General features: G+C 41.8%; 2 protein-coding genes and 4 non-coding genes across 6 annotated transcripts; 4 read left to right on the top strand and 2 right to left on the bottom strand.

Annotated features, from left to right (window-relative positions):
• Positions 1–20,973: 20,973 nt before the first annotated feature.
• On the top strand, positions 20,974–21,080 carry LOC112085571. The gene has a single exon (XR_002898874.1). It is a non-coding gene; the product is annotated as a small nucleolar RNA R71 (small nucleolar RNA).
• Positions 21,081–33,576: 12,496 nt separating this feature from the next.
• LOC112085758 lies at positions 33,577–33,683 on the top strand. The gene has a single exon (XR_002899057.1). It is a non-coding gene; the product is annotated as a small nucleolar RNA R71 (small nucleolar RNA).
• Positions 33,684–36,847: 3,164 nt separating this feature from the next.
• LOC112085904 lies at positions 36,848–36,954 on the bottom strand. Its single transcript, XR_002899183.1, has one exon. It is a non-coding gene; the product is annotated as a small nucleolar RNA R71 (small nucleolar RNA).
• Positions 36,955–38,294: 1,340 nt separating this feature from the next.
• Positions 38,295–38,709, top strand: LOC112085428. The gene is made up of 2 exons (XM_024154641.1): positions 38,295–38,570; positions 38,650–38,709. The coding sequence occupies exons 1-2, from the start codon at positions 38,295–38,297 to the stop codon at positions 38,707–38,709; spliced, it is 336 nt and encodes a 111-aa protein (XP_024010409.1).
• A 3,822-nt stretch (positions 38,710–42,531) lies between these two features.
• On the bottom strand, positions 42,532–42,638 carry LOC112085572. The gene has a single exon (XR_002898875.1). It is a non-coding gene; the product is annotated as a small nucleolar RNA R71 (small nucleolar RNA).
• A 5,315-nt stretch (positions 42,639–47,953) lies between these two features.
• Positions 47,954–57,554, top strand: LOC112085429. Its single transcript, XM_024154642.1, has 5 exons — positions 47,954–48,201; positions 54,942–55,221; positions 55,264–55,799; positions 56,217–56,792; positions 56,891–57,554. Exons 1-5 carry the CDS (start codon positions 47,954–47,956, stop codon positions 57,552–57,554), a joined length of 2,304 nt encoding a protein of 767 aa, XP_024010410.1.
• The last annotated feature ends 14,535 nt before the right edge of the window (positions 57,555–72,089 follow it).

Raw genomic sequence — 72,089 nt, forward strand, 5'->3', positions numbered from 1 at the left:
AATTATTTGGAGCCAAGGCAACAGTTATTCATGGGAGATGTAATAACCTAGACATAATCTAAGTCTGGGGGAATTATAAGAAGAATCTGAAGAAGAAAATCAGAGATTTTATGGCAAGAAGAACATGACTGAAAACTGTGGATATCAACTGCTCCATCCTCTCTTGCTGTTTTGCATAATATCCTACTTCTTCAGAAATTAAGGTAATCCTAAACACTTTAAACCTCACCCTCAAAAAGCCCTTCAAATACCTAGCCTTGATTGCCTTGTTTTTTTTTATTTTGATGAGAACCACTGAAACTTTTAATGAATGTTAAGAGCTAGTTGACTAGAAGTTAGGTCTAAATATGTAGATTTTCGAATGACGGATCAAAGGATTAGTTATGCTTGTATTTTTGGTGAGAATTTTCTAGGCTACACCCAATAGATGCATTATGATTGATTATGGTCTATGAGTATGGTTCCTGAGAATTTTTTGAGTTCCCTATGATTTCTGTTAAAGGCTTTTTCTAAGCTTAGATCTTGCTTTGTTTGAGGACCAAAAAAAGGTTTAAGTCTGGGGGAGTTGATAACACCGTATTTTGACCACTTTTATGAAATGCTTTTCAAATTCTTTTTATCTCTTTTAAGTGTTTTTACTATTATTTTCTAGTACTTGTAGTTCCAAGACTCTTTTCAGGTAATTAAGGCAAAAGGTGTGCATTTTGGAGCAAAATATCGTTTTGGATAAATTCAGGCCATCAGAAGTTTTACATTTGATGGAGACCCTCTCACTGTCTGATCATCCCCAAAATTGTACCTAATATAAAGAAGACAACTAGATTTCAAATGCAATTGGTTTGGAGGCAATCTAATGGTTAGATCTCCGGTTATCTTGAATGCACTGAAGACATGTTCTGGAGTCTCGCAAAGGAAGCAAGCGCAGTGAAGAGTCCACCTCACAGACCAATCTCCGCGGGTCCAGGAGCCACGACTGCGGGGAACACACTCTAGACCGCGGTTATGAGTCTCTGGCCGTGGCCAAACCCCAATTCACCGCGGTCAGAAGCCTCGCGACCAGGACCGACTAAAAGGCTGGCACATGACCCCGTTTCAAGCCTAATTCATCTTCTCTTTATATAAAACCCTAAGGACGACTCGAGAGAGTTGCAGCCCTATTTTCGTGTGCCTCCTAAGAATCCCTTTTGGGAGCCACCAAATTTAGTTTTCTAGGATTTTAATGCTTTTTATGTTCTTAGTTCTTAGTTTAGGGAGATAGAGATTTCTCTTGAACCCTCTTTATGTTCTACCTTTATTTTAATTCGGTTTTTACACTTATGCATCTTTCAATTTTGTTTTTATCTTCTTCATATTAGATTATTTGTTTAAAGGATTTGAAGAGAAGTTCTTCTCCGAGCTTAGATCTCGAAATCGAGATGCTTCTTCTTCATCTCCTTGTCTCTTTTTCTCTACTCCTTTCTTCTTATTAATCTATGCACGTCTTTAATATTTACTTTATGCATGTTTTGGAATGATGAGGTATGAGTTTAAAGGATCGATCGAAGGATATCGACTATGATCGATAGGGATCTTTACGAGATAAACCAAAGCCGAATTCTAGAAATATTTCTTCCGAATTTATACTTAAAGCATGGATCTAGCGTCGCGAACTAGAGACTGATCCAGGTCCTTGGTGATGCGAAAGTATTCATCCGGAGGCAGATCTAATTTGGAAGAGCAAAACAAACATAGGAGTGGAAACCTACCTATGGGCGATCTGTGAATGCTGACGAGGCTTAAACATAATGCATCTTTTCTCTTCCAGGGCCAGAGTGAAAGCCTACTGGTCAGGGTTAAGAGAGATAGTTGTCTATGATCACGATAGTGGTGTATTCATACATCTGTGACTCGAGTTCTAAGAATTTACTAGGATCAATATTAAGAGCTTTGTTCATCCTTTAGATTTATTATCGATTTATTCAACTTCTAGTTTTCAAAACCCTTTTTAAAACCCTTTTTAAAACTCTTTTTAAAACTCTTATCAAAACCTTTTCAAATCCCTTTTAAAATACATATATAGAAATCGCACAACCTATCCAAAACCCGTTTTTCGTCTTAGGCTTCGTTTACTAATTCTGGTTCTAAGGTTTTGCCGGTAAAGCGTGGATTCTCTGTCGATCGACACCCTAAGTACTACAACACACTGCTGTTCACTTGCAGATATCTAGGGTTATAAATTTAAAATATGAAGCCGCGAAGTCAACCCTAGCAGCATCAAGTTTTTGGCGCTGTTGCCAGGGAATCCAATCGTCTTCACCAGTACAATCTCAGAGGTTAGTAAATTGACTCTAAGACATCTTTTTCTTACTAATTTTTGTTTTTGTTTTTCTTAGTTTCAAGTCTTTGAAAAAAAAAAAAAATCGTGTACCGACCCGCGGTAATGTCTGGTCGACCCGCGGTTGTGCCTGGTCGACCCGCGATCGTGTATGATCGACCAGCGGTCATACCAGCTCGACCCGCGGTCATGTATGATCGACCCGCGGCCGTACCAGCTCGACCCGCGGCCGTACCTGCGCGACCCACGGTCGTTCCTGCGAGACCCAAAACGAAATTTCTTGTCCCGGATCGATGGTATGACGACTTCAATCCATTCTCATTCACACTTTCAACCATCTACCACCCTTTACCATCACCACCCCACCATCCATGATCCCGAGACATCCAGGTAAGTTTTCTCTTTCTTTATCTTTTCAATTCATTACATACTCTATTTCTCATCCTTACTATGATTTAGTTCACATCCTAAAGTGTGATTTAAGTCTGGGGGAGGATTTCATCTTTTTCTGTCCACCTTTCGTTCATGAGTCTTTGCATTCTGTATTTTTATTTTAAAATAACTAAAAAAAACCGATTTTTCAAGGTGTTTTCGTCCTAGCAGCATCACCGCGTCGTCACCTTCCTACAGGAGCAGCACCAATTCAAAGCAGACACATCAGAGGAAGAGTGACTCATCAGCACTTATCTATATATCACCACCATCACGGTTCTATCATCATTTTCTTTTCTTTTCTTTTATCATTTTAGACTATCTTGCTTTTATTCACTATCTTCTCACCAATTTTTTCACACTTGGGACAGTGTGATTTATGTCAGGGAAGGATGTCTATCCGTACTAATCATTTGCTTGCTTTGTTTTTTAAATTTCAAGTAGTTTTTAAATTTTAATATGTAATCTATGTGACCTGTAGTATTTTTCAGGAATGTTTGACACAAAACTATGATGATTTAAACCTGTACGCTTCTACACTACGCATGATAGGCATGTTCGACCTAAAAAGCCCATTTCTGAAGCCCAATTCATTTCTCAGCCTCAATTCCGGAACCCTAGAGACCCTGGAGTATTGAAGACTATAAATACTTGTCATTTAGGTCGTTTTTAGACATCACCTTTCATACTTTTACAAAAACCCTTTTTCCCTAGTTGTTTTATGCGATTTTTAGAGAAGACTGTTCAACTCTGAGTTCATCAATAGAGATGCTCTATTTCATCTCTTTTCTTTACTGTTTTTGATTGCTTTCATTAAAACCAATGATGATGTCGACCTCAGCCATGTTTGAGTAGATCCCGAGTTGGGCATAGGGTTCTCGGAATGGGCTCTCATAATCGATTAAGACATCTAGGTTTTTAGATCTGGGATTTTAACTATGTTCTCTGTTTATTCTCATTTTTAATGCATGTATGCTTGATTGATCACCTCGTATCTGATCTAGATAGTTAGTGTTGCGAAAGTTTTCATTACGTATCCGAACTATAATAAAACAGTCGATTTTTCCGTAGGAGTGGAAACCTACCTGCGGTGAAATCATGAGTACTGACGAGTTCTGTTCCGCTCTTGTGTTTTCTCACCTCCAGGGCCAGAGTGGAAACCTACTGGTCAGGGTTGCAAGAAACAGTTGGTTATGATCACGACGGTGACGTAGTCATACCGCCGAACTCTAGCTCTAGACACTAATATATCGATATCCGTCAATCCCAATCTAAAATCCCAAGTGTTGAAACCAATTATGATCCCTGTAGAGTTTCCAAAAGCTCAGCGTTTTTAGTCATAGTTTACAAACCAATCGATATTTACTTGCTCTTTTAGATCTGCATTTTATTTGCCTTAGTTCGATTTCCTGCTTGTTTCATTTGCTACTATTCGATTTTCTACTTGCTTTGTATGATAGATTCATTTGCTCTCTTTAGTTTTAGTTTAATCCGTGACAAACAAGCAACCCCTCAAACCGATTTAGTCTAGACATAAACTTAGAAACTGTAGAAAAATACTAGGCACACAAATCCCTGTGGATTTGATCCCTAAGCACTACAACTGATTAGATGTGCACTTGCGGCTTTCATTTAATTTTATTAAGGGTAAAACTTGTTCCCTCACCTCGCAGCACATCATTAATTAGATTAAATGGTTGTCGGAACTTGTTTTTAACGCTTTCTAGATTCATTTCCAAAAATGAGAATTTTATATTGTTAATGATTATTAGCAAAGTAGTAAGTATCATGAAAGTGGGTTAATTATTATTAGTGTTCTAGACCTAAGGAAAAAGCATTGTTCTATGTGTTAAGTATCTTAGAATTTTAAAAGCACTCAAAGTCAATAACAATACCCAAGGGCTTGCCTTGTAGCACTATAAGAAAACAGCGGTTTAACGTCGGCAGAAGTCGATGTAAAATTGTCGCAATGGAGGTTTTGCATCGAACTAGCGACGAATTTTATTTCGTCGTAAAACGGGCATCGTGATAACTAACAATTTTTTAGGTCCTTAAAAGGTTATCAATCCCTTTGCTGTTGCAGCATAAAGGGTATCAATCCAAATGTGTGGTAGTTGGCACTAATTTATGTGACAATTTCTCAAGTCAAGTGAGACGAGAAAGATTTTTGGTGACAAGAAACAAGAAAGCATAAAACAAGAAACAAGCAAAGCAAGATGATTAACTACTAAACAAGCAAGCAAACAAACAAGATGATAATAAATCAAATGATGAAAGATAAACCTCTAGATAATAGATTAGGGTGCTTTAGATATTGATTCATGATGCTAAGAACATAATGCAACACTTGCTACTCTTTAGTCTAGGCTTCTTAATCAGATTAATCCACTCTCATGACAGAAATCCCTTTGCAATCACTTAATCAAGTCTAACAACCATTAGATATAACCAAACAATCAACAAGCATAATGTACCAAGCCCAATAAGTGACCAAAAAATCTCTACAAAGAAAGACTGAATCTTATACAGAAAGACATAGCAAGCAATCACATGATCTCAAAACATTTCAACTTAGAACTCTAATCTAGACTAATCCTCTCATGAAGGCATTAACCTCTACACTAATCCATTTTCAAACCACATCATCATTTGTGAAATATGAATCAATGAGCATTAAGAAACAGTTCTAATATGTCATTCATGCATTTAACTATCACTCTCATGATGAAAAAGACATAAACCCTTAAATTAGCTATTTCAGGCATTTCATCAAACACTTTTGGTGCATGAAATGTCTATGATCTAGACCCAAGTGATTCTCAAGGATCTCTCTTTAAGAGCAGCTAACTAAGGAAAGGAAATGAGAATCTAGAACCTAAACATCATAAATCAAGCATCAAAGCACCCTAATCTACACACCTAGAAGCTTAAAAGATGACTACTCACTAATCATGAAGAACACACTGTTTTCTTTGCAAGAGGTGATGTTAATCATGATTAGAAGCAAAGATGAGATGATGCAATGATAAGAAACAGCCTTAAGATGATTAACTCAGCAATATATCTCTTAATAAAAAGCGTTTTTACACTAAAGGAAAGAAAATTAGAGAGAAAGTAAGATAAAAGATCAAGTTCTTTAAGGTTTTCGCCCAAAAAGGCATTTATACTTAGTTCTAATGGACCGGGTCAGCCCAGGACAAACTGGGTCCTGACCCGGCCTTGATGGATAGTGGTGTGGTTTGACACGGTCAGATGGTCATTGTCCAGACCAAGGCATTCTAACCGTGTCAAAGATCAAGAGCAGATTCTTCAAGAACAAGGTTGCCATGGCTTGATTTGGACCGTAATGCATGGCCGTGGCTCTTCCTTTCTGGGTTTGGATCATGAGCTGCTTGGTTTGCCACGGCCTTTTCTGGACCGTGTCATGTTGAGTGTGGCAAAGTGTTAAGCATTTGGTGATTGCCACGGCCTGATGATTGGCCATGCCTGATTGACATGTCTTCTTCCGCCTTCCGAAACTCACAGCTCACAACTCCGAATGACACCAAACCAAGTCCACGAGAAAGATGACTCATCAAGCTCGAACATTCCTGAAGAAACCTTTGGTGCTCGGGGAGTGGAAGGTTCCCCGGACAGCTCATCTCTGCAGTGCATTGAAACGATCAAAAAGAAGCTCTTGGACAATTGTTCACTCCGGATTCTGTATCTTTCTGAACATATCTCCAAACTGGACGATCTCAGTTGTTCTAGGAAGAGCACTCAAAAACCTTGAATCGTAATGAAGGGACCGGCAACTAAATCATACTGGAAAGGCATATTCTTACGCAATCTTTGTAACTCGTCGGATCGGTCTTGAAACTGTAGCGAGACAGGTGTGCCCTCCGGTGAGCTTAACTCTCTGCTCACGACCCTAAATCCAATGATTCCACCTGTTATGGATCCGTGACCTGATGATCTCTAACTTTGTTAAGTCCCTGTAAGCTGAATCGGACGTTGAAACTCCCCGGACAGGCGATCTTGTAGACGTATCGGATTGCTCCGGAATGGAAGCGAGGCAGGTCTGTCTTCTGGTGGCCGTATCTTTCAACTCGCTGCTCCAAATTCATCGATTCCAACTGTTCTGAAATCTAGACTCAATTATATTTCCGGAAAGACCTTCCGGTAATGTGATTTTGGAGACGTATCCACACCCGAGATTTTTGGCCGAGAAACTTAACCGCCAGTACATGTTTTTGGCTGAGAGATCTACCCGCAGGATGGATTTTAGCCGAAAATCTTCGACCATCAGTACAGCATTTTGCCAAGAGACTCAAAATTTCTCCTCTACACCATTTTTGATCATTTCAACTCCATTTCTTCATCTGAATCACATTCTCCACTCCAAATAGGCTCCAAAAGCACCTGTTTAACACTCCAAACCATGCAAAACTCTCTTGGACCTAATGCAATCTCCTAAGTCCTAAAAAAATGCCTAAATACCTAAAAATGTATGCAAATGAGATATGATTTGGACTTAAATATGTACACTAAATGATGCAATTTATGAATATATCAACTCCCCCACACTTGTCCTTTGCTTATCCTCAAGAAAAAAGAACAAATGAGAGAAAGAGGTTGAATGCATTGGGTGTTCATATTTCCTTTGAAACAGAGAAGTGACCACTAACAGAATTCAACTTCATGCTCAATATGCAATGCAAGACCATACTCTGATGCATCAACTCAACAGTATCTCCACAAGTTCTCCTAATCCTCAGCTCTTTGACATTCATTAAGCTTTCAGCCAAGTGGATCAAATGATGCAATGTTTAAACAAGCAGGTTTGGCTAGGGAGAGGATATGAGATTAAAATGATCTCATTGATGCCTGACTGGGTTCAATGCAGCAAGGGGATCTCTCTATGAGATGATCAAATTTTGGCAGAATGCTAAAGGTAAAAAGCAACATATGCATACATGGGCTAGGACTCATCTCACCCCACACTCTACTCAAAGCTTTCTCACTTGCTCACTCTCTCAAGAACCTCACTTTTCACACTCATTTTCCTCTCACTAGGAGACTTTACTTTTCATTTTCACACTCAAGTTTTGGAGTTCAAACTTTACACAGATCTTTTTGTTTGGCAACCTCTAGCCTCTTTTTCTTTCTTTTTAAAACATTTGAGCTCACTTTCTTTAACTCAAAACTCCAAGACTGATTTCTTTTCTTTTCTATCCCCTAGTTTTCACATCTCTCATTTTTCCACTCACCAACAAGCACTCCCCCACACTTAGTTCTTGCCAAATCTCTCAGCTCCTTGATGATGGAACTTAACACTCAATGAGACTTGCCCTTGTCGCTCTAAACCTAACACTTTCTGCTAAGTTTGATCCAAGGTGGACTTTCAATCACACACAAACATTTGGTTTGAAGGAAGGATGGGTTCAGGGTAAGGAAAACTGATCCAGATGCGGACTCAGCTATTTGAGCTAAGGAAGAGGGTGGTAAAAACAGGATTCTAGCTCAAATATGTATATTGGTATCCACAAGCTTATTCAAACAATGCATTACAAGATAATAATATGTCAAGTTCAAGGTTTTCACTTATTAGAGTTTAGTTCAATTCAAAATTGCTTCTCAGATTCAAATCATTTCAAGCCTTGCAAGCACAGAAGTCATTTCACAAGCATATTTAATCCAAATTCTCAAAGTGATGTACTCTCAAGGAAAACCTATCATTACTCCCTGCAAGATGCAACCTATATGATGCAACTAGACTCAATCTAAAAATGTGAAATGCAACAAGAATGAACATTTTTTGTGAAAATTTTTCTGATTTTTTTATTTTTATTTTTTTGTTTTCATATGCAGTTAGATGCAGACTCACGATGCATCAAAATAAGAACAAGAAAAAACATGATTAGTAAACACAAAACCCTTCCCCCACACTTAGATAATGATAGACAAGACTTTTTTAGGGTCTCAGGGCTATCAATCCCCTTGTCAATGTAGCACAAAGAGGTTTATCAATCCAGATGTGGTGTTAGACACTAAGCTATATGATCAAGTTCTTAATTCAAGCAAACAAGAGTGGGTTTTGATTAATCTAGAGACAACTATAAACATAAACAGGATTAAAGACTAATGACAATGACAAATGATATGATGTGAATATGATATGATGGAGGCATGAGATTCTAGACATGATAGTTGGTCAGGGTGCTTTGGTGTTAAACTAGAAATGCTAATGACAATGATGAGACATGATTCAAGTGATTAAGAATTCTAATCTAGGTTAATCCTCTCATGAAAGTATTAACCCCTATACTAATCCATTTTCAAACCAAATTTCCATTTGTGAAATATGAATCAATATGCATTAATAAACAGTTCTCAATGATCATTCAAGCATTTAACAAATCATTCCCATGATGAAAAATTACTTAAACCTCTAACACAACTCTTTCAGGAATTTCATCAAACACTTTTGGTGCATGAAATTTCCAGAATCTAGATCTCAAGTGATTATCAAGGATCTAGCATAGAGAACAGTTGTTTAGAGAAATGAACCAATGAATCTAGCCCTAAGCACCCCTAATCTAACACTTTAGCACCCTAACCTACACATCTAGAACCTCATTAAGGTGACTACTCACTAATCATGATCAACACACTAAACCCTTTGCAAGATGTGTTGTTAATCATGATTAGAAGTTGATTCTGATGATAAGAAATGATGAACCAGATGGAAAGAAACTGCAAAATCGATTTAAACTCTCTAAAACAAAGTGTATTCAGTGGTTTTTCACAAAAGGGGGAAAAAGACTAAAAGTAGATTCAGTCCTCCTTTACAAATTAGGTCTAAAAACCTTATAAAGGAGGCTTGGGCGAACCGGGTCAACCCGGAACAAACCGGGTACTGACCCGGCCTTGATGGGCAAAGAAGGGTTTGCCACGGTCTGGTGTGTCCTTGGTGTGACCGTGGCATTCCTGACCGTGTCAAAGACTTCATTGTGTTCTTGGTTCATTTTGATGCCACGATCTGATCAAGCTTCATCTGGGACTCGTGGCAAGTTAACCGTGTCGAACGCCGAAGATGTGTAAAGGTTGCCACGGTCAAGCCCCCAGACCGTGGCATTCAGACAGTGCCAAAACCCGCATGCATGTGAAGACCTTCCCAGCCAAGTATATGCTTGCCACGGCCAAGTCTCAGGCCGTGGCATTGAGATCGTGTCAAAAGCCAAAACTGTGTAGAAGTTATCTCCAGCCACTTGTTCATTTGCCACGGTCAAATCCCAGACCGTGGCATTAAGCTCGTGCCAATCGCCGAAGGTTTCAAGATGTTGCCACGGCCAAGCCTCATACCGTGGCATTTAGGCCGTGTCAATCGCCGAACGGTTGCTAAGTTCCTCTCAGCCAAGTGTGTGTTTGCCACGGTCAAGTGTAGACCGTGGCATGAAGATCGTGTCATTGGCCGAGGGTGCACAAAAGTTGCCACGGCTAAGTGTGGACCGTGGCATTGAAATCGCGGCATGTTTAACTTAGTCATCCGGGGCTGTCTGGACCATCTCGCATTCCGGAGAGTGTAACTTCCTGGAGACTTGTCCGAATTGAGTGATTCCGGTTGCAGAAGACAGAGGACTCATTTATCTCCAACTTTGATGAAGGAAGTTTCAGTGCTTGGGAAGTGTAAGGTTTCCTGGAGGGCATATCTTTGAAGTGCATTTACACAACCAGAGAGAGGCGTCTAAACATGTGTCCATTCCGGAGACCGTATCTTTCTGCTCAAAGCTCCGAATTGACTGATCTCGGATGTTCTAGAAAGAAGACTCAAATGTCTCTGATTCTCATGAAGGCCCCGGAAACTGAATCGGCCTAGAAGTGCACCGTCCTTCGCATCCTTCAAAACTGATCTGCTCGGTCCGGAATACCTGCGAGACAGGGGTTCCTTCCGACTAGCTTATCTCTCTGCTCACGCGTCCGAATTCCACGATTCCACTTGCTATGAGACCGTGCTCCAATGCTCTCCAACTTCTATCAAGGACCCGCCGTCTGAATCGGACCGGAAGGCTCCCCGGACAGGCGATTTCTGAGACTCGTTCACACCCGGAGATTTTGGCCGATACACTTCATTCGCGGTACATGGAAATGGCCGGTAAAGCTTCCCGCGGTACATGAAAATGGCCGGTAAAACCTTCCTGGCCAGCGAGAATGGCCGATAATCTCCCAAGCCCAATTTTTCCACTTTTTCAAGCTTTGCTCACCATTCCACCTCCTGGATTCATCTTTTCAGCTCCACATTCACCTGATAGACACTCAAAACATGCAATAGACTGATTGGGACCTAATGCATCTCCTAAGTTCTAAAACAAACCCTAAGGACCTAAAATGCATGAAATAAAACATGATTTGGAATGATTTATGCAACCTAAATGATGCAAATTATGAACATATCAACTCCCCCACACTTGTCCTTTGCTTGTCCTCAAGCAAAAAGAGCAAATGAGAGAAAGAGGTTGTATGCAACGGGAGTTCACATTTTCATTTTGAGAGAAGTGATCACAATGAGAACTCAAGTTCATGCTCAAGTATGCAATGCAAAGTCATACTCAGATATATATCAACTCAGCAAGAAATCTCCACAAGTTCTTCTCTCTCTCAACTCTTTCACATTCATTAAGCTTTTATCAGGTGGATCTCATGATGCAAGGTTTAAACAAGCTGGCTTGGCTAGGGAGAGGCTATGAGATTAAAATGATCTCATCAGTGTTCAAGTGAGTTAAATGCAGCAAAGGGATATCTCTATGAATGATCAAACTTTGGCAGAATGCTAAAGGTAAAAAGCAACCTATGCATACAAGGGCAAAGACTCATCACACCCCACCCTCTACTCAAAGCTTCCTCACTTGCTCAAAATCCTCACTTTTCACTCTCATTTTCCTCTCACTAGGGGATTTACTTTTCACTTTTCCTCTCAAGTCTTGGAACTCAAACTTTACACAGCTTTTTCTTTTCTTTTACAACTTCTAGCCTCTTCTTTCTTTCTTAACAAAACATTTGAGCCTTTGGCTTCTTTTCTTCCCCTTTTTTTTTGTTTTTTACTTAGAGGCTAGACTCTTTCTTTTTAACAAACCAGAGCTCACTTTCTCAAAACACCAAGACTGATTTCTTTTTCTTTCATTCCCCTAGCTATTTTCACTCTCTCTTTTCCACTCATCTCACCTTTTTCCACTCACCAAAAGGTCTTTTCCCCCACACTTATTCCTCGCCAAAACTCTCAGTTCCTTGATGTTGGAACACAGCACTCAATGAGACATGCCCTTGTCGCTCTAAACCTAACACTTTCTGCTAAGTTTGATCCAAGATGGCCTTTCAATTCACACACAAACATTGGCTTGAAAGAAGGATGGGTTCAAGGTATGGGAACTGATCCATGATGTGGATTCAGCTACTTGAGCTAAGGAAAAGAGTGGTAAAAACAGTGGTTCTAGCTCAAGTATGTATATTGGTATCCACAAGCTTTTTCAAACAATGAATCACAAGATATTTTCAAGTCAAGTTCAAGGTTCCCGTTTAATTAGAGTTGAGTTCAATTCAAACTTGCTTCTCGGATTCAAATCATTTCAGACTTTGCAAGCACAGCAAAAGATTCACAAGCATATTCAATTCAAGTTCTCAAAGTGATATACTCTCTAGAAAACCTATCATTACTCCCTGCAAGATGCAACCTATATGCAAATGTAATCTAGACTCAATTCATAAAAAATGAGAATGCAACTACATGATCATTTTTTTTTGGTTTTTATATGCACTTAGATGAGACTACATGAATATGCAACTAAAATGTGACTCAAGACTCAAAGTGTAAAATAAGAGAAGAGAAAACATGATTAGTAAAGGATGAAACTCCTCCCCCACACTTAAATAACACAGTCCCCTGTGTTATAAAAGCATGAGAAAGGAGTTTAAAAAAAAGTAAACAAGTAGAATGCAAAAGAAAAAGAAAGATCTACATGCTATTTACAAGGTTTTGAGTGTTTACCTCAATCGCTGAGGTCTGATCCCAAGTAATGGGATGGATTGGAGGTTGAACATGATGGGGTGGAATATCTGGGTGGGCTGCTCTCAGGTGAGTCTGGTTGGAACGCTGTGGCCGGATTCACCCAATCTTCTTTTCCTGGTGGTAGCACAAGGTCATTGGCAGCTGAGCTTTCTCCCACCTCTTCTCTTGTATCTCGTTTGGGTGAGGTGGCTGGAGCTGTGAGCTTTTTAACCTTCTTCTTAAGCTGCCTAACACAGTCGACCAGCTTGTGGATCGTTTTGTCTTGCCATTTGCACCATTTCTGAAGGGTGTTAACTCTGGAATACAGCTTCCTTGTGTGATAGTCAGGCTCACCCCAAAAGTAAGGATCAAAGTGATACCTTCCTGCACCCATCCTTCTTTCAAAATCTCTTGGCCCCTCATTCTCACAACCAGCGGTCCTAGTTATGTCCTCCTCTTCAACTGGCTCTTTACCCTTAGAACTGATCGGCTTCTTACATTTGGGGATTGGAGGGTGAATGGCTGAGTTGTAGAGCTGATCTTTTAGGACAATAAAGGAGACATTGTGCCTTTCTGTGAGAGTGGTGATGGCTGGGTTTGGCACAACAGAACATGAACCTTTTCATCTTGCAAGAGCTTGAAAGTGTACAAGAAGTGTACACCATTGCTTTCTTTTAGAAACCCAACCTTGGTGAGGGTAACTTCATCAATCAACCCAGGTCTGACTGCAACATTATCAAAGACAAAACCTCTTGCTTTCAGAATCCTTGTCACTAGCCATCCATTGTGCAACTTAGTGAGCTTCTTTCTTTTACCCTCACTCCAAGCAATGTCCTTGTAAATCAGCATTTGGCGTGCCAAGAATGCACCACTAGAAGGGATGTAATGTGGAAGGTGAAACTCTCTCTTGCTCTTCAAGTGACTGATGAGAGGATGAAGACCCATACCCAATAGCTCCATGTCGGCTAGATGCACCACTCCATCATTGTGCTTGGTAAAGAACATTTGGCAAAGCACCTTGTGAGCATAGCGGATTGCTGGGTTTCTTATCCATGAACTCTTGCATCTTCCTCCTCTGAAGCTCCCAAAAGCAATTGTATCCCACAAGTCAGTGATCATGTGATCAGGGTATGTGAACTTCACTGTCTCTTCTTGTGCAGGTCTTGTAAAAGCAAAGATCTCATCAAGTTCTTTGAAGCTTACATGGTGTTGTGCACCATCTATTGTGAATTCTATGTGCCCAAGACCATTGCCCTCTTTGATTCTTGCATCTCTTGGGCCATATCCACAAACTTGAAGGGATGCAAGAAATTCTTGTGTAACACCATCATGAGCCACATCTCTAATCTCAAAGAATCCACCAAACCCCATGTTGTTGAAAATGAGCTGAACTTCTTCAAGAATACCCATCTTCCCCAGCAGCTCCATATCAGGGAACTTGGTTGGCTGCACTTTTGCATCTCTGAACATGTCAAAGTAGTCATCAAAAGTTGGCTCTCTTTCCTCAGAACCTGGCTTTGCTTTCTTGGCCCGCTTCAATGCTGTTTCAGGGTCACTCTCTGTTCCTTCTTCATCCTCAGCCACAACCACCTCTTTTCCTGCTCTGTGAACGACTTCAACCAATGCCAGCTCTGTACCAGAAGTTTTTGAAGTGGAGGCCTTTGTTTTCTTTGGTGCAGCAATCTTCTTTGTTTTCTTCTCAGCTGAATCCTTTGGCTTTCTCCTCCTTTTCTGTTTCTCGAAAACTTTGTGCCCAAAAGGCAAAATCTGCTCCTCTGATTTCTCTTTTTTAGATTTCTCCATGGCTGCTTGTCTTTTTGTTCCTCCCATCCTGCTTTTCCTCAAACCATTGTAAGCACCAAAGCAAGAGAACAACAAAAGTTTTTCAAAAATTCACCAAGTTCATGAGCAGCATCAATCGATTTTTCTTTAAAAGAAGGTATTGCAATCTGATTAAAAACTCATTAAACTCAAGGCAATGGCAAGAAGCAATGCACACAAATAGTTCAGCTTGAAACACAATTTCTTAAAAAAAATCTATTCACATGGTGATTTTCAAGAAAATTTCTCAAAAATTCCAAGAACAGGTCATTCTCAAGCAAGATTCATGAAATCCCTATCCATTCTACTTGCACAACACTCACAAAATGATTCCAAGGTATCAAGAAACCCATTAAAATCGATTCCATTTGTTTTTCTCTGTTCATGAACAGTACTCTAAAGCATGGAAAAGGTGAGTTTTAACAGATTAAATACCTTGGAATCTTCAAGTTTCGAGTGTAAAACGGATGTGCAACAAGAAACTAGACAGGAATACGAGTTCAATGCAGTTGGAATCACTCAATTTGATGCAGCAACGAGAGAGATATGAAAGTTTAGAGTTCAAGAATGGAGAAGAGAGAGCAAACTCGCGATGAAGAAGAAAGAGTGGTGGGGAACAGCTGGCCTGGCGCGTCTGTTGACCGGTCAACGTCCGTACGGTCAACTGGAATTCAAATTTTGGATTGCGCCTCTTTGACCGTGTCACATGCCCGTGTCTACCACTCGAGGATGCTGCCTCTTTGCCGCGGTCTCGACTTGGTCGTGTCTTCAGGCCGTGGCAAACCCCGAGCATTGTCCTTCTTCTTTCTTCCTGCCACGGTATGATTGTGTCCCCGTGGCAAACCCCTCGTGGCTGTGCTCACTCTTCGGTCAAACCCTCAAAAACTTTGCCACGGTCAGGCTCTTAGCCCGTGTCTTGTAGACCGTGGCAAACAACGAACCTTGGCCGCTTCACTTTTGCTTTGCCACGGCCTAGTCTTTATCCCGTGGCACTCCTCTCGTGGCAACCTAATCGTGGCATTGTCCGAATGTTGCCTGGTCCTTTCTTCTTTTCTCTTTTGCCACGGCCGCATAGGTTCCATGTTACAAGGCCGTGGCATTCACTGAACACATGCCTCCTTTGCCACGGTCTGGCCTTGAGACCGTGATTATCTCCCCGTGGCAGCACAAAGAGACTTGCCATGCCTTGTTTTTGACCGTGACCGGCCCCCATGTCAAAGGCTGAGCACAAGCTTGTCTCCATTCCTTCATCTCTTTTCATTCTGCATTCACTTTCCAAAGGTTCAGACTCACACCTAACACCTGTAAACACTCAACAGACCCATCAAAACATTCTAAAACATATTTACCAGAGTCAGAAGATCAAAAGCATTTTTACAAAGGATAAGCTTGGGGTGTCTCCCAAGAGCACTTTGTTTAATGTCTCTAAGTTTGACTTTGGGAACCTGATTAACAGGCTGGTGGATCAAGAAGGGGAACTGATGTAGCTTCCTCCTTCCCTTGTGAAACTAAGTAATGCTTGATTCTCTGTCCATTCACCACAAATTCCTGACCATTCTTCCCTTCCAAGACAATGACACCATAAGGCCTCACTTCAAGAACTTTGAAAGGTCCAGACCACCTAGACTTAAGCTTTCCTGGAAACAACTTAAGTCTGGAGTTGAAAAGCAAGACCAAATCACCAGACTTGAACTCCCTTTTTAGAATCTTCTGGTCATGCAGGTCCTTGGTCTTCTCCTTATAGATTTTTGAGCTTTCAAAAGCTTCAAGCCTGATCTCCTCAAGTTCATGAAGTTGCATGATCCTTTTCTCTTGAGCTGTCTTGATATCAAAGTTTAGAAACTTCACAGCCCACATAGCTTTGTACTCCAACTCAACAGGAAGGTGGCAGCTCTTCCCATATAGCAAACTGAATGGTGATGTTCCAATTGGAGTTTTAAAGGCAGTCCTGTAAGCCCATAATGCATCATCTAGCCTTTTGCTCCAATCTTTTCTGCTTGAGCTAACAGTCCTCTCAAGAATGGCCTTGATCTGTCTATTGGATACTTCAACCTGGCCACTAGTTTGAGGGTGATATGGAGTAGCTATCTTGTGTTTAACTCCATGCTTTCTCAATAAACCTTCCAGAGTCTTGTTCAAAAAATGGGATCCTCCATCAGAGATGACAACCCTTGGAACTCCAAACCTTGGGAAGATGATGTTCTTGAACAGCCTCACTACAACCTTGGAATCATTGGTAGGGGAAGCAATGGCCTCAACCCATTTGGACACATAGTCCACAGCAACAAGTATGTATTGATTTCCATAGGATGAAATGAAAGGTCCCATAAAGTCAATCCCCCAGCAATCAAAGATCTCAACCTCTAGAATGGGGTTTTGAGGCATCTCACTTCTCTTAGATATGTTCCCATGCCTCTGACAGGCATCACATGCTGAAACCACCAACTGGGCATCTTTGAACATTGTAAGCCACCAAAACCCACTTTGAAGAACTTTTGCCACAGTTTTGAATGCCCCCATGTGACCTCCAAAAGCAGAACCATGACATTCTTGCAACACAGGTTGCATCTCCTCTTCAGCAAGACACCTTCTGTAAAGCTGATCCTTGTTCAGAACATAGAGGTAGGGCTCATCCCAATAGTATCTCTGGACATCTCTGAAGAACTTTTTCCTCTTGTAAGCATCCAATTCAGGAGGCTCCACCCCACATGCAAGATAGTTCACTATGTCTGCAAACCAAGGCATCCTCCTTTCTTGAATGCTCTCTACTTCCTCAAATTCCAAGTAGGAATGGAGCACCATCAGAGACTCTTCAGGCAAAGCATCATCTATGGGGACTTTTTCTTCAATCCTCAGCCTTGAGAGATGGTCTGCAGCACCATTCTCAATCCCCTTTTTATCAAGCACCTCCATATCAAACTCTTGGAGCAATAAAACCCATCTCAACAGCCTTGGCTTGGCATCTTTCTTGGTCATCAAGTACCTGAGGGCTGCATGATCAGTATACACAATGACCTTTGATCCCACCAGGTAGCTTCTGAACTTATCAAAGGCAAAAACTATTGCCAGCATTTCCTTTTCAGTTGTAGCATACTTTTCTTGGGCAGAGTCAAGTGTTCTACTGGCATAGTAGATCACATGCAGCTTCTTGTCTTTCTTTTGTCCAAGTACTGCTCCAACAGCAAAGTCAGAAGCATCTGTCATGACCTCAAAAGGTAGAGACCAGTCTGGTGCCTGAACTATTGGTGCACTAACCAATGCCTCCTTGATCAACTTGAAGGCTTCTTCACATTCAGCATCAAAAATGAAATCTACTTCCTTACACAACAGTCTTGTTAAAGGCCTGGCAATCCTTGAGAAGTCCTTTATGAATCTTCTATAAAACCCTGCATGACCCAGGAAGCTCCTTATCCCTTTAACTGAAGTGGGGGTTTGCAGATTCACCATCACCTCCACCTTTGCCTTATCAACCTCAATACCCTTTTCAGAGACCTTGTGCCCAAGGACTATTCCTTCTTGCACCATGAAATGACACTTCTCCCAGTTCAGCACCAAGTTGTGCTGCTCACATCTCTCCAACACCTGTGTCAAATTAGAGAGACAATCCGAGAAGGAGGAGCCATAGACACTAAAGTCATCCATGAACACCTCAACTTTCTCTTCAATAATGTCAGAGAAAATGTGCATCATACGTCTTTGAAAAGTGGCTGGTGCATTACATAAACCGAAGGGCATTCTCCTATAAGCATAAGTGCCATAAGGGCATGTGAATGTTGTTTTCTCTTGATCTCTTGGATCTATGGGAATTTGAAAAAATCCAGAGTACCCATCGAGAAAACAAAAATAAGGATGATTAGCTAACCTTTCAAGCATTTGATCAATGAATGGTAAAGGGAAATGATCTTTTCTAGAAGCAGAATTCAATTTCCTATAGTCAATGCACATGCGATGGCCAGTTATGGTTCTTTGAGCTATGAGTTCATCCTTATCGTTTTTCACCACTGTGATCCCACCTTTCTTGGGCACAACGTGAACAGGAGACACCCATCTTGAGTCAGAGATTGGATAAATTATCCCTGCCTCAAGAAGCTTTAGTATCTCCTTCTTAACCACTTCCCTAAGGTTGGGGTTAAGTCTACGTTGGTGCTCAATAGAGGACATGGCTTGGTCCTCCAGGTGGATCCTGTGGGTGCATATATCAGGAGAGATTCCTCTAATATCTGCCAAGGAATACCCTATGGCTCTCCTGAATTTCCTTATTTCACTAAGTAATGCACGTTCCTCATGCTCCAGCAAGTTATCATTTATGATCACGGGAAAAGTAGAGTTTAGGCCTAAGAATGCATACCTGAGCCCTGTTGGTAGAGGCTTGAGCTCAACAGAGGGTGCATCCGCCTCATTCCAGTCCTGGTCCAGGTTGCTTTGGCTGGTGACTGATTCCTTGATAGCAAAGACTTCAGAGCCTCTTTGTTCCTGCTCCAAAAACCTTGTTTCAGGACCCAGCTCTCTTGCATTGTCCAGATACAGTTTGTACCCTTCACTTGCTTCAGCCAAGAGCTCATTTTCTCCTTGTTCTTGAGTTAGAGCAGCTTGAAGAGGATCCTCAGTGTTCAGCTCCTCAAGCAGCTCATCAGCCAACTGGTCCATTGTCTCCACATAGAAACATTGACCTTCAATGGTGGGTTTCTTCATCATCTCATTCACATCAAACTTGAGCCTTTCAGACCCAAGTTGAAGCTCTATTATCCCACCTCTCACATCAATGATGGCTCCTGCAGTTGCTAAGAATGGCCTGTCCAAGATGAGAGGATCTACTGGTTCCTCATCCATTTCCAGCACAACAAAATCCGTTGGAACCTCAAAACCACCTATCTTGACTGGTAGATCTTCCAACATACCAACAGGCAATCTAACTGATCTATCTGCAAGGATAAGAGAAATCTTTGAAGGTTTGAAAACTCTAAAGCCCAGCTTCTGTGCTATGGAGAATGGCATCAAGCTGACTGATGCTCCTAAATCACAAAGACATCCAGAGAATAGAAGAGGTCCAATGGCACAAGGGAGTGTGAAGCTCCCTGGATCAGTTAACTTCCTTGGAATGGACTTCCTCTGAATGATAGCACTGCATTCATGACTTAGTACTACCATGCCTTGAAGCTCTTTTGTCTTGTTCAGAATTGCATCCTTCAAGAACTTCCCCATCTTTGGCATCATTAAGAATGCATCAATGAGAGGCATTGTGAGTGGTGTCTCTTTGAGTGCCTTCTCAAATACAGCTCTTGCCTTGTTCACTAGTTGCTTCTTAAATCTCCCTGGAAATGGGAGCTTGGGTTGGTATGGAGGTGGTGGCACATACTTCTTCTCTGGTTCTGGTTCCTTTACTACCTCTTTACCTTTTTCTGTCCTTGGTTTCTCAGCAACTTGATCATCCTTTAAGGCTGCCTCCCCCTCAGGTTGATCATTGTCCTCAATGATCACTTTGTTGTTCTCAATACCAGGTAACTCCTTGCCACTCCTCAGTGTAATGGCCTTGGCATATTCCTTGGGGTTGGGTTCTGGTTTTCCAGGTAGGTGACCTTGGTTCCTTGAGCTTGATGCCTGGTTTTGCTTCAGTTCCTTGATTTCCTGCTGCATAGTCTGTTGACCCTGAAGTAGTTGTTGCAGAATACCAACCATATCTGTACCCATCTGTGGCTGCTGTTGAACCATTGGTGGCTGAAACTGTTGTTGAACCGGCGCCTGCTGTTGGAACTGTGGTGGACCAAACCCTGGTGGTGCCTTTGGCTGCTGTGAAGTGTAACCAGTGCCCTGAAATGGTTGCTGTTGCTGACCAAAACTCTGATTCTTACCAAATTGATTCTTGGGTTGGAATGACCCTTGAAAGTTGTTCTTGGGAACAAAGTTCTTTGGAGCTTGAGAATTGGGATAGACCTGGTCTTGTGGGTTAGCTACATTGGTGTTCCTGTAAGAGAGGTTTGGATTGGCATTACCATACTGATATCTTTGGAACCTCTGATTCCCAATGTAGTTGAGCTCCTCTTGGGTAAGACCTTCTTCACTTATGTTCTCAAAAATTTGAGAAGGTTCCTCATACTCTCCGACAAAATGCATTGGCTTCTGAGTGGTGAATTTCAGCTTGTCCAATTCACTCCTCAACTCCTTAACTTCTCTGGTGAGCCTCTGTTCTGAGCTTGAACCTTCAGATCTATTTGATCTGTCATAGTCTTCACCATAAGTGTCATTGCTCAATGCTAAGTTCTCCACTAGCTCTAAAGCAGCATGTATCTCTTTACCCAGAAAGTTCCCATTGGAAGCAGTATCCAGCTGGTTTCTAATCTTGGGAAGAGCTCCCCTATACAGTGTGCTGAGAAGAGAAGCCTCACTAAACCCATGGTGTGGGCATTGGTTTGTGTAGCTCCTGAATCTCTCATATGCTTCACCAAAACTTTCATTGCTGTGCTGAGTGAAGCTAGAGATTTGGTTCCTCAGTTTTGCAGTTCTTGAGGTGGAGAAGAACTTAGATAAGAAGGCTTGCTTGCATTGCTCCCAGGTTTGAATGGAGCCTCTTGGAAGATTCTTCTCCCATTGATGAGCTTTATCACCAAGACTGAATGGGAATAGTCTTAGCTTGAAGCTGTCTTCTGAAACTCCATTTATCTTGGTCAGATCGCACACCTTATCAAACTGGTCCAAGTGTTCCAAGGGATCTTCCATTGCTAACCCATGGAACTTTGAGTTCTGGACCATATTCAGCAATGATGCTTTCACTTCAAAGTTGTTGTTTTGCACAGGTGGTGCCTGAATACCAGCTCCATACTGATGAGCATTGGCCCTGTCATTCTCTCCAACATAGACTTGGGGTTGCTCATATCTTCTTTGCTGTGGTTGGAAAGGGTGGGGTTGGTGGTGCACCTGGTGTCTTTGCTGAACATTGGCCTGATGCCTCTGTTGATGAGCTTGAGCTTGTCCCTGGTGGACATAAGCTTGTTGATGGTGCACCTGTTCCTGCTGAACATTACCCTGGTGAAGCCCTTGACCAACTCCAATACCAGCCCCATGACCTTGAGCCTGTTGCTCCTGAACTGGTTGTTCTATATCTACTACGTGATCTCCTTGTTCTGCCATCTCAGTCTGATCAATTTGTCTACCACGTCTGTCTCTTCTCCTCCTTGGTACCAAAAGGTTGATGTTGTCGTTTAGAGGAAAAGGAGGACCACAGCTTCTTGATCTAGACCTGGTGTTCATACACCTGAAATCACAAACAGAACTTGAAAGGAATCAGTAAAAACAAGAAAGTAAGCACTTGATCTCAAGAACAGATCAGAGCTTAATGCTAATCAAACCACAATTTGGCAACGGCGCCAATTGATAGATAAGACTTTTTAGGGTCTCAGGGCTATCAATCCCCTTGTCAATGTAGCACAAAGAGGTTTATCAATCCAGATGTGGTGTTAGACACTAAGCTATATGATCAAGTTCTTAATTCAAGCAAACAAGAGTGGGTTTTGATTAATCTAGAGACAACTATAAACATAAACAGGATTAAAGACTAATGACAATGAAAAATGGTGTGAATATGATATGATGGAGGCATGAGATTCTAGACATGATAGTTGGTCAGGGTGCTTTGGTGTTAAACTAGAAATGCTAATGACAATGATGAGACATGATTCAAGTGATTAAGAATTCTAATCTAGGTTAATCCTCTCATGAAAGTATTAACCCCTATACTAATCCATTTTCAAACCAAATTTCCATTTGTGAAATATGAATCAATATGCATTAATAAACAGTTCTCAATGATCATTCAAGCATTTAACAAATCATTCCCATGATGAAAAATTACTTAAACCTCTAACACAACTCTTTCAGGAATTTCATCAAACACTTTTGGTGCATGAAATTTCCAGAATCTAGATCTCAAGTGATTATCAAGGATCTAGCATAGAGAACAGTTGTTTAGAGAAATGAACCAATGAATCTAGCCCTAAGCACCCCTAATCTAACACTTTAGCACCCTAACCTACACATCTAGAACCTCATTAAGGTGACTACTCACTAATCATGATCAACACACTAAACCCTTTGCAAGATGTGTTGTTAATCATGATTAGAAGTTGATTCTGATGATAAGAAATGATGAACCAGATGGAAAGAAACTGCAAAATCGATTTAAACTCTCTAAAACAAAGTGTATTCAGTGGTTTTTCACAAAAGGGGGAAAAAGACTAAAAGTAGATTCAGTCCTCCTTTACAAATTAGGTCTAAAAACCTTATAAAGGAGGCTTGGGCGAACCGGGTCAACCCGGAACAAACCGGGTACTGACCCGGCCTTGATGGGCAAAGAAGGGTTTGCCACGGTCTGGTGTGTCCTTGGTGTGACCGTGGCATTCCTGACCGTGTCAAAGACTTCATTGTGTTCTTGGTTCATTTTGATGCCACGATCTGATCAAGCTTCATCTGGGACTCGTGGCAAGTTAACCGTGTCGAACGCCGAAGATGTGTAAAGGTTGCCACGGTCAAGCCCCCAGACCGTGGCATTCAGACCGTGCCAAAACCCGCATGCATGTGAAGACCTTCCCAGCCAAGTATATGCTTGCCACGGCCAAGTCTCAGGCCGTGGCATTGAGATCGTGTCAAAAGCCGAAACTGTGTAGAAGTTATCTCCAGCCACTTGTTCATTTGCCATGGTCAAATCCCAGACCGTGGCATTAAGCTCGTGCCAATCGCCGAAGGTTTCAAGATGTTGCCACGGCCAAGCCTCATACCGTGGCATTTAGGCCGTGTCAATCGCCGAACGGTTGCTAAGTTCCTCTCAGCCAAGTGTGTGTTTGCCACGGTCAAGTGTAGACCATGGCATGAAGATCGTGTCATTGGCCGAGGGTGCACAAAAGTTGCCACGGCTAAGTGTGGACCGTGGCATTGAAATCGCGGCATGTTTAACTTAGTCATCCGGGGCTGTCTGGACCATCTCGCATTCCGGAGAGTGTAACTTCCTGGAGACTTGTCCGAATTGAGTGATTCCGGTTGCAGAAGACAGAGGACTCATTTATCTCCAACTTTGATGAAGGAAGTTTCAGTGCTTGGGAAGTGTAAGGTTTCCTGGAGGGCATATCTTTGAAGTGCATTTACACGACCAGAGAGAGGCGTCTAAACATGTGTCCATTCCGGAGACCGTATCTTTCTGCTCAAAGCTCCGAATTGACTGATCTCGGATGTTCTAGAAAGAAGACTCAAATGTCTCTGATTCTCATGAAGGCCCCGGAAACTGAATCGGCCTGAAAGTGCACCGTCCTTCGCATCCTTCAATACTGATCTGCTCGGTCCGGAATACCTGCGAGACAGGGGTTCCTTCCGACTAGCTTATCTCTCTGCTCACACGTCCGAATTCCACGATTCTACTTGCTATGAGACCGTGCTCCAATGCTCTCCAACTTCTATGAAGGACCCGCCGTCTGAATCGGACCGGAAGGCTCCCCGGACAGGCGATTTCTGAGACTCGTTCACACCCGGAGATTTTGGCCGATACACTTCATTCGCGGTACATGGAAATGGCCGGTAAAGCTTCCCGCGGTACATGAAAATGGCCGGTAAAACCTTCCTGGCCAGCGAGAATGGCCGATAATCTCCCAAGACCCAATTTTTCCACTTTTTCAAGCTTTGCTCACCATTCCACCTCCTGGATTCATCTTTTCAACTCCACATTCACCTGATAGACACTCAAAACATGCAATAGACTGATTGGGACCTAATGCATCTCCTAAGTTCTAAAACAAACCCTAAGGACCTAAAATGCATGAAATAAAACATGATTTGGAATGATTTATGCAACCTAAATGATGCAAATTATGAACATATCAGATAACACAGTCCCCTGTGTTATAAAAGCATGAGAAAGAGGAAAAATCAAATTCAAAATGCAAATGACAAATGAAAAATGCTGAATGCTCATTTACAAGTGTTTGGAGTGATACCTGGTGTGGTTCTTATGCAAAGGTGGAGTGAGTATCTGCACCAGATGAGGCTAGACATCACTGGAGATGGGTTTTGCTTGGCCTTAACTCCCTTTCTCAGCCTTCTCACAAGTTTCATTTCATTTTGTTCTTGAGCCATAGCCTCCAAAAGTTACCTGGGACCTGAGAACACCTCACAAAACCATCAAAAGATCCTAAAACATAAAAATAAAGAAAAGAAAAGATTAAAAGAACTATGTACAAGGATAAGCTTGGGGTGTCTCCCAAGAGCACTTTGTTTAAAGTCTCTAAGTTTGACTTTGCAAAACCTGTTCTTAGTTGGGGTGAGGAGGAGCACTGATACTCTTTAGCATTTCAATGGTCTTGAGCATGAAAGCTGAGGTTGGATGCCCTTGATAACCAGTAGACCCTTGTCCTTGATTTCCCATCTTGAGGCCTTTGTTCACCAGCTCCTGAACACCATCTGGGTCCTTATCAAGTATTGCCTTGTGAGACCTCCCCTGAACTCAGCAAACAGTCCTGATTTCCCATTGCATCTAGCTTATACTTAAGAGATCCATCATCATCAGGCCAAGGAGTCAGAGTAAAGTCTTAAGAAGAAGGATCAAGTTCAATGCTCTTATCTTTTGATGTTGAGCCATCACTCATGGTGTTCATCAGCTTTAGACCATCAAGTGTAGGAGACCATGAGAGCAAGATGTCTTCTTCTCTGATCAATGGCCCTCCAGAGTCATACTTATAACCATTGGGGTGAGTTTCTTTCTCCGTTTCCAAAGCTGAAAAAGATTGGAATCCACCTTAGTGACAACGCCGTATTTTGACCTCTTTTATGGATCGTTTTGAAATACTTTTTCTATGTTTTTAATTGCTTTCAAGTACTTTTATTACGTTTTTCTAGTATTTGTAGTTCCAAGACTCTTTTCAGGTAACTTAGGGAAAAGCTTAACAAAATGGATAGAAAACCAGATTTCAGCTCAGAATCAAATCGTCAGAAGTTCACCCCTGATTGAAGGCCTTCTCACCATCTGATCCAGCTAAAATTTGGAGATCTTAAATATGGAAGTATCAGCTTTCCAGCACACTTTACAGCTTGGCAATCCAACGGTTCATCAAAAGATACGCGAAGAGCAAGATGTCCCGTAAACCAGCCGGCAAGCGTTTCCACCCGCGGCCAACAGAGCATTTTCCGCGGTCACAACCGCCGCGACCGCGACCAGCCACCCATTCCCCGCGGTCACACTCATCCCGACCGCGGCCAGCCAACTCCGACTTTGAAGACTATAAATACATGTCATTTAGGTCGTTTTTAGAGGGGAAGAAGAGAGACGAAATACTTTACAGAAATTTTATTTTAAGCTTTGTTTTTAGGTTTTAGGGAGAGAGAGATCTGTCTCTTGAACCCTTGTTCACTTTTTTTCAATTTCGGTTTCTATTCTACTTTTTAATACTATGTTTTTGATTTCGTTCATCATGTCTGAGTAGTTTTATTGTTGGGATTAAGGGATTTTTGATGGGGATCTATATGTTCGATGAGGATTCCATGAGCTTTTTAGCCGAATCTTAGAACTTTTTCTTCTGAATTCGTTTTTACTGCATTAGAGTAGCGTCATGAACTACAATCTGATCCAGATGCTTGGTGGCACGAAAGTGTTCATCCGGTGTCAGATCTAGTTTGGGAGAGCAAAACAAACACAGGAGTGGAAACCTACCGATGGGCGATTTGTGAATGCTGACGAGTCTTAAACATAATGCGTCTCTTCTTTTCCAGGGCCAGAGTGGAAACCTACTGGTCAGGGTTGAAAGAGATAGTTGTCTATGATCACGACAGTGGCGTATTCATACGTCCGTGACTCCAGTTCAAAAAGTTTAAGCTAAGATCTTATCAATTTTACTCTCTAGCAATGTTTTGAATCGTTCGTACCCCTGAGAAAACTTCCCTGAAGCCCAGCACTTTCATTCTTATAGATTCACACCGTTTTATTTCAAGCTTTAGTTCAATATTTTCATTCCCTTTCAATCGATTTTCGTTTAAGCAATTATGTTAGCCGTTTTTCCCGTTTTTACCCGTTCTCGTTAAGTTTAGTTATTAGGTCATTTAATTCCCGTATTTTCTTTTAAGATTTCGTTTTTACATTTTAAACACACCACCAAACCCCCACAAAACCGTTTTGGTTCTAGACTTCCTTACTTTATACTTATTTCAAAGGGTTTTTGCAGGAAAAGATCCTCCTTCCCTGTCGATTCGATCCCTAAGTACTACAATCGATCAGTGTGCACTTGCGGCTATTGATTTCATTTAGGGTAAAACTTGACACCCTCACGACACACCGACATCAAGTTTTTGGGGCCGTTGCCGGGGAAGGCATGCGTTTTCTTTTCTGCAAAACCCTAAAAAAGGTTGGTAAATCGACTCTAGAACACCTTTTCTACTTTTTTTTCGTTTTTGGTTCTTCTTGTTTCAGGTTATGAATCAATGAACCATATGAAACGAAATTACTACTATGAGGGAGGGTTTTACAACACCCTCAAGCCACTCGACACCGAGAAGCACAATACATTAGTGATATCTCCTCAATGGATCAGAATTCAATTCCGAACCACCACACAAGAAGACTTCGCAGCCACAACAAATCAATTTGCGAAGGTTTAGAGGAACAAGGATTCTACTGGGACCACGACCCTTATTCAACTTACAATGCCCACAGAGATATCCATGATCCTCTCTTTGATGAAGATATGTCGTCTGTCTCCCAAACCGAGATTGATGATATGCTTCAAGAGCTCAATAAATCTATGGATGATGGGTATTGGGTAGCTTGTGAAGTAGATGGAGAATCCTCCATAAAGTTTGTTAGAAAGAGGCCATCAAATGAAATTCCTTTGGATCATCACGTCATGGAAGCCAGCCATCAAGAAAAAGGAGAACCTCTTTCTATCCCTAGTGACGATCTCGTCTCTACCGATTCGTTCAAGTGTTCTGGAGATGACATACAAGATCATAAGTCACTTCCTCTTGATGAAACAAAGCCTTTTTCTCCTTCAGATCCTCACCATCTTGACTGTGAGACAGACCACGTGAAAGAGGATACACTAATGGTGACATCAAAACCACCATTGGAGGCGCTTTCTAAGACGAAGGATTCCGAGAAGTTTGATGCCCCATTCTCAATCAAGGAAGTGAAATTTCGTGATTCTCTTTGTGAATCTGGACCTGATGTGAATCTCATACCAAAGACCATTGCAGAGAATACAGGTATTTCGATTTTTCATCCCTCAAGATTTATATTCACTATGGAGATTTTTCTGGTGCAGCTCTACTTGGTTCCAAACCAGAATTGCCTTTTCAAGGGAAAGGTTGTCTTGTTTCGACTGGTTACCATGCTATGGAGATGAGAAACAATGCAACAAAACCCTTGATACTTGGTATTTCGTTCCTAGCATCTGTTGGAACACTCATCAACTACCTGCATCAACATATGAGTTTCCTGAAGATCAACAAGAAAACCCCATACCCGGTGATTACTACAAGGAACTCTCATTGTTTGATCATAGGTAGCATAGAAGATCCAATATTTGACCTTGGAGGAGCTACAAAGGATCTTGGATACGTTCCAGAAAGAAGAGCACCCAAAGAAAACACCGGATTTACAAGTTTGACGAACAAAGGTATTTTCTTATGTACACCTTCAATCAATGCTCATATGAGAGGTGATGGAGACTTAATTGAAGCAAGAGTGAAGCATAAATGGCCCTCAAGACTCTTTTCCGAAGACTATCCACAAGGATAAAGAATTGGAGACAAAAAGCAAGAGGGTCTATACATCTCTCCTAGGACATTCGGCACCGCGGTCGCGTGTGCGCTACCACCGCCAACCCATGTTTTTCCGCGGTCGCGACACTTGTACCCGCGGCGAAACCACTTTTCCCCGCAGTCGCGACACTTCCACCCGCAGAGAATGCTCTTTATACCGACCCTTGGACAGTTCAAGCCATGGCGACACCTCTCCAACCAAATTGTCCTCACCTTGGATGCTTAACCATCTCCACCACTTCAGATCATAAAGGATCATCTGTCCTTATATCTTGCAACATGGTTCAATGCTATGACATGAGAGAGACCTTATTCACCTCATCATACAAGCATCTAAGACGTTCTCCTATCACAAGTGGTGTTGAAGACTCATACCTTAAAGAAGTTCCAAGACTGATTTTTGATCCTGGAGGAGGCTACCATCTCAAACCTAATGACGAAATTTCCAATTGGGAATGGCGTTATAAGGGATATACAAAGGAAAGACAAGGAGAAGCAAAGAGTACTTGTCCCAAGACGTTCCCTTTTAAGGACTGAGCCACGTCCTACACCAAAGTCGAGCTAAACAAAAAAGCCAAAAAAATAAAAAAAACAGAAAAAAAAAAAACCAAAAAGAAGGATGGTCCCTGACTGCTCGGCCTAGCAGGAACCAAAGAGAAGCAGGAAGAAGCCGCGAGATAAGCCCCCGCAGTCACAGGTGTTATGACCGTGGGAAACACCCCTTCGACTGCGGTCGCATCTTCCTGACCGCAGCCAAGCACAGGTTTGCCGCAGTCGCGTGGCTCCTGACTGCGGCAAATGGTCGTTGAGATCAAACCTGACCCCAAACCACCCACTTCACCTCATTCCACCTCACCAATCCCCACTCCGCCTCATTCATCACCCTCCACCACCTTCATCACCACCTATCACCTTTCCAAACCTCTTCGAATGAATCCGGTTCATCTCCACCAGCATCCCAGATCCAGGTAAGTTCTCTTTGGCCTTACCAATTCGATTATCTATGCATTTTTCTCATCCAATCTCGACTTGTTTCACACTGAGAACAGTGTGATTTAAGTCTGGGGGAGGATTTCATCCCTTTCTAACCACTTTTCTTTCATGAGTCTTGCATTATCTACACTTTTTGCATTTTCCTAAAAGTTTTTCAAAATCGGTTTACCACTCTTTGTTGATCCTGAATGGCTAGTTCATCTTTAGCTAGTTCCCCACCTTAACCAATCCTCTTTAAACCACATGCACTCTTGTTTTCTATTGTCTTATAAGCAGATAAGTGCAAAAACGTTGGAGAGAAAGAGGAACGACGCAGTTTTCAGTCACCAAGGACAGAGACCTGCGATTTGCCGGAAAGGTTCCCGGAAGGATTCAACACAAAAGGAAGCTCAGTTTGCCTTAGAAAAATCTCAAATTTTGGTACAATCTCGTTCTCTAGTCTCTCTCTCTTTAAAAGGCATTTCCTTTTCAAAAAAAAAAAAAAAATCCGAAAAAAGAGGAAATAAAAGCCTTAGAGAGTCTAGAGAGGTCAAATTTTAAGTCCCAAGGCAACTGGAATTCGAATTTTATGGAGTTTTGGAGATCATTTTCTGATTCCCGGAAAGAATCTAAGTCTGGGGGAATAGCTGTTCACAACAAAGGAGGAAGGATTATGCAACAACATTTGACAAGAAGAAGTGACTGAAAATTGCGGTCATCAACAGGTCCTTATCTCTCTTACGGTTTTGCATATTATCTTGCATCCTCCAGATTCATCAGGTAACCCGAAACACTTTAAATCCACCACTTAAACAGCCCTTTAATGCCAAACGCCGTCTACCCTGGATGATGTCTTTAATGAGAACTCACTATTGAACTTAATGAATGTAGAGAGCTAGTTGACTGGAATCAAGATTTAGATTGTTTAAGTTTTGCATGATGGAAAAAGTGGACTAGTATCTCTTGTGCATTGGTGAGAATTTTCTAGTCTAAGTTGTGGATTGATGCACTATCTTTGGTCCTAGTTTAGGAGTTCATGTCTCTGAGATTTGTGCATTTCCTATTTTTGTTTTCACTAAACCAGTTTAGGCTTTTGCTTTGTTTGAGGACAAACAAAGGTTTAAGTCTAGGGGAGTTGATAACACCGTATTTTGACCACTTTTATGGATCATTTTGAAATACTTTTTCTATGTTTTTAATTGCTTTCCAGTACTTTTATTACGTTTTTCTAGTATTTGTAGTTCAAAGACTCTTTTCAGGTAACTTAGGGAAAAACTTAACAAAATGCATAGAAAACCAGATTTCAGCTCAGAGTCAAACCGTCAGAAGTTCATCCCTGATTGAAAGCCTTCTCACCGTCTGATCCAGCTCAAATTTGGAGATCTTAAAGATGGAAGTATCAGTTTTCCAGCACACTTTACAGCTTGGCAATCCAACGGTTCAATCAAAAGATACGCGAAGAGCAAGATGTCCTGTAAACCAGCCGCAAGCGTTTCCACCCGCGGCCAACAGAGCATTTCCCGCGGTCACAACCGCCGCGACCGCGGCCAGCCATCCATTCCCCGCGGTCGCACTCATCCCGACCGCGGCCAGCCAACTCCGACTTTGAAGGCCCATTTCTGAAGCCCGTATCACTTTCCCAGCCTCAATTCCGGAACCCTAGACACCAGAGAGTATTGGAGACTATAAATATATGTCATTTAGGTCGTTTTTAAAGGAGAAGAAGAGAGACGAAATACTTTACAGAAATTTTACTTTAAGCTTTGTTTTTAGGTTTTAGGGAGAGAGAGATCTGTCTCTTGAACCCTTGTTCTTTCTTTTTCAATTTCAGTTTCTATTCTACTTTTTAATACTATGTTTTTGATTTCGTTCATCATGTCTGAGTAGTTTTATTGTTGGGATTAAGGGATTTTCGATGGGATCTATATGTTCGACGAGGATTCCATGAGCTTTTTAGCCGAATCTTAGAACTTTTTCTTCTGAATTCGTTTTTACTGCATGAGAGTAGCGTCATGAACTACAATCTGATCCAGATGCTTGGTGACACAAAAGTGTTCATCCGGTGTCAGATCTAGTTTGGGAGAGCAAAACAAACACAGGAGTGGAAACCTACCGATGGGCGATTTGTGAATGCTGACGAGTCTTAAACATAATGCGTCTCTTCTTTTCCAGGGCCAGAGTGGAAACCTACTGGTCAGGGTTGAAAGAGATAGTTGTCTATGATCACGACAATGGCGTATTCATACGTCCGTGACTCCAGTTCAAAAAGTTTTAGCTAAGATATTATCAATTTTACTCTCTAGCAATGTTTTGAATCGTTCGTACCCTTGAGAAAACTTCCCTGAAGCCCAGCACTTTCTTTCTTATAGATTCACACTGTTTTATTTCAAGCTTTAGTTCAATATTTTCATTCCATTTCAATCGATTTTCGTTTAAGCAATTAGGTTAGTCGTTTTTCCCGTTTTTACCCGTTCTTGTTAAGTTTAGTTATTAGGTCATTTTAATTCCCGTATTTTCTCTTTTTAAGATTCGTTTTTACATTTTAAACACACCACCAAAACCCCCACAAAACCGTTTGGTTCTAGACTTCCTTACTTTATATTTCTTTTGAAGGCTTTTGCTGGAAAGATCCTCCTTCCCTGTGGATTCGATCCCTAAGTACTACAATCGATCATCTGTGCACTTGCGGCTATTGATTTTATTTAGGGTAAAACTTGACACCCTCACGACACACCGACATCACTTAGGCGGTTCTATCTCTTGAACAATTGATCCACAAAATTCAGCCAAAGGAGGTGTAAAAGGGTAAGAGACATCCTTATCCACCTTTGTGAGAACCACTCTTTGAGTATCAAAGTAAATCATTGCACCAGTGGTGTTGAGAAATGAAGTTCCTAGCACTAGGGGGAGCTCTTTGGTCTTCTTCATCTTCATGATCACAAAATCAGTGGGAATTATACATTCACCAACCTGTAGTGGATAGTTTTTCAAAAACCCATATGGTTTTTTGGAGTAAGAATCTCCAAAGGTGATAGAAGAAGGGTAGGACGTTATAGAATTGACCTTTAGCTTCTCCATCATGTCCTTAGACATTATGCTAACACTTGACCCTGAGTCACACAAAGCATTCTCCACTTTAAAGTTGCCAAGAGTGCAAGAGATGGTGAACTTCCCTGGGTTGCCTAGCTTTGGGAGGGTGGTGGGCTTCATGAGTTGATTCAGAGGTGGAGGCACTATTTGTTGGATTTGCTTGACCAGTTGGCAGCTCTGTTGTTGCAGTAGACCTTGAAGCATTCCCTTGCTGAACAGAAATAAACTGAACCGGCTGCCCCCACACTTTCTTCCTCAATGTCCTCATTGAGTTCATGTAAGAATCCCATGAAATCATCTATAATGGCGTCCTCATCCACATGAGTTTGTGCAGTTTCACTAGAAACATGACTATAAAGAAGGTCTTCAATCTCTTGCACAGCAGCTGAATGGTCATCATTGGAGTAGATGGCATTGCAATAATCCTTTGGGTTTTGAACAGCTTTACCAGGAAGAGAGCCTTGAGGTTCTGAAATACAAATGCCCTTGTTCTTCTAAAGAGTCTTAATATCAGATCCTAGTGTCTTAAGTTCAGAACTCAGTTCAAGACACTTGGATTCCATCTTCTGTTGTCCTAATAAGAGTTGATTTGTGAAGCTATTCCCTTGATACTGAACCCCTGGTTTCTGAAAACCCTGTTGACCTTGGAAGTGACCTTGGTACTGATTCTGTTGAACAAGGCTTTGAGGAGGGTAGACTTGGTCTTGTGTGTTGGCCACATTGTTGGTCTTATAGGATAAGTTCTGGTGTTTCTTGAAGTTGTTGTACCCATTGAACTTTTACTGATTCCCCATGAAGTGCAACTCCTCTTGAGTGAGACCCTCTTCATTGATATTGGTAAAGCATCCCATCTTCTCACTCAAATAGTTTATAGGCTTTTGAATGGCAACTAGGGCTTTGTCAAGCTTGATATGCAGCGCTTTGATATTCTCTTCCACGCTTTGTTGTGTACTAGAGGCCTCACATCTGTTAGCTCTATCAAAGTCCTCTCCATAGGTGTCTTGGCTCATTGCTAAGTTCTCAATCCATAGCTGCGTTGATTTCTTTTGCCAAGAAATTCCCATTTGATGCTGTGTCCAACTGATTCCTGATCTTGGGAACAGCTCCTCTATACAAATTGCTAAGGATAGAGGCTTCTGAAAAGCCATGATGTGGACACTGATTTGTGTAGCTTCTAAACCTGTCCCAAGCTTCTCCAAAGGTTTCATTAGAAAGCTGAGTGACGCTTGAAATCTGGTTCCTTAGCTTGGCAGTCCTTGAAGTGGAGAATAACTTGGACAGAAATGCTTGCTTGCATTGTTCCCAAGTGTGGATTGAACCTGGAGGTAGATTCTTCTCCCACTGATGAGCTTTGTCTCCCAAGCTAAAAGGAAACAGCCTTAGCTTGAAACCATCTTCAGAGACTCCATTTATCTTAGTTAAGTTGCACACCTTATCAAACTACTCTAGATGATCAAAAGGATCTTCCATGGGGAGTCCATGAAATTTAGAGTTTTGAACCATGGTGAGTAGTGATGCCTTAACCTTAAAGTTGTTGGCTTCAACCGGCGGAACTTGAATTCCTGCACGATGCTGATGTGCATTGGCTTGGTCATTCTCTCCAACATAGACCGGTTGTGGCTGAAGACGTCTGGGTGGGTTTGGGTGGGGCTGTGGTGGATTAACCTGAGGTCGGTCTTGGTTCTGATTACCCTGAGCTTGTCCCTGATGGACCTGAGCTTGTTGAACCTGAATTCCAATCCCATTACCAGCTCTTTGGCCGTGGTCAGCTTCTTGAGCCTGATGCTCATTCCCAACTTGCTGATCCATTCCTAATCTTTCCAAGTGAACAGCTTTTTCTCTTTATCATAAACCTGAAAACAAAGACAGAACTTGAAAGGTGATCAGTAAAACAAAAGAAACTTGATCTCAAAAACTATATCAGAAACTAATGCTAACAATCCCCACACAATATGGCAATGGCGCCAATTAATAACTAAGAATTTTTTAGGTTCTTAAAGGGTTATCAATCCATTTACTGTTGCAGCATAAAGGGTATCAATCCAAATGTGTGGTAGTTAGGAACTAGTTTATGTGACAAGTTCTCAAGTCAAGTGAGACGAGAAAGATTTTTGGTGACAAGAAACAAGAAAGCATAAAACAAGAAACAAGCAAAGCAAGATGATTAATTACTAAACAAGCAAGCAAACAAACAAGATGATGATCAAGCAAATGATGAAAGATAAACCTCTAGATATGATAATTGATTAGGTCGCTTTAGATATTGATTCATGATACTAAGAACATAATGCAATACTTGTTACTCTTTAGTCTAGTGATATATCATGGTTTTTATGGTTTTTAACCATGGTGTATGTCTTATTTATAGAGTCTTTTTAGTGTCTTTCGAGTCTTTTGGAGTCTTTTCAGGTCATAGGTACGTTTGGAGCTTAACTGGAGACTTTGGAGCACTTTGGAGCTTAATCAGGATCAAATTCGTCAAGTATGGATTTTGTGCTTTAGTGACGCTCGACACCATGGAGAGTGACGCGCGACACTTGTTAGAGAAATAAGGAAAAGGCGATTTTGTTTCCTATTTGAAGAAGGAGTTGGGCCCAAACGTTTTCAAGGAAGCCCAAAGCGTGTCTTAGAGATATATATAGGATTTTTATTCCCTTTTTACGTTAACCTTAGATTTTCTTAGAGAGAGTTTTTGTTTTTGAGAGTTTTTGGGGAGACAAGTCTGAAACTCTGTTCCGGAGAGAGAAGATTTCGAACCCCTGTTTATTAATCTATTTACTGCTTACTGCAAGTTATTCAATCATGCTTATTGCTTCAATCTCCATGTCTGAGTAGTTTGCTTGTTAGGTTTAGGGTTCTCATAAAGGATTTCATTGGATGTTAGATTGATTGGTTAGTTAGGGTTCATAATCTATTTAGTTCTTCACCATAGGTTGTTCTTAAAGCTAATTCTGGATTGGCCACCTAGAACTTAGATCTTAGGTTGCTTAATTGACACGGAAGTGTAATTGAATAACTGGAAAGAACCTAGGGTGAGCAAAGTAGCTATTCACAAAGGAATTTGGTTTAGATACTTTGTGAACATATCGAACTTGAGCATTAAAGCTGGTTTAAATCTTTAGGGTTTGCAAAGGAATTTGGAATTCTAGGATTTTGACTTAGATAATTCTCACAACGGAAGTTGGTTAATTATAATTCTGTGATTCGAGTTCAAGAACTGTGCTTAAACCTGAACCCTGACTAATCGATTGATCTGCATGCATTGATTTCCTGAGAAACTCCCTAAGCCTAATCTCCATCCATCTGAATCTTACAAACCGTTTTTATTGCTGCTTAGTCTAATTCTGTTGCATTGCTATTTATTTACAATATTTCTGCTAAGCGTAATTCAATCTCTATAAGGTTTATTGAGTGATCTCTTGTCTCTGTGGTTCGACCCCTACATACTACAACTGCACATCTATGCTCTTGCAGAGTAGCTTAGGGATTAAACTTTGAGCATATCAAGTTTTGGCGCCGTTGCCAGGGACTTGATTTCGCCATTAAACCTAGTTTTTGAGTTTCGACTAAGTTTTTCGACTTAGTGTCGAGCGATACCACTTGTGGTGTCGCGCGACACCTTCTTTTCTTTAACCTAGTTTACTTATTTTCGTTTTCTCTCTTTGTTTTTGGTGTTTCAGGTTTATGCATACTCGTGGAACTAGGAGCAACAAGGACATCCCGCTAGTGAATTTGAGCAACGAACAGCTAGCTGAGTTAGAGCGAACGAGGCGGAAAGCAAGAGATCCGGCAATGATGGAAAACGCCAATGGACTTGTTCGTGATGATGATGGAACCTGGAGAGACCGAGAGGGTCATCTGTGCAATGCGAGAGGCCAAAGGATTGATGGAGATGGTAACATCATTCCACCAGCTCCTTTACCAGTGGATGTTGTTGACCAGAATCCACCACCTGCACCGCGTGGTAATGCTGTGATCGTTCCACATCAGAGGAACGCTCCAGAAGATCGGAATGTAAGGGAACCTGCACCTGCAGCTGGACATGGACGAACACTTGGAGACTACAACAGGCCTGAGCAGTTCTATGCAAATCGTTCTGCGATTCGTGTCCTGCGTTTCAAAGGAACGATTTTGAGCTGAAGCCTGTGTACTACACTCTTGTGGGTCAGCATCCTTTCCATGGCCACTCTCATGAGCACCCTATGGATCACATCGAGAGGTTTGAGAATTTGGTCACCAGCATCAAATACAATGGAGTGTCCAATGATTTCCTCCTCTGCAAGCTGTTTCCTTACTCTCTTGCTGGTGAAGCAGCTAACTGGTTGAAGCAGTTGGAGCCAGGATCACTCACCACTTGGGAGGAGACCAGGAACGCCTTCCTGCACAACTTCTTCGACGATGCTAGGTCTGAGGAGTTGAGGACTAAGATCTCGACTTTCTCTCAGGACCCTACTGAAGCGTTCAAGGCTTCTTGGGTGCGATACAAATCGTACCAGCGAGACTGCCCTCACCATGGCTTCAGCGATGTGCAGTTGCTGGGTATCTTTTTCAGAGGTATCGACTGGAGGTATCAGATGGCGCTTGATGCAGCAAGCAATGGGAACTTCAACACCAGATACCCAGACGAAGCTGTTGAGCTCATCGAAAACTTGGCATCCAGCAATAGCACCAAGAATGCAGATCTAGAGCGAAAGAAGCAAGCTGGGAACATGGATAGATCGCAGATCGCTGAGGTGAAAGCTAAACTTTGATTCTGTGCACAGCCTTTTAGTGGGTAAGAAATCTGTCAGATTCGCACAGGAGGTGGAGAGTTTCGAACCTGAGGATGCAGCTGAGGAAGAGGATGTCAACTTTGTCAGTGGATCAGGATTTCAGGGTCAGAGGTTTGGTAATCAGCAAGGTAACAGAAGCTACAGTGGAAATTACAGTGGAAATTACAGTGGAAACAATCAGAGGAATACCTTCAACAGTAATCAGAACTTCTCTGGTTACACGCCTAAGCCTCAGTACCAGAAACCTTTTTCGAGCAACAGTTTTTCCAGAAACTACAGCACTCCTTCATCTCAACCTCAAAATCCTGACAATGAGATGAAGTCTATGCTGGAACAGATTCTGGAAGGTCAGCAGAAGCTCACCGTGGACTTTAATGGGAAGATGGATGCTCTCTACCTCGATCTGAATGGAAAAATCGAAGTTCTGAACACCCATGTCAAGCAGCTCGATACACAGGTAGCCCAAACTGCAGGTTCTGTTAAAAGGCAAGAGGGTTTTCTTCCTGGGAAGACTGACACCAATCCAAGGCATCACTGCAGTGCTATCACGTTGAGGAGTGGTAAAAATCTGAGTTCTGAGCCCACGAAGACGCCTCCTGCACCTGAAGTCGTGGACTTAGAAGATTCTGAAGAAATTCCTGAGATTGCAGAGCCGGTGACGAGCGACACCACCACTAGTGTCGCGCGTCACCAACTGCAGAGCGAAGCTGTTGATGCTCCGAATCCGAAATCTGCAGAGGAGAAAGTCTACAAACCTAAAGTTCCTTACCCAAGGAGCCCTAGGAAGTCCAAGCAAGAGCTTGATGATGCACGATGCAAAGCTTTGATGGAAAAGCTTGTGATTGAGATACCTTTGGTTGATGCTGTAAAAATCACTCCTGTTATCAGACGTTATGTGAAGCGAATGGTAACCAATAATCTCAGCCATGAACAGGGAGTGATGATGATATCTGAGCAAGTCAGTGCAGTGATTTAGAACCGAATTCCAGAGAAGCTGTCTGATCCAGGAAGCTTTGTCTTGGATTGCTCTATCTTCACAGAGAGATTCAAGAGATCGCTGTGTGATCTGGGTTCAAGTGTTAACCTCATGCCTTATTCGGTAGCTGTCAATCTCGGCATGACTGATTTCAAGCCAACAAGGATATCTCTCATCCTAGCTGATCGTTCGACAAGGATACCTGAAGGGGTGCTAGAGGATGTTCCAATCAAGGTTGGAGACTGCATGATACCGACTGATTTTGTGGTTTTGGAGTATGGAGAGGAGCCTAAAGATCCTCTTATCCTTGGGAGACCTTTTCTAGCTACAGCAGGTGCTATCATCGATGTCAGGAAAGGCAGGATTGCTCTGAATGTTGGAGATCTGGTGATGAACTTTGACATGGACAAGCTGATGAAGAAGCCCACCATCGATGGTCAGACCTTCTATGTCGATACTCTCACAGAGTTTGCTGAGGAGTTTCTCCATGAGATGCTGCCTACAGACCCACTTGAGAGAGCTCTGACCACGTTTGCCTCTGAGGCCGAACACTTGGACGAAATTTCAGCGTCTTACTCAAAGATGTTGGACTCCAGCGAGCATGCGATGCAGCTGGCATCGCAGGTTGAACAGCTTGAGACTCCTGCGAAGGTGAAGCAGTTATCCGACTGGAGTGAGGAGAAAGCCCCTAAGATTGAGTTCAAACAACTCCCTGCAGGACTAAGGTACGCATTCCTGGGCTCTAATTCTACTTATCCAGTCATTATCGATTCTTCTTTGAACAATACTGAGGTTACCTTACTACTGAGCAAGCTGCGCAAGCATCGCAAAGCTTTTGGCTATTCTCTTGATGATATTTCAGGTATCTCACCAGAATTGTGCATGCACCGAATCCACCTGGAGGATGAGTCGAAGTCGTCGATTGAGCACCAGCGCAGGTTGAACCCTAACCTGAAAGACGTCGTCAAAAAGGAGATCATGAAGCTGCTGGAAGCTGGAATCATCTATCCAATTTCAGATAGTGCCTGGGTGAGTCCTGTGCACGTAGTTCCTAAGAAAGGAGGGGTTACTGTTGTGAAGAATGACAAGGATGAGTTGATTCCGACGCGCACAGTGACTGGACACAGGATGTGCATGGATTTGATATGTTCATAATTTGCATCATTTAGGTTGCATAAATCATCCCAAATCATGTTTTATTTCATGCATTTTAGGTCCTTAGGGTTTATTTTAGAACTTAGGAGATGCATTAGGTCCAAATGAGTCTTTGCATATTTTGAGTGTCTGTCAGGTGAATATGGAACTGAAAAGATGAATCCAGGAGGTGGAATGGTGAGCAAAGCTTGAAAAAGTGGAAAAATCAGGTCTTGGGAGATTATCGGCCATTCTCGCTGGCCAGGAAGGTTTTACCGGCCATTTTCATGTACCGCGGTAAGCTTTACCGGCCATTTTCACGTACCGCGAATGAAGTGTATCGGCCAAAATCTCCGGGTGTGAACGAGTCTCAGAAATCGCCCGTCCGGGGAGCCTTCCGGTCCGATTCAGACGGCGGGTCCTTCATAGAAGTTGGAGAGAATTGGAGGACGGTCTCATAGCAATTGGAATCGTGGAATTCGGACGCGTGAGCAGAGAGATAAGCTCGTCGGAAGAAACCCCTGTCTCGCAGGTATTCCGGACCGAGCAGATCAGTTCTGAAGGATGCGAAGGACGGTGCACTTCCAGACCGATTCAGTTTCCGCGGCCTTCATGAGAATCAGAGACATTTGAGTCTTCTTTCCAGAACAACCGAGATCAGTCAATTCGGAGCTTTGAGCAGAAAGATACGGTCTCCGGAATGGACACATGTCTAGACGCTTCTCTCTGGTCGTGTAAATGCACTTCAAAGATGTTCCCTCCAGGAAACCTTACACTTCCCAAGCACTGAAACTTCCTTCATCAAAGTTGGAGATACATGAGTCCTCTGTCTTCTGAAACCGGAATCACTCAATTCGGACAGGTCTCCAGGAAGTTACACTCTCCGGAATGCGAGATGGTCCAGACAGCCCAGGATGACTAAGTTAAACATGCCACGGTATGAAGCTTGGCCGTGGCAACATCTTGCAACCTTCGGCGATTGGCACGAGCTGAATGCCACGGTCTAGGACTTGACCGTGGCAAATGAACAAGAGGCTGGAGATAACTTCTACACAGTTTCGGCTTTTGACACGATCTCAATGCCACGGCCTGAGACTTGGCCGTGGCAAGCATATACTTGGCTGGGAAGGTCCTCACATGCATGCGAGTTTTGGCACGGTGTGAATGCCACGGTCTGGAGGCTTGACCGTGGCAACCTCTACACATCTTCGGCGTTTGACACGGCTAACTTGCCACGAGTCCCAGATGAAGCTTGATCAGACCGCGGCAACAAAAGGAACCAAGAACACAAGTAAAAACTTTGACACGGTCAGGAATGCCACGGTCACACCAAGGATGCACCAGACCGTGGCAAACCCTTCTTTGCCCATCAAGGCCGGGTCAGTACCCGGTTTGTTCCGGGTTGACCCGGTTCGCCCAAGCTTCTTTTATAAGGTTTTTAGACCTAATTTGTGGAGAGACTTAATCTACTTTTAGTCTTTTTTTCCCCTTTTGTGAAAGAAACCACTTAATACACTTTGTTTTAGAGAGTTTAAATCGATTTGCAGTTTCTTTCCATCTTGTTCATCATTTCTATTCATCAAAATCAACTTCTAATCATGATTAACAACACATCTTGCAAAGGATCTAGTGTGTTGATCATGATTAGTGAGTAGTTACCTTAATGAGGTTCTAGATGTGTAGGTTAGGGTGCTAAAGTGTTAGATTAGGAGTGCTTAGGGCTAGATTCATTGGTTCATTTCTCTAAACAACTGTTCTCTATGCTAGATCCTTGATAATCACTTGAGATCTAGATTCTGGGAATTTCATGCACCAAAAGTGTTTGATGAAATTCCTGAAAGAGTTGTGTTAGAGGTTTAAGTAATTTTTCATCATGGGAATGATTTGTTAAATGCTTGAATGATCATTGAGAACTGTTTATTAATGCATATTGATTCATATTTCACAAATGGGAATTTGGTTTGAAAATGGATTAGTATAGGGGGTTAATACCTTCATGAGAGGATTAACATAGATTAGAGTTCTTAATCACTTGAATCATGTCACATCATTGTCATTAGCATTCCTAGTTTAACACCAAAGCACCCTAACCATCTATCATGTCTAGAATCTCATGCCTCCATCATATCTTATTCACACCATTTGTCATTGTCATTAGTTTTTAATCCTGTTTATGTTTATATTTGTCTCTAGATTAATCAAAACCCACTCTTGTTTGCTTGAATTAAGAACTTGATCATATAGCTTAGTGTCTAACACCATATCTGGATTGATAAACCTCTTTGTGCTACATTGACAAGGGGATTGATAGCCCTGAGACCCTAAAAGTCTTGTCTATCAATTGGCGCCGTTGCCAAATTGTGGTTTGATTAGCATTAAGCTCTGATCTGTTCTTGAGATCAAGTGCTTACTTTCTTGTTTTTACTGATTCCTTTCAAGTTCTGTTTGTGATTTCAGGTGTATGAACACCAGGTCTAGATCAAGAAGCTGTGGTCCTCCTTTTCCTCTAAACGACAACATCAACCTTTTGGTACCAAGGAGGAGAAGAGACAGACGTGGTAGACAAATTGATCAGACTGAGATGGCAGAACAAAGAGATCACGTGGTAGATATAGAACAACCGGTTCAAGAGCAACAGGCTCAGGGTAATAGAGCTGGTAATGGAGTTGGTCAAGGGCTTCACCAGGGTAATGTTCAGCAGGAACAGGTGCACCATCAACAAGCTTATGTCCACCAGGGACAAGCTCAAGCTCATCAACAGAGGCATCAGGCCAATGTTCAGCAAAGACACCAGGTGCACCACCAACCCCACCCTTTCCAACCACAACAAAGAAGATATGAGCAACCCCAAGTCTATGTTGGAGAGAATGACAGGGCCAATGCTCATCAGTATGGAGCTGGTATTCAGGCACCACCTGTGCAAAACAACAACTTTGAAGTGAAAGCATCATTGCTGAATATGGTCCAGAACTCAAAGTTCCATGGGTTAGCAATGGAAGATCCCTTGGAACACTTGGACCAGTTTGATAAGGTGTGCGATCTGACCAAGATAAATGGAGTTTCAGAAGACAGCTTCAAGCTAAGACTATTCCCATTCAGTCTTGGTGATAAAGCTCATCAATGGGAGAAGAATCTTCCAAGAGGATCCATTCAAACCTGGGAGCAATGCAAGCAAGCCTTCTTATCTAAGTTCTTCTCCACCTCAAGAACTGCAAAACTGAGGAACCAAATCTCTAGCTTCACTCAGCACAGCAATGAAAGTTTTGGTGAAGCATATGAGAGATTCAGGAGCTACACAAACCAATGCCCACACCATGGGTTTAGTGAGGCTTCTCTTCTCAGCACACTGTATAGGGGAGCTCTTCCCAAGATTAGAAACCAGCTGGATACTGCATCCAATGGGAACTTTCTGGGTAAAGAGATACATGCTGCTTTAGAGCTAGTAGAGAACTTAGCATTGAGCAATGACACTTATGGTGAAGACTATGACAGATCAAATAGGTCTGAAGGTTCAAGCTCAGAACAGAGGCTCACCAGAGAAGTTAAGGAGTTGAGGAGTGAATTGGACAAGCTGAAATTCACCACTCAGAAGCCAATGCATTTTGTTGGAGAGTATGAGGAACCTTCTCAAATTTTTGAGAACATAAGTGAAGAAGGTCTTACCCAAGAGGAGCTCAACTACATTGGGAATCAGAGGTTCCAAAGATATCAGTATGGTAATGCCAATCCAAACCTCTCTTACAGGAACACCAATGTAGCTAACCCACAAGACCAGGTCTATCCCAATTCTCAAGCTCCAAAGAACTTTGTTCCCAAGAACAACTTTCAAGGGTCATTCCAACCCAAGAATCAATTTGGTCAGAATCAGAGTTTTGGTCAGCAACAGCAACCATTTCAGGGCACTGGTTACACTTCACAGCAGCCAAAGGCACCACCAGGATTTGGTCCACCACAGTTCCAACAGCAGGCGCCGGTTCAACAACAGTTTCAGCCACCAATGGTCCAACAGCAGCCACCGATGGGTACAGATATGGTTGGTATTCTGCAACAACTTCTTCAGGGTCAACAGACTATGCAGCAGGAAATCAAGGAACTGAAGCAAAACCAGGCATCAAGCTCAAGGAACCAAGGTCACCTACCTGGAAAACCAGAACCCAACCCCAAGGAATATGCCAAAGCAATTACACTGAGGAGTGGCAAGGAATTACCTGGTATTGAGAACAACAAAGTGATCATTGAGGACAATGATCAACCTGAGGGGGAGGCAGCCTTAAAGGATGATCAAGTTGCTGAGAAACCAAGGACAGAAAAAGGTAAAGAGGTAGCAAAGGAACCAGAACCAGAGAAGAAGTATGTGCCACCACCTCCATACCAACCCAAGCTCCCATTTCCAGGGAGATTTAAGAAGCAACTAGTGAACAAGGCAAGAGCTGTATTTGAGAAGGCACTCAAAGAGACACCACTCACAATGCCTCTCATTGATGCATTCCTAATGATGCCAAAGATGGGGAAGTTCTTGAAGGATGCAATTCTGAACAAGACAAAAGAGCTTCAAGGCATGGTAGTACTAAGTCATGAATGCAGTGCTATCATTCAGAAGAAGTCCATTCCAAGGAAGTTAACTGATCCAGGGAGCTTCACACTCCCTTGTGCCATTGGACCTCTTCTATTCTCTGGATGTCTTTGTGATTTAGGAGCATCAGTCAGCTTGATGCCATTCTCCATAGCTAAGAAGTTGGGCTTTAGAGTTTTCAAACCCTCAAGGATTTCTCTTATCCTTGCAGATAGATCAGTTAGATTGCCTGTTGGTATGTTGGAAGATCTACCTGTCAAGATAGGTGGTTTTGAGGTTCCAACAGATTTTGTTGTGCTGGAAATGGATGAGGAACCAGTAGATCCTCTCATCTTGGGCAGGCCATTCTTAGCAACTGCAGGAGCCATCATTGATGTGAGAGGTGGGATAATAGAGCTTCAACTTGGGTCTGAAAGGCTCAAGTTTGATGTGAATGAGATGATGAAGAAACCCACCATTGAAGGTCAATGTTTCTATGTGGAGACAATGGACCAGTTGGCTGATGAGTTGCTTGAGGAACTGAACACTGAGGATCCTCTTCAAGCTGCTCTAACTCAAGAACAAGGAGAGAGTGAGCTCTTGGCTGAAGCAAGTGAAGGGTATAAGCTGTATCTGGACAATGCAAGAGAGCTGGGTCCTGAAACAAGGTTTTTGGAGCTGGAACAAAGAGGCTCTGAAGTCTTTGCTATCAAGGAATCAGTCACCAGCCAAAGCAACCTGGACCAGGACTGGAATGAGGCGGATGCACCCTCTGTTGAGCTCAAGCCTCTACCAACAGGGCTCAGGTATGCATTCTTAGGCCTAAACTCTACTTTTCCCGTGATCATAAATGATAACTTGCTGGAGCATGAGGAACGTGCATTACTTAGTGAAATAAGGAAATTCAGGAGAGCCATAGGGTATTCCTTGGCAGATATTAGAGGAATCTCTCCTGATATATGCACCCACAGGATCCACCTGGAGGACCAAGCCATGTCCTCTATTGAGCACCAACGTAGACTTAACCCCAACCTTAGGGAAGTGGTTAAGAAGGAGATACTAAAGCTTCTTGAGGCAGGGATAATTTACCCAATCTCTGACTCAAGATGGGTGTCTCCTGTTCACGTTGTGCCCAAGAAAGGTGGGATCACAGTGGTGAAAAACGATAAGGATGAACTCATAGCTCAAAGAACCATAACTGGCCATCGCATGTGCATTGACTATAGGAAATTGAATTCTGCTTCTAGAAAAGATCATTTCCCTTTACCATTCATTGATCAAATGCTTGAAAGGTTAGCTAATCATCCTTATTTTTGTTTTCTCGATGGGTACTCTGGATTTTTTCAAATTCCCATAGATCCAAGAGATCAAGAGAAAACAACATTCACATGTCCTTATGGCACTTATGCTTATAGGAGAATGCCCTTTGGTTTATGTAATGCACCAGCCACTTTTCAAAGATGTATGATGCACATTTTCTCTGACATTATTGAAGAGAAAGTTGAGGTGTTCATGGATGACTTTAGTGTCTATGGCTCCTCCTTCTCGGATTGTCTCTCTAATTTGACACAGGTGTTGGAGAGATGTGAGCAGCACAACTTGGTGCTGAACTGGGAGAAGTGTCATTTCATGGTGCAAGAAGGAATAGTCCTTGGGCACAAGGTCTCTGAAAAGGGTATTGAGGTTGATAAGGCAAAGGTGGAGGTGATGGTGAATTTGCAAACCCCCACTTCAGTTAAAGGGATAAGGAGCTTCCTGGGTCATGCAGGGTTTTATAGAAGATTCATAAAGGACTTCTCAAGGATTGCCAGGCCCTTAACAAGACTGTTGTGTAAGGAAGTGGATTTCATCTTTGATGCTGAATGTGGAGAAGCCTTCAAGTTGATCAAGGAGGCATTGGTTAGTGCACCAATAGTTCAGGCACCGGACTGGTCTCTACCTTTTGAGGTCATGACAGATGCTTCTGACTTTGCTGTTGGAGCAGTACTTGGACAAAAGAAAGACAAGAAGCTGCATGTGATCTACTATGCCAGTAGAACACTTGACTCTGCCCAAGAAAAGTATGCTACAACTGAAAAGGAAATGCTGGCAATAGTTTTTGCCTTTGATAAGTTCAGAAGCTACCTGGTGGGATCAAAGGTCATTGTGTATACCGATCATGCAGCCCTCAGGTACTTGATGACCAAGAAAGATGCCAAGCCAAGGCTGTTGAGATGGGTTTTATTGCTCCAGGAGTTTGATATGGAGGTGCTTGATAAGAAGGGCATTGAGAATGGGGCTGCAGACCATCTCTCAAGGCTGAGGATTGAAGAAAAAGTTCCCATAGATGATACTTTGCCTGAAGAGTCTCTGATGGTGCTCCATTCATACTTGGATTTTGAGGAAGTAGAGAGCATTCAAGAAAGGAGGATGCCTTGGTTTGCAGACATAGTGAACTATCTTGCATGTGGGGTGGAGCCTCCTGAATTAGATGCCTACAAGAGGAAAAAGTTCTTCAGAGATGTCCAGAGATACTATTGGGATGAGCCCTACCTCTATGTTCTGAACAAGGATCAGCTTTACAGAAGGTGTCTTGCTGAAGAGGAGATGCAACCTGTGTTGCAAGAATGTCATGGTTCTGCCTTTGGAGGTCACATGGGGGCATTCAAAACTGTGGCAAAGGTTCTTCAGAGTGGGTTTTGGGGGCCTACAATGTTCAAAGATGCCCAGTTGGTGGTTTCAGCATGTGATGCCTGTCAGAGGCATGGGAACATATCTAAGAGAAGTGAGATGCCTCAAAACCCCATTCTAGAGGTTGAGATCTTTGATTGCTGGGGGATTGACTTTATGGGACCTTTCATTTCATCTTATGGAAATCAATACATACTTGTTGCTGTGGACTATGTGTCCAAATGGGTTGAGGCCATTGCTTCCCCTACCAATGATTCCAAGGTTGTAGTGAGGCTGTTCAAGAACATCATCTTCCCAAGGTTTGGAGTTCCCAGGGTTGTCATCTCTGATGGAGGATCCCATTTTGTGAACAAGACTCTGGAAGGTTTATTGAGAAAGTATGGAGTTAAACATAAGATAGCTACTCCATATCATCCTCAAACTAGTGGCCAGGTTGAAGTATCCAATAGACAGATCAAGGCCATTCTTGAGAGGACTGTTAGCTCAAGCAGAAAGGATTGGAGCAAAAGGCTAGATGATGCATTATGGGCTTACAGGACTGCCTTCAAAACTCCAATTGGAACATCACCATTCAGTTTGCTATATGGGAAGAGCTGCCACCTTCCTATTGAGTTGGAGTACAAAGCTATGTGGGCTGTGAAGTTTATAAACTTTGATATCAAGACAGCTCAAGAGAAAAGGATCATGCAACTCCATGAACTTGAGGAAATCAGGCTTGAAGCTTTTGAAAGCTCAAAAATCTATAAGGAGAAGACCAAGGCCCTGCATGACCAGAAGATTCTAAAAAGGGAGTTCAAGAATGGTGATTTGGTGTTGCTTTTCAACTCTAGACTTAAGTTGTTTCCAGGAAAGCTTAAGTCTAGGTGGTCTGGACCTTTCAAAGTTCTTGAAGTAAGGCCTTATGGTGCCATTGTCTTAGAAGGGAAGAATGGTCAGGAATTTGTGGTGAATGGACAGAGAATCAAGCACTACTTAGTTTCACAAGGGAAGGAGGAAGCTACATCAGTTCCCCTTCTTGATCCACCAGCCTGTTAATCAGGTTACCAAAGTCAAACTTAGAGACATTAAACAAAGTGCTCTTGGGAGACACCCCAAGCTTACCCTTTGTAAATATGCTTTTGATCTTTTGATTCTTTTCTTTTTATGTTTTAGAATGTTTTGATGGGTCTGTTGAGTGTTTACAGGTGTTAGGTGTGAGTCTGAACCTTTGGAAAGTGAATGCAGCATGAAAAGAAATGAAGGAATGAAGAATGCCACGGTAAAGAACAAGGCGTGGCAAGCCCCTTTCTGTTGCCACGGAGAGATAATCACGGTCTAAAGGCCTGGCCGTGGCAAAAGAAGCATATGTTCGGCGAATGCCACGGTCTTGTGACATGGAACCTAGGCGGCCGTGGCAAAGGAAAAAGAAGAATGGATGAGGCTCGGAGTTTGCCACGGTTGGGGTTGCCACGGGATGAATCTTAGGCCGTGGCAAAATGCAGGGGGAATGTCCAATGCCCGGGGTTTGCCACGAGAGGAGTGCCACGGGATGAAGACCTGGCCGTGGCTAAGCAAAAGCGAAGCGGCCAAGGTTCGTGGGATGACACGTTCTACAAGACACGAGTCCAAGATGTGGCCGTGGCAAAGCAAATGGTGCACAACCCCGGTTCGGCCTTTGCCACGGTAGTAATGACACAGGAAGAAAATGTGACCGTGGCAAAAAGAGAAGTGAATCGGCCAATGTTCGGACAATGCCACGGTCTAAAGGACACGGGCTAAGGCTTTGGCCGCGGCAAAAAATCAGGAGAGTTTGACCGACGAATAAGCACGGCCACGAGGAGTTTGCCACGGGAAATGATCAGATCGTGGCAAGAGAAAGGAAAAGAGACGAGGTTCGGCCTTTGCCACGGTCTAGTTGCCACGGCCACACCAAGACCGCGGCAAAGAGGAAGCGTTCTCGAGCTGAAGCCACGACCACATGCCACGGTCAACCAGGCGCGACCAAAAATTTGAATTTTGGTTGACCGTACGGACGTTGACCGGTCAACCCACGCGCCAAGCCAGCTGTTTCCCACCACTCCCCCTTCTACATCGAGAGTTTGCACCTTCCTTTCCATTCTTGAACTCTAAACTCTCATATCTCTCTCGTTGCTGCATCAAATTGAGTGATTCCAACTGCATTGAACTCGTAATCCTGTCTAGTTTCTTGTTGCACATCCGTTTTACACTCGAAACTTGAAGATTCCAAGGTATTTAATCTGTTAAAACTCACCTTTTCCATGCTTTAGTGTACTGTTCATGAACAGAGAAAAGCAAATGGAATCGATTTTAATGGACTTCTTGATACCTTGGAATCATTTTGTGAGTATTGTGCAAGTAGAATGGATAGGGATTTCATGAATCTTGCTTGAGAATGACCTGTTCTTGGAATTTTTGAGAAATTTTCTTGAAAATCATCATGTGAATCGATTTTTTTTTAGAAATTGTGTTTCAAGCTGAACTCTTTATGTGCATTGCTTCTTGCCATTTCTTTGAGTTTAATGAGTTTTTAATCAGCTTGAAATACCTTCTTTTAAAGAAGAATCAATTGGTGCTGCTCATGAACTTAGTGAATTTTTGAAAAACTTTTGTTGTTCTCTTGCTTTGGTGCTTACAATGGTTTGAGAAAATGCAGGATGGGAGGAACAAAAAGACAAGCAGCCATGGAGAAATCTAAAAAAGAGAAATCAGAGGAGCAGATTTTGCCTTTTGGGCACAAAGTTTTCGAGAAACAGAAAAGGAGGAGAAAGCCAAAGGATTCAGCTGAGAAGAAAACAAAGAAGATTGCTGCACCAAAGAAAACAAAGGCCTCCACTTCAAAAACTTCTGGTACAGAGCTGGCATTGGTTGAGGTCGTTCACAGAGCAGGAAAAGAGGTGGTTGTGGCTGAGGATGAAGAAGGAACAGAGAGTGACCCTGAAACAGCATTGAAGCGGGCCAAGAAAGCAAAGCCAGGTTCTGAGGAAAGAGAGCCAACTTTTGATGATTACTTTGACATGTTCAGAGATGCAAAAGTGCAGCAAACCAAGTTCCCTGATATGGAACTGCTGAGGAAGATGGGTATTCTTGAAGAGGTTCAGCTCATTTTCAATAACATGGGGTTTGGTGGATTCTTTGAGATGAAAGATGTGGCTCATGATGGTGTTACACAGGAATTTCTTGCATCCCTTCAAGTTTGTGGATATGGCCCAAGAGATGCAAGAATCAAAGAGGGCAATGGTCTTGGGCACATAGAGTTCAAAATAGATGGTGCACAACACCATGTAAGCTTCAAAGAACTTGATGAGATCTTTGCTTTTACAAGACCTGCACAAGAAGAGACAGTGAAGTTCACATACCCTGATCACATGATCACTGACTTGTGGGATACAATTGCTTTTGGGAGCTTCAGAGGAGGAAGATGCAAGAGTTCATGGATAAGAAACCCAGCAATCCGCTATGCTCACAAGGTGCTTTGCCAAATGTTCTTTACCAAGCACAATGATGGGGTGGTGCATCTAGCTGACATGGAGCTATTGGGTATGGGTCTTCATCCTCTCATCAGTCACTTGAAGAGCAAGAGAGAGTTTCACCTTCCACATTACATCCCTTCTAGTGGTGCATTCTTGGCACGCCAAATGCTGATTTACAAGGACATTGCTTGGAGTGAGGGTAAAAGAAAGAAGCTCACTAAGTTGCACAATGGATGGCTAGTGACAAAAATTCTGAAAGCAAGAGGTTTTGTCTTTGATAATGCTGCAGTCAGACCTGGGTTGATTGATGAAGTTACCCTCACCAAGGTTGGGTTTCTAAAAGAAAGCAATGGTGTACACTTCTTGTACACTTTCAAGCTCTTGCAGGATGAAAAAGTTCATGTTCTGTTGCCAAACCCAGCCATCACCACTCTCACAGAAAGGCACAATGTCTCCTTTATTGTCCTCAAGGATCAGCTCTACAACTCAGCCATTCACCCTCCAATTCCCAAATGTAAGAAGCCAATTAATTCTAAGGGTAAAGAGCCAGCTGACGAGGAAGACACAACTAGGACCACTGGTTGTGAGCATGAGGAGCCAAGAGATTTTGAAAGAAGGATGGGAGCAGGAAGGTATCACTTTGATCCTTACTTTTGGGGTGAGCCTGACTATCACACAAGGAAGCTGTATTCCAGAGTTAACACCCTTCAGAAATGGTGCAAATGGCAAGACAAAACGATCCACAGGCTGGTTGACTGTGTTAGGAAGCTTAAGAAGAAGGTTAAAAAGCTCACAGCTCCAGCCACCTCACCCAAACGAGATACAAACGAAGAGGTGGGAGAAAGCACAGCTGCCAATGACTTTGCGCTACCTCCAGGAAAAGAAGATTGGGTGAATCCGGCCACAGCATTCCAACCAGACTCACCTGAGAGCAGCCCACCCAGATATTCCACCCCATCATGTTCAACCTCCAATCCATCCCATTACTTGGGATCAGACCTCAGTGATTGAGGTAAACACTCAAAACCTTGTAAATAGCATGTAGACTTTCTTTTTCTTTTGCATTTTGCCTGTTTGCTTTGGTTTCACTTCTTTCTCATACTTTTATAACACAAGGGACTGTGTTATTTAAGTGTGGGGGGGAGTTTCATCCTTTACTAATCATGTTTTCTATTTTCCTATTTTACACTTTGAGTCTTGAGTCACATTCTAGTTGCATATTCATGTAATCTCATCTAAGTGCATATAAAAACAAAAAAAAAAAAAAAATGATCATGTAGTTGCATTCTCATTTTTTAGGATTGAGTCTAGATTGCATTTGCATATAGGTTGCATCTTGCAGGGAGTAATGATAGGTTTTCTAGAGAGTATATCACTTTGAGAACTTGAATTGAATATGCTTGTGAATCTTTTTCTGTGCTTGCAAAGTCTGAAATGATTTGAATCTGAGAAGCAAGTTTGAATTGAACTCAACTCTAATTAAGTGGGAACCTTGAACTTGACTTGAAAATATCTTGTGATGCATTGTTTGAAAAAAGCTTGTGGATACCAATATACATACTTGAGCTAGAACCATCGTTTTTACCAATCTTTTCCTTAGCTCAAGTAGCTGAATCCACGTCATGGATCAGTTCACATACCTTAAACCCATCCTTCTTTCAAGCCAATGTTTGTGTGTGAATTGAAAGGCCACCTTGGATCAAACTTAGCAGAAAGTGTTAGGTTTAGAGCGACAAGGGCAGGTCTCATTGGGAGCTGTGTTCCAACATCTAGGAACTGAGAGTTTTGGCGAGGAATAAGTGTGGGGGAAAAGACTTTTTGGTGAGTGGAAAAAGGTGAGATGAGTGGGAAAGAGAGAGTGAAAATAGCTAGGGGAATGAAAGAAAAAGAAATCAGTCTTGGTGTTTTGAGAAAGTGAGCTCTGGTTTGTTGAAAAGAAAGAGTCTAGCCTCTAAGTAAAAAAAAAAGGAAGAAAAGAAGCCGAAAGGCTCAAATGTTTTGTTAAGAAAGAAAGAAGAGGCTAGAAGTTGTAAAAGAAGAAGAGCTGTGTAAAGTTTGAGTTCCAAGACTTGAGAGGAAATGTGAAAAGTAAATCCCCTAGTGAGAGGAAAATGAGAGTGAAAAGTGAGGATTTTTGAGCAAGTGAGGAAGCTTTGAGTAGAGGGTGGGGAGTGATGAGTCTTTGCCCTTGTATGCATAGGTTGCTTTTTACCTTTAGCATTCTGCCAAAGTTTGATCATTCATAGAGAGATCCCTTTGCTGCATTTAACCCACTTGAACACTGATGAGATCATTTTAATCTCATAGCCTCTCCCTAGCCGAGCCAGCTTGTTTAAACCTTGCATCATGAGATCCACCTGATAAAGGCTTAATGAATGTGAAAGAGTTGAGAGAGAGAAGAACTTGTGGAGATTCCTTGCTGAGTTGACATATATCTGAGTATGACTTTGCATTGCATAATTGAGCATGAACTTGAATTCTCATTGTGATCACTTCTCTCAAAAAGAAAATGTGAACTCCCATTGCATACAACCTCTTTCTCTCATTTGTTCTTTTTGCTTGAGGACAAGCAAAGGACAAGTGTGGGGGAGTTGATATGTTCATAATTTGCATCATTTAGGTTGCATAAATTATCCCAAATCATGTTTTATTTCATGCATTTTAGGTCCTTAGGGTTTATTTTAGAACTTAGGAGATGCATTAGGTCCAAATGAGTCTTTGCATATTTTGAGTGTCTGTCAGGTGAATATGGAACTGAAAAGATGAATCCAGGAGGTGGAATGGTGAGCAAAGCTTGAAAAAGTGGAAAAATCAGGTCTTGGGAGATTATCGGCCATTCTCGCTGGCCAGGAAGGTTTTACCGGCCATTTTCATGTACCGCGGTAAGCTTTACCGGCCATTTTCACGTACCGCGAATGAAGTGTATCGGCCAAAATCTCCAGGTGTGAACGAGTCTCAGAAATCGCCCGTCCGGGGAGCCTTCCGGTCCTATTCAGACGGCGGGTCCTTCATAGAAGTTGGAGAGCATTGGAGGACGGTCTCATAGCAATTGGAATCGTGGAATTCGGACGCGTGAGCAGAGAGATAAGCTCGTCGGAAGAAACCCCTGTCTCGCAGGTATTCCGGACCGAGCAGATCAGTTCTGAAGGATGCGAAGGACGGTGCACTTCCAGACCGATTCAGTTTCCGCGGCCTTCATGAGAATCAGAGACATTTGAGTCTTCTTTCCAGAACAACCGAGATCAGTCAATTCGGAGCTTTGAGCAGAAAGATACGGTCTCCGGAATGGACACATGTCTAGACGCTTCTCTCTGGTCGTGTAAATGCACTTCAAAGATGTTCCCTCCAGGAAACCTTACACTTCCCAAGCACTGAAACTTCCTTCATCAAAGTTGGAGATAAATGAGTCCTCTGTCTTCTGAAACCGGAATCACTCAATTCGGACAGGTCTCCAGGAAGTTACACTCTCCGGAATGCGAGATGGTCCAGACAGCCCAGGATGACTAAGTTAAACATGCCACGGTATGAAGCTTGGCCGTGGCAACATCTTGCAACCTTCGGCGATTGGCACGAGCTGAATGCCACGGTCTAGGACTTGACCGTGGCAAATGAACAAGAGGCTGGAGATAACTTCTACACAGTTTCGGCTTTTGACACGATCTCAATGCCACGGCCTGAGACTTGGCCGTGGCAAGCATATACTTGGCTGGGAAGGTACTCACATGCATGCGAGTTTTGGCACGGTGTGAATGCCACGGTCTGGAGGCTTGACCGTGGCAACCTCTACACATCTTCGGCGTTTGACACGGCTAACTTGCCACGAGTCCCAGATGAAGCTTGATCAGACCGCGGCAACAAAAGGAACCAAGAACACAAGTAAAAACTTTGACATGGTCAGGAATGCCACGGTCACACCAAGGATGCACCAGACCGTGGCAAACCCTTCTTTGCCCATCAAGGCTGGGTCAGTACCCGGTTTGTTCCGGGTTGACCCGGTTCGCCCAAGCTTCTTTTATAAGGTTTTTAGACCTAATTTGTGAGGAGACTTAATCTACTTTTAGTCTTTTTTTTCCCCCTTTTGTGAAAACCACTTAATACACTTTGTTTTAGAGAGTTTAAATCGATTTGCAGTTTCTTTCCATCTTGTTCATCATTTCTATTCATCAAAATCAACTTCTAATCATGATTAACAACACATCTTGCAAAGGATCTAGTGTGTTGATCATGATTAGTGAGTAGTTACCTTAATGAGGTTCTAGATGTGTAGGTTAGGGTGCTAAAGTGTTAGATTAGGAGTGCTTAGGGCTAGATTCATTGGTTCATTTCTCTAAACAACTATTCTCTATGCTAGATCCTTGATAATCACTTGAGATCTAGATTCTGGGAATTTCATGCACCAAAAGTGTTTGATGAAATTCCTGAAAGAGTTGTGTTAGAGGTTTAAGTAATTTTTCATCATGGGAATGATTTGTTAAATGCTTGAATGATCATTGAGAACTGTTTATTAATGCATATTGATTCATATTTCACAAATGGGAATTTGGTTTGAAAATGGATTAGTATAGGGGTTAATACCTTCATGAGAGGATTAACATAGATTAGAGTTCTTAATCACTTGAATCATGTCACATCATTGTCATTAGCATTCCTAGTTTAACACCAAAGCACCCTAACCATCTATCATGTCTAGAATCTCATGCCTCCATCATATCTTATTCACACCATTTGTCATTGTCATTAGTTTTTAATCCTGTTTATGTTTATATTTGTCTCTAGATTAATCAAAACCCACTCTTGTTTGCTTGAATTAAGAACTTGATCATATAGCTTAGTGTCTAACACCATATCTGGATTGATAAACCTCTTTGTGCTACATTGACAAGGGGATTGATAGCCCTGAGACCCTAAAAGTCTTGTCTATCACGATTACAGGAAGCTGAATGCAGCGACCAGGAAATATCACTTTCCATTGCCCTTTATTGATCAGATGCTGGAGAGACTTGCAAGCCATCCCTACTACTGCTTCCTCGATGGGTACTCAGGATTTTTCCAGATCCCTATCCACCCAGACGATCAGGAGAAGACCACCTTTACATGTCCATACGGCACTTTCGCATATCGCAGGATGCCCTTTGGACTCTGTAATGCTCCTGCGACGTTTCAGAGATGTATGATGTCCATCTTCACTGACATGATTGAGGATTTCATGGAGGTCTTTATGGATGATTTCTCAGTCTACGGATCATCTTTTAAGGACTGTCTGGATAATCTCTGCAAGGTTCTAGCTCGCTGTGAAGAGAAACACTTGGTCCTTAACTGGGAAAAGTGTCACTTTATGGTCAGAGATGGGATTGTGCTTGGACACAAGGTTTCTGCAGCTGGTATCGAAGTGGACCGTGCGAAGATCGACGTCATGACGAGCTTGCCACCACCCGATTCTGCGAAATCGGTTAGAAGTTTTCTGGGTCATGCAGGCTTCTATCGTCGCTTCATCAAAGATTTCAGCAAGATTGCACGCCCTCTTACTGCTCTGCTCTGCAAAGATGCTAAGTTTGAGTTTACAGATGAGTGCCTTGCTGCGTTCGAACAGATCAAGCATGCCCTGATAAGCGCCCCCATTGTGCAGCCTCCTGACTGGAATTTGCCTTTTGAGGTGTTGTGTGATGCTAGTGATTTTTCTGTTGGTGCTGTTCTAGGACAGAAGAAGGATAAAAAGCTTCATGCCATCTACTATGCCAGTCGAACTTTGGATGATGCTCAAAGGAATTATGCTACTACTGAGAAAGAGCTGTTGGTTGTGGTCTTTGCTTTTGAGAAATTTCGGCCATACCTTGTGGGATCGAAAGTGATTGTGCACACAGACCATTCTGCACTCAAATACTTGATGCAGAAGAAGGATGCGAAGCCTAGGTTGCTGCGATGGGTGTTACTCCTTCAGGAATTCGATATTGAGGTCAAGGACAAGAAGGGTGTTGAGAATAGTGTGGCAGATCATCTCTCACGCATCAGGGTTGAAGACGACGTACCCATAGACGATTTCCTGCCAGAAGAGAATGTGTATTATGTGGAAACCAAGTCCCAGAGCAGTTTTGACGAAGAATTGCAGGTTTTTTGAGTTGGAGGAACGTTAGTGACGAGCGACACCACCACTAGTGTCGCGCGTCACCTTTCTCAGGCGAACACAGAGACCTCCCAAATTCGAAACAGACTTCCTGAGACCAGTTCAGCTGCTGTATCCGCTACCCAACGCCCTTGGTATGCCGATATTGCCAATTATCTCGCTGCAGAGGCTGAGCCTGAGAACTTTAAGGGCTATGCAAAGAAGAAGTTCCTGAGAGAGCTGCGAAGATACCACTGGGATGAGCCATATCTGTACAAGCACTGTTCTGATGGGATTTACAGAAGATGCATTGCAGAGTCAGAAGTTCCAGAAGTGCTGTTTCATTGTCATGGATCCGAATATGCTGGACACTTTGCAACATTCAAAACAGTGTCTAAGGTTCTTCAAGCAGGCTTCTGGTGGCCCACCATGTTTCGCGACGCACATGCATTCATCTCGCAGTGCGATGCTTGTCAGAGGAGAGGAAAGATCAGCAAACGACATGAGATGCCACAGAATTTCATCCTTGAGGTTGAGGTATTCGACTGCTGGGGTATCGATTTCATGGGTCCTTTTCCCTCTTCTTATGGGAACAAGTACATCCTGGTTGCTGTTGATTATGTCTCAAAGTGGGTCGAAGCCATTGCCAGTCCCACCAACGACTCTTCAGTGGTCCTTAAGATGTTCAAGACCATCATCTTTCCTTGATTTGGAGTGCCTCGAATTGTTATAAGTGATGGTGGTACTCACTTTATTAACAAGATTTTCGAAAACTCCTAAGGAAGCATGGAGTTCATCATCGAGTTGCCACTCCTTATCACCCTCAGACGAGTGGACAGGTCGAAGTCTCGAATCGTCAGATCAAAGAGATTCTGGAGAAGGCAGTGGGAAAAACTCGAAAGGATTGGGCTGCGAAGTTGGACGATGCACTCTGGGCGTACAGGACAGCGTTCAAAACACCTCTAGGCACCACACCTTTCCACCTGCTCTATGGAAAGCCCTGTCACCTTCCAGTGGAGATTGAACACAAAGCAGCCTGGGCGATAAAGCTGATGAATTTCGACATCAAGTCTGCTGCAGAGAGGAGACTGATACAACTGAATGAGTTGGACGAAATCAGGTACCATGCCTATGAGAATTCGAAGTTGTACAAAGAGAGGACCAAGGCGTATCACGATTCCGAAATCCTCTCCAGGCAACTCGAACCGAATGATCAGGTACTTCTGTATAATTCTCGTTTGCAATTGTTTCCTGGTAAACTTCGTTCTCGATGGTCAGGTCCTTTCATAGTCAAAGAGGTTCGCCCCTATGGTGCTATCGTCCTCCTCACACCAGATGGTAGCAGGGAGTTCACAGTCAATGGACAAAGGGTGAAGCACTACTGGGCCAAAGCTGAGATTCCGGATGGACATATCGTGCCTCTGGATGGTGCACCTCCTGCTTGAATCGCCATCAAGTCAAGCTAATGACTTAAAACAAGCGCTTGGTGGAAGGCAATCCACTGGTGAGTCTGTAAATAAGTCTTTTGTTTCAGTGATTTTCGTTTTTCTTTTCGTGTTTTAGGTGAAGCAGAGGCTGGTGTCGAGCGACACTACCTTCGGTGTCGCTTGTCACTTGTTTTCTCTATATATAAAAACAAAAAAAAAAACAAAAAACAAAAAAATTAGGAAATCAGGAAACCGGAGTCAAACCAGAAATTCGGATTGGTCTGCTGCAATTCGGTACGAGGAAAACAAGTGTCGCACGATACCATCATCAGTGTCGCGCGTCACCATCATTGCAGCCAGGTAAGTTATCTGTTTTTCCTGTGTTTCTCTGTTTCTTTTCTTTTGTCACCAACTTCGGATTTGATTACACTGGGGACAGTGTTATTCAAGTCTGGGGGAGGTAGTTGCTGACATTGTGTTTGTTTTTCTTAAGAGTCAGTTGTGTCAAAACGTTTTTGAGTCAAAACCTGTTGGAGATCATGATGCTTTTCCTGGAATTATTGTGCTGACTTTTCACCTAAGTGACCACTGCTGCAAATTCAGACTAGATCCGACTAATGAAAAATCCAAAGGCTGACCAGTTGACTAGAGGCGTCCATGTTTCCAACAGAATCCACTAACCTGAGCTAAGTACTGAACTTCACTTTTAACTCGCTGATGTGACTAATGCCTTAGAGCTTGATTCCTCATTCGTACTTGATCAATGAAAGCCTGTGTGAAATTTAATGAAGTGATTTCTCTCCCTTGTGACGAGCTAAGAAAGAAAGAAAAAGGGCAAAAAGATTGAGATGATTTTCGCTTAGGAGTGAAGGGCTAGGAATGTTTCCAATGATCCCATTATTTCACTTCTAAGTTGGAATGATCACACAAAGGAAGGAAGTGAGGGGTAGGAATGTTTCCCATGACCCCACTATTCGCTGAAAACCTTTGATACAAGGTAAGGGGACAACTTGGGGACTTGGTGGCAAACACCATCAGTACTCGCAGCTTTACCCTTATCGAGTATATGCCATAAAAAATGATGATGAGTGTGCGAAAAGAATAAGTCTGGGGGAGAGAAAAGTACCAATGTTTGTATGGCTGATTTCTTTGAGTACAGAATGGGAAAGAATCTAGAAGGTTCTGGGCATTGGAATCATCAGTGAGATCCAGCGATGAGGGTTTATGGACAATGTTGTGAAATTTTGGATTTAGTCTGGAAAGCTGTGAATGTCTGCGGAGAAGTACATGGTGGTTCGATTTGGAATGATGAAGCAGTAGTTAAGTTGCAGGGTGAACGGTCAAAGCGATGTTCCAATGAAAGGTTGAGTCTCTGTGTTTTCAAACTTCTTTCTCCTGTTTGGTGTTCTGTTTGCTTGAGGGCAAGCAAATGCTAAGTCTGGGGGAGTTGATATATCATGGTTTTTATGGTTTTTAACCATGGTATATGTCTTATTTATAGAGTCTTTTTAGTGTCTTTCGAGTCTTTTGGAGTCTTTTCAGGTCATAGGTACGTTTGGAGCTTAACTGGAGACTTTGGAGCACTTTGGAGCTTAATCAGGATCAAATTCGTCAAGTATGGATTTTGTGCTTTAGTGACGCTCGACACCATGGAGAGTGACGCGCGACACTTGTTAGAGAAATAAGGAAAAGGCGATTTTGTTTCCTATTTGAAGAAGGAGTTGGGCCCAAACGTTTTCAAGGAAGCCCAAAACGTGTCTTAGAGATATATATAGGATTTTTATTCCCTTTTTACGTTAACCTTAGATTTTCTTAGAGAGAGTTTTTGTTTTTGAGAGTTTTTGGGGAGACAAGTCTGAAACTCTGTTCCGGAGAGAGAAGATTTCGAACCCCTGTTTATTAATCTATTTACTGCTTACTGCAAGTTATTCAATCATGCTTATTGCTTCAATCTCCATGTCTGAGTAGTTTGCTTGTTAGGTTTAGGGTTCTCATAAAGGATTTCATTGGATGTTAGATTGATTGGTTAGTTAGGGTTCATAATCTATTTAGTTCTTCACCATAGGTTGTTCTTAAAGCTAATTCTGGATTGGCCACCTAGAACTTAGATCTTAGGTTGCTTAATTGACACGGAAGTGTAATTGAATAACTGGAAAGAACCTAGGGTGAGCAAAGTAGCTATTCGCAAAGGAATTTGGTTTAGATACTTTGTGAACATATCGAACTTGAGCATTAAAGCTGGTTTAAATCTTTAGGGTTTGCAAAGGAATTTGGAATTCTAGGATTTTGACTTAGATAATTCTCACAACGAAAGTTGGTTAATTATAATTCTGTGATTCGAGTTCAAGAACTGTGCTTAAACCTGACCCTGACTAATCGATTGATCTGTATGCATTGATTTCCTGAGAAACTCCCTAAGCCTAATCTCCATCCATCTGAATCTTACAAACCGTTTTTATTGCTGCTTAGTCTAATTCTGTTGCATTGCTATTTATTTACAATATTTCTGCTTAGCGTAATTCAATCTCTATAAGGTTTATTGAGTGATCTCTTGTCTCTGTGGTTCGACCCCTACATACTACAACTGCACATTTGTGCTCTTGCAGAGTAGCTTAGGGATTAAACTTTGAGCATATCATCTAGGCTTCTTAATCAGATTAATCCACTCTCATGACAGAAATCCCTTTGCAATCACTTAATCAAGTCTAACAACCATTAGATATAACAAGCAACCAACAAGCATAATGTACCAAGCTCAATAAGTGACCAAACAATCTCTACAAAGATATACTGAATCTTATACAGAAAGACATAGCAAGCAATCACATGATCTCAAAACATTTCAACTTAGAACTCTAATCTAGACTAATCCTCTCATGAAGGCATTAACCTCTACACTAATCCATTTTCAAACCACATCATCATTTGTGAAATATAAATCAATGAGCATTAAGAAACAGTTCTAATATGTCATTCATGCATTTAACTATCACTCTCATGATGAAAAAGGCATAAACCCTTATCATCATTTGTGAAATATAAATCAATGAGCATTAAGAAACAGTTCTAATATGTCATTCATACATTTAACTATCACTCTCATGATGAAAAAGGCATAAACCCTTAAATTAGCTCTTTCAGGCATTTCATCAAACACTTTTGGTGCATGAAATGCCTATGATCTAGACCCAAGTGATTCTCAAGGATCTAGCTTTAAGAGCAGCTAACTAAGGAAAGGAAATGAGAATCTAGAACCTAGACATCATAAATCAAGCATCAAAGCACTCTAATCTACACACCTAGAAGCTTAAAAGATGAATAACTCACTAATCATGAAGAACACACCATTTCCTTTACAAGAGGTGATGTTAATCATGATTAGAAGCAAAGATGAGATGATGCAATGATAAGAAACAGCCTTAAGATGATTAAATCAGCAATATATCTCTTAATCAAAAACGTTTTGACACTAAAAAGGAAATAATATTAGAGAGAAACTAAGATAGAAGATCAAATTCGTTAGGGTTTTCTCCCAAAAAGGCATTTATACTAAATTCTAATGAACCGGGTCAGCCCATGACAAACTGGGTCCTGACCCGGCCTTGATGGATAGTGGTGTGGCTTGCCACGGTCAGATTGTCCTTGTCTAGACCGTGGCATTCTAACCGTGTCAAAGATCAAGAGCAGATTCTTCAAGAACAAGGTTGCCACGGCTTGATTTGGACCGTGATGCATTGCCGTGTCTCTTCCTTTCTGGGTTTGGATCATGAGCTGCTTGGTTTGTCACGGCCTTGTCTGGACCGTGTCATGCTGAGCGTGGCAAAGTGTTAAGCATTCGGTGATTGCCACAGCCTGATGATTGGCCGTGGCATCTTAGTCGTGTCAAGGGTCTTTAGTGTTTGCCGCGGTCAAGCATGGACCGTGTCTCAAGACCATGTCAATTCCCGAAGGTTGGCACTCAGAAGTAATAACTTGCTAGAGAATGGTCTGGTGTAGACCGTGGCATTCTCTCCGTGTCAATCACCAAAGGTTGGCAAAGCATTGTCACGGTCAAGTATGGACCGTGGCATTAGGTCCGTGTCAGAGTATGACACTTAGCATAATTTCAACTCTTACACGCCTGATTGACATGTCTGTCTTCCGCCTTCCGGAACTCACAGCTCACAACTCCGAATGACACCAAACCAAGTCCACGAGAAAGATGACTCATCAAGCTCGAACCTTTCTGAAGAAACCTTTGGTGCTCGGGGAGTGGAAGGTTCCCCGGACGGCTCATCTCTGCAGTGCATTGAAACGATCAAAAAGAAGCTCTTGGACAAGTGTTCACTCCGGAGACGGTATCTTTCTGCACATAGCTCCAAACTGTACGTTCTCAGCTTTTCTGAGAAGAGTACTCAAAAACCATGAATCGTGATGAAGGGAAGGGAACTAAATCAGACTGGAAAAGGCATCTTTTCACGCAATCTTTGTAACTTGTTGGATCGGTCTTGAAACTGTAACGAGACAGGTGTGCCTTCCGGTGAGCTTAATTCTCTGCTCACGACTCTAAATAAAATGAATCCACCTGTTCTGGATCCGTGACCTGATCATCTCTAACTTTTTTTAAGACCCTGTAAGCTGAATCGGACGTTAAAACTCCCCGGAAAGGCGATCTTGCAGATGTATCGGATTGCTCCGGAATGGAAGCGAGGCAGGTCTGTCTTCTGGTAGCCGTATCTTTCAACTCGCTGCTCCAAATTCATCGATTCCAACTGTTCTGAAATCTAGACTCAATTATCTTGATCTTTTCTGAAATCCTCGGAGGCTGAATCGGCCGGCTAGACCTTCCGGTAACGTGATTTCGGAGATGTATCCGCACCCGAGATTTTTGGCCGAGAATCTTAACCGCCAGTACGTGTTTTTGGCCGAGAGATCATTTCAACTCCATTTCTTCATCTGAATCACATTCTCCACTCCAAATAGGCTCCAAAAGCACATGTTTAACACTCCAAACTATGCAAAACTCTCTTGGACCTAATGCAATCTCTTAAGTCCTAAAACAATGCCTAAATACTTAAAATGTATGCAAATGAGATATGATTTAGACTTAAATATGTACACTAAATGATGCAATTTATGAATATATCAGATCATAAAAAAAATTATCATAAAATCAACATAAATATTCCGACGCGACCAAATCGTCGTAAATTTGTCGTTAAGAAATCGTCGTAGTTGCGTCGTAATATTACGACGAATTTACGACGATATTCAAATTATCATTATTTTAAATAATGGCTGGTTTTTATGGATTGTCGTAAATTCGTCGTAATACTACGACAAATTTACGACGTATATTTGAAATTTTGATAAAACTAAAAAACTGTATATGACAAAGTATCTCCATGCATCACTAAACATTGTATATGAGTGCAATACAAGTACTGATAAGTATATATATCATAATGATGGATTTTCAAAATGTTTAAGATGAACCTTAACATATTTCCCTAAATGTATATAAGTACTTAAGAGTACTTGATAACATACATATGTGAAATTTTGGTAGAAACTTTTTTTGTATATATAACTGATATGTATCTTATAAGAAGGTAAACTATATAATTCCCATGCTTGAAATCCATCATATAGGCCAGGAAATCATGATTGTAAGATTTAGGGTTTCAAATTTAAGTCGAATTAACAATGATTTGTAGAGTATCGTCGTTAATTTTTCGTAACATTACGTCGAATTTACGACGATCGTTTACCATTCGTCGTAATACTTAAAACAGATTTACAAATTTTTGGTAATTTTTACTGTATCTCCTTATAGAATAAATGTGTTTGCTAAGAAAATTTTATAAAAAAAACTAATGTATAAGGTGAGAAGTGAAAGCCTATTGATGAGGGTTAGAGCATTGCAACGAATTTACGATGATTATAATGAAATCATCGCAAAAGTCAATAATATTCTAAAGTCAACCTATGATAATTTGCAAAATTAGATTTTATTTCTGTTTTACACATCTATAAGTAAAAAAAGTCACTTTTATAACCTTTCACAACCTTTCACAGCCATACCCATTTAAAATTACATTCTAATGATACAAATTAGTTCATTCAGATTTGTTTTCGGGGGATATGTCATTGCGTTCATCGCCATTCTCATTCTCATCATCATCATCAATGTTTTCTTGAAATTCATCTGAATCTTCTTCAGTGTCGCCTGCATCCAGCTCTTCAACTTCTCGATTACGTGGATGAATTAAAAGAACGTGTTCTTCAACCTCTGGTTCAGTTATGTCAACGCAATCATCTTGTTGCATAGGCGGGAGATCTATACCATCAATTATACCCCTTGGAGCAACTTTAATAACCACTAACTATGAAATCCCAGTATTTTGAACTTGGGATATGGAACAAATGTGACTTCTTCTGCTTCTGATGCAAGGATAAAAACTCAAACTTATTGTATCGTCTTAAGGTGTTAACATCTACCACCCCGAACTTGTTAATACGCACTCCACGACCCACCGTGGGATCAAACCAATCACATTTGAATATAACGGTTTTCATCCTTACCAATACGGGGTATTCCACTTCAATTATCTCTTTTGAAATCCCATAAAAGTCCACTTCACCTTGTACAAAAACTCCATAGTTGGTAGTTGCCCCTTGAATGCCATGACTGTATATGTGGAAAACATAGCCACATGTGAAATACATAGCTGCAGTAGTTATCTTATATATAGGGCCATGGAGTAACTCATGAAACCATACTGGATATGTCATGTCATCATGATCGACCTGAGCTTTTAACCACAAGGCGTAATGTTGGTATTTCCGATTATTAATTTCATCTTCTGAAACACCGGTATTGTATTCTCGTACCTGACTGACAAAAGTGCTGCAAAACATGCACCACACATAGTTAATTAGGCAAATATACATCAATGCATGGTAATTAATAAATATATATATATATATATATATATTCCATTAGTACCTCTCGTAAGGAGCCAATTCGTCGCAATTTAGAAGGATGTATGTATGTGCCCTGGTGTAGTCTTTTTTGTTTGACCAACAAGTTTCTTTTAGTTTCCCACTAAGACGTTCAATCGGTGAGAATATATCTGTTACACCTTCCACTGCATAAGTTTGTCCCACACCCCCATCATCATAACGTCTTGGAGCCCGTTTGTGTGTATGTACTTTTGAAGCAAAATAGTACGACATGAAATGCAAAGTTTCTTCGGTCAAACTTCCCACGACGTTAGAGCCTTCAACTTTTGCTAAGTTTTTTGTCTTCCCCTTTAAATGTTTCATAAAGCGTTCAATCGGATACATCCACCTAAACTGAACAGGTCCTCCTAACTCTGCTTCATGGGGGAGGTATATGGGTACATGTTACATAACATCAAAGAATGCAGGTGAGAATATTTTCTCTAAATTGCACAGCAGTATTGGAATATTTGTCGAAAGTTGTGCAACTACATCTGCTGATAACGTCCTTGTACTTAGATCACGGAAGAATTTTCCAGTGTCTCCTAGAGCCTCATGGACATGTCCTGTTAGTATTTAAGCAAATGCAAAAGGAAGTAGTCGTTGCATGAACACAAGACAATCATGACTCTTCATCCCTGAAAACTTTTGTCCTTTCTCCACAGATTTCGCCAGATTATATACATACCCATCAGAAAATTAAACAATGAATGTTTTTGTTCTACACCCAACCAAAATACAGGAACTGGTGCTTTCCCATTACTCACAATATGCAACACAATTCCATTTCATATATCAGGCAAGTCCATCCGTGATTTGACACAGTCTTTGGTTCTTTCTTGCACATTCAACACCGTATGCAAGATATTATCAAAAAAATTCTTTGCAATGTGCATTACATCAAGATTGTGTCTGAGCAAATGATCTTTCCAGTACGGCAGATCCCAAAATATACTTTTTGTGCCATATGATGAACCCTAATCCTTCAGGCATATTCGCTGGAGTGTACCAATTTCCTCCTCGGGGAACCGTTTCAAGTCCACCACAATGATCTATTTGCTCTTCAAGATCTGCCCCTGTTAGGTACACTGGTGGAGGGAGACGAACAATTTTGTTCTTTTTCAACAAACGCCTGTTTCTTCTATATTGATGGTTGGGTGGTAGAAAAAGACGGTGACATTCAAACCAACAGGTTTTCCTACCATGTTTAAGTTGAAATGCGTCAGTCCTATCAAGACAATAAGGACATGATAACTCCCATGCGTCGTTAAACCTGATAGCATTTCGTATGCCGGGAAGTCACTTATTGTCCACATAAGCACGGCTCGCATCGTAAAGTTTTTACCACTCGAACTATCATATGTTCGTACTCCGACATGCCACAACTAGTTTAAATCATTGATAAGGTTTTTAGGCCTTAAAGAGGGTTATCAATCCCTTGTCAATGTAGAACAAAGGGTATCAATCCATGCTTGTAGTTTTTGACACTAGTTTATGAGCCATGATTCTTAATTCAAGTCAAATAGGTAATGGTTTTGGTTCTAGACTAATGAAAAAGCAAGCAAATGATTTAAATAAAATGTAAACAAGATAGAATGCAAACAAGTAAGCAAAGTAAACAAGACAAGCGAATATGAGATGATATGATGATGCAAAGGTCTTAGACAGGATAATGAACTAGGGTGCTTCAACACTAAACTGGCAAGTTAATGAACAAATAATCAAGCAGATCCATTTAACATGAACTCATCAAGCAAGATATTCCTCTCATGAAGGCATTAAACTTCTATGCTAATCCTCTTTCATATCAAAATCCATTTTGAAAAGCATGAATCAGCAAGCATTAAGAATCAGTTCAATAAGTCATTTAAGAGAACAAACTATCATTATCATGCTGAAAGACTCTTAAACCTCTAACAAACTTGGTTCAGGTATTTCAACAAAACACTTTTGGTGCATGAAAGTACCTCAGATCTATACCACAAGTGATATGCAAGGATCTAGCATAGAGATCGGTTCGCTAGAGAATGGATGATGCAAGATCTAGCTCCTAAACTCGCTAATCTAGCTATCTAAGACTTTATAATGAAACTACTCACTAATCATGAAGAGCACACTTAATAATTTGCACGAACTGATGCTGAACATGATTAGAAGCCTGATTTGATGAAAAGAAATGAAGAGAACAAGACTTAAATGATGCAAAACGAGATATCTGATTAAAGCAGCAAGTTTTAGACAAAGAGGCAAGTTCTCTAAGAGAATAAAGGATAAGATAAAAGCATCCGTAGGGTTTTAGTCCCTAAAACTATTTATAGTGAAGCTAAGTGATGCAGGTCTTCCCAGAACAAACCGGGTAGTGAACCGTTCTTCTTGGGCAGCTGAGTGAGGTCCTCGGTGTGTGAGAGTCCAATGCCGAGATGCTGATGTCAAGGGGTGCATGTGAACTTGAGAAGAAATGAAGAACTCACCAAGAACATGTATGAACCCTAGTCTTTGATCCATCTTCACCTGCACTCGTTAGAACATCTTCGTTCTTGATCTGGGTTCGTGAAAAGGGACCCCGGTGTAGATATACCGTGGAATTAGGGCGAGGTCTGGTGCCTTTCATTCGGAAACCTTGCACCTTGGTATAGATAAGCCGAGGACTTTGCTCGAGGCTTTGATCATTTTGTTTCAGCAAGAAATCACCTCGGCGTATGCATGCCGTGGGGCTTTGGTCAAGGGAGTCAGGAGGAAGGAGTCCGATGTGTAATGCCGAGGGGTTGATTCCGAGGTCCAGTTTCACACTTAGAAAGAATTCAAACCAAACCGCATAGATGCTCAGCTTCAACACTTAGTCCTTTTCAGACTTGTTTCTTCAGCATGCATGTCTCGGTGTTTAAAGACCAAGGGATTAGCTCAAGGTTTAGACAAAAAATCTTAGGAAACAGGCCTCGGTATAAGCCCATGTCGAGGGCATAACACCGAGGGTTGCTAAAACACTTAGCACTAGGCGCATCTTCTGAGAAGCCTGTATCGACCCACTAGTCTCCTGATTCCAATAACTCTCAGCTCATAACTCCAAATGACTTTAAACCAGCTCCAAGAGAAATATCACTCATCTAGCTCAAAATTTGGTGAAGGAATCAATAGTACTTGGGGAGTGGAAGGTTCCCCGGACGGCTCATCTCTGCAGTGCATTGAAACGATCAAAACTAAGTTTTTGGATCAGTATCCACTCCTGAGACGGTATCTCTTAATACATAGCTCCAAATTGGGTGATCTCAGATGTTATAGAAATAGCATTCAAAGACTTGAATCTTTATGAAGGCCCGGACAACTGAATCTGACTGGAAAGGCATCATCCCACACAATTTCTGAAGCTCATCGGATCGTCTTAAAACAGAATCGAGACAGGTGTGTCTCCTGATGGCCTTAACTCTCTATTCACTGATCCGAATTCAGTATTTCCAACTGTTCTGGAACCCTGACTCAATTCTCTCTAACTATAATGAAGATCCCGCCAACTAATTCGGACCAGAAGCTTCCCCGGATCGGCAATCTTTGGCGCGCGTCAGTGTAAACAGGTTTTAGCCGAGAGTTATGTACCGCGGTATCGAAAATAGCCGAGAATGCTTCCAAGATGGGCTTGTGGGCCTAGAAAATAGCCGAGAATGTTTTTTAACAAGCCTGTTGGTCTTCCAAAAGTTTTAAATTTATAAAAACCTAGTGTCTGCAAGTGCACAGATGTACGTTGCAGAACTTAGGGTGTCAATCCACAGGGAGGATGTCTAATCTGCAAGAAACAACAAACTGGGAAGAAAGCAAAGTCATAAACCAATAAAAGGTTTTGGGGTTTTTGGTTAAGATCCTAAACTAACATAATCTAATATTTACAAGAAATGCAATGCAGGATGAATTGTTAAAAGTACATCTAAAGCATATCGACTCAAATTAAAGACTCTTAAACTCATAGGTGGCGATTTAGACTTCTCCGGTTCACTCTAATCGATGTATGATGGCATTTCCAATTAGCTTTCGGGCGATTTATCTTCATCTGTTTCTGGGAATCTGCATTGAACTAGAATAGACATATGTATAATTAACCAACTCTCGTCACCTTAATCAACTAATCTATTAGATCTAGCAATTAACTCTCGCTCTCATGCTAAACTTAAGATCATGCATTAGAAATTGAATTCGTCTGCTCACATCTTCTCTATAGGTAGCTTTCGACTCCTATAGCGACTATCATCTTCTGAAGCTAGGTACGGATGATCTGATACAGCACTCTCGTGGCTCTGATCGATCCTAGGCTCAGAGAATAGGTCATGAATCTACTCTCATGCTTTATAAACAACTTAGAAGAGATGAGATCCAGAATATGGTCTAGAACAATAGAAATCCTAATCGATATATATGCTTGTCGATATCTTTAAACAACTTGACTCTCTGGGACTAATCTACATGATGTAATGAATGATGAAAGACATAGAAGAATGAAAAATAGTGAAACAGAAAAGTTAATAAGATAAAAAAGAGAAAGAACAATGGATCTGGGGAAGAATCCCCATCTCGATCACCTAACCCTAGAAAAACAAAGTTTGGTGGCTCAAAATCTCATTACAGGAGCACACACCCGTTTAGGGCTGCTAAACAATGTATTTATAGATCCTAAGGCCTTCCAGGTCTCATATAGGATTTCTCTGAGGAGAAATGGCGTAGTGGGCTTTGAGGTTGGGCCTTGTGGCTCGTCCTAAGGTCCATCAGGGGTGAGAGTCTTCCAGGACAGGTAAAACAGGCGTTTCTCGCGGGTGAGAGTCTTCCGGGACTGGTGAACTGGGTCAGTTTGTTCTCCATGTATCTTTTGAAAAGTGGTCAAAATCGGGTGTTATCAACTCCCCCAGACTTAAGACTTTGTTTGTCCTCAAACAAGACAAGATCAAATCTGGAAAAATATCATTCGAAAAAGTGAGAGGGAACTCAAAAATATCAGCAACCATACTTCTAGACCTTAGTTATGGACAATGCATCAATCAGATCAAGTCTAGAAAACTCTCACCAAAATACAAACATAGCTAGTCCGTTAATCCGTCATGCGAAAATTCACACACTTAGAACTAACTTCCAGTCAACTAGCTCTTAACATTCATTTAAGGTTTCAGTGATTCTCATCAAAAGGATATTAAACAAGGAATTCAAAGTTAGGTATCAAAAGGCTTTTTAATGGTAAGGCTTTTTAATGGTAAGGCTTTGCTGTGTTTAGGGTTACCTTTTTCTGGAGAGACAGGACATTATGCAAAACAACAAGAGAGGATGGAACTGTAAATGCCCCCACAGTTTCAGTCACATTCTTCTTGCTTCAATATTTCTGATCTCCTTTCTTCAGGTTCTCGTTCTAGTTCCCCCAGACTTAGATTTTTGTCTAGGTTGTGAATCCATAACTCCTTAAGTGAATACATATTGCCTTGGCTCAAGTGATTTCGGCTTCTAAAACTCTTTAGACTCTTGGTTTCCTTTCCTTTCTTTCTTTTTCTCTTTTTTTCGTTTTTTTATTTTTATTTTTTATTTTTTTAGGAAAGGAGAAACTGCCTTTTGACTTGGAGTCTTAGGGAGCACGAAAATTACCTTTAAGAATGAGCTTTTCTGAGGCATCATAAGATTCCTGGCACACTCCCTTCTGGTCTCTTTCAGTCTTTCTCTTGAGTGACTGAAAACTATATTGTTCCTCCCTCTCCAGCGTTTTTGCACATATCTGTCATATTAGACTCAAAAGAATGCAGGAGATTATAACATAAAGGTTTGGGTTAAGGGTGTGGTACTAGCTAAAGATGAACTGGTCATATAGGACAACAAAGAGTGGTAACAATAAGGTAAAGATGTCCTCAATGTATGTCATGATGCCTTTTTAAAACCATTGATGAGAAAATTAGATGTCAAAATTAAGTCCAAGTAAAATGAGCTAGTATATCCTGTCAGAAAAAATCTTCATGAATAGAAGTCCTCTGGTGGGATTTCGTAGTGTAAGTACTCTAGCTACCGCCTAGTCTAGTACTAAACCTTGAAAGAGATTTCATGAGTGATTGGTGTAGAAGCAAACAAGTTTGTTATCATCATCAATTTTGTCATTATTCCCTCAAAATGTATTTGACCTTTGAAAACACTTTTTGAAACACAAAAGGCTTTTGAAAAGTTTTAAGAAAAACTAGAAAGTTTTTAAAAATTTTAAAAAATGCAGAATGCAAGTGCTCATGCAAGAAAAGGTGGTTAGAAAGGGATGAAATCTTCCCCCAGACTTAAATAACTGTCCTAGTGTGAAATAAATCAGGCAAGGATGAGAAATAGAGCATGTAAGAATTTAAAAAAAAATAAGGAAAAGAAAACTTACCTGGTGTTGGTGATGGATTGTGAGGTGGTTGTGGTGGTGGTAAGGTGTTGAATGGTCGATGGTGGATGATGTAGTGGTGGTGCTTGATCAAACTTGGATGCTAGGGACCCAAAATAACAGATTCGATCAAGGTGGTGGTGGAAGTGGCCAAGGGTGGCCGGCTGGTGCTGGCCGCGGATGAAGACGTTCCGGCCGCGGTGACGCGTGCTGGCCGCGGCTGAACCTCTTTTGGCCGCGGTCAGCTCCTTTTTTGTTTTTTTTTTTGTTTTGTGGCATACTAAGACCTGTCTAAAATGAAAGAGACAAAACTTTAATATTAAAAGAAAGCTAAACAAAAGCAAATAAGTACCTAAATGAGTTTCCTCCCATTAGGCGCTTTGGTTTATTGTCCTTAGCTAGACTTTGCAAAGAAAAAGACAGTTCAAATAGGATCTTGTCCTAATACAAGTCCTTTTCGAGATCCTCCTGTTTTGTCTTGCAGGTTCTTCATCATTTCAGAGTTCTTCTGGTTCAAATGTCTGGGCTTTATGCTCTCCTCTTTTGCTCTTAAGTGGTGTATCTTCATAGAAGATGTCCTTGTCGATATTGGCAAAAGAAACTCTCCTATTGGGCCAATCCATGATGGCTCCAGCAGTTGCTAAGAAAGGCCATCCAAGAATAACTGGATAAGAGTCATCTTTGGTCTTATTTATGTATAAATCGACAGGTACAATGCAATCTCCAATCCTTAGAGGAATGTCTCGGGCTATCCCTCTTGGTGTTGCACTTGAATAATCTGCTAAGCTAATATTTGTCCTGGTGCTTGTGATGTGCTTAATGCGAAGTCTCAAAGCAGTTGCTTTGGACATCATGTTAATGCATGCTCCAGAATCACAAAGAATATTGAGGAATCTTTCTCCTCTAATGTCAAAAGAGATAAGAAAAATTACTTTTGTCTTGAACTTTGTGCAGAGTTCGAACTAGTCTACCTTCTTGGGTGTGTGTGAACAAGTCTTTCATCTCTTGGATTGATTCTTTGCTGTCACAAAAGAAGTGGTCTATCATGTGGTCTCTACATGCTTTGGCAAACAAAATTCCTTCTGGAAGGCTCTGAACTACTTGATTGAACTCTTCAAGTGTTTCTTTGCTGATCTTGTTTGTGTAGTCACTAGCTTCTTGTGGATCTTTGAGATGGATCCTGTAAACAGCTGCATCAGGTG

Source organism: Eutrema salsugineum, unplaced genomic scaffold, assembly GCF_000478725.1.
Source record: "Eutrema salsugineum unplaced genomic scaffold, Eutsalg1_0 scaffold_3, whole genome shotgun sequence".
Taxonomy (NCBI): Eukaryota; Viridiplantae; Streptophyta; class Magnoliopsida; order Brassicales; family Brassicaceae; genus Eutrema; species Eutrema salsugineum.

Coding starts and splice junctions, on each gene's coding strand:
- LOC112085428 (XM_024154641.1), top strand. CDS start 38,295: ATGCCTTATTCGGTAGCTGTCAATCTCGGCATGACTGATTTCAAGCCA. Junction 38,571..38,649: donor CTCTGAATGTTGGAGATCTG/GTGATGAACTTT, acceptor ATACTCTCACAG/AGTTTGCTGAGGAGTTTCTC.
- LOC112085429 (XM_024154642.1), top strand. CDS start 47,954: ATGAGGCTCGGAGTTTGCCACGGTTGGGGTTGCCACGGGATGAATCTT. Junction 55,800..56,216: donor GCTACTACTGAGAAAGAGCT/GTTGGTTGTGGT, acceptor AATTCGAAACAG/ACTTCCTGAGACCAGTTCAG. Junction 56,793..56,890: donor TCTTCAGTGGTCCTTAAGAT/GTTCAAGACCAT, acceptor AAAACTCCTAAG/GAAGCATGGAGTTCATCATC.